Raw genomic sequence first — 72,089 nt, 5'->3', positions numbered from 1 at the left:
GATGATCGTGTGCCTGCCATCCTGCAATATAGGCCATCCGATCTATATCTGAGGGATAGGAAGGAAACTATGGCAATTTTGCAAAAAGATACCCACACCCCTCTCCACATTTGCAAATAAGGCCTTCCCTCGTTCATCCTTTTTCCCCACAAGATAAACTACTCATACAAATGCATCTTGATGTTCCGTGTAACGCATGGGCATCTTGCTAGTTGTTGCAAAAAGCCCATGTGTGTGTGAGAGAGAGGGAGAGTGGAGGAGGACGGAGTGCATGTGTGACAAAGACACAAGGAGTGTGTGTGCGATAGGTATCAGCTTAAAATGAGGCGATAGTGTGTGTGTGCACGATCGAGAGGGCGTGTCTCAAGAAGGGAAGACAAATCTACATAGATACAAGGAGCGGGAGAGAGACATGTATGCGATGGTGGAAGCACGAGTGTGCGGGTGTATAAACCTATCTAGAGGCTAGCTAGTCGATAAATGTTTGTGAGAGAAATACGAGTCGGGGTGCGAAAGCGAGAGTTTTGTGTGTGAGAGAGAGAGACGGTAGTCGGGAAGGGGAGTGGAAGCAGGAGTTCTGTGTGTGTCTATGTGAGAGAGAGAGAGGAGACGCTAGTCGGGGTTGTCTGATCAGTAAACAAATGAATAATGTCAGTCTGGGATGGAGACGAAAAGGAGACCGCAACAAATGGTGTGTCTACAGGAGAGAGAGAGATAGAGAGTAATTTTAGTGGTATGAGTCATATGTAGAGACATATAGGGTGTGTGAGAGAATCCCATAGAGAGAAAGACAAAGTGAAAGACGAGTGGAGACTGTGTGTGTGGCGGTGAAAAAGAAAGCTTAGGTACCGAGTGTTACCAGAGAACAGCAGAGACGTGAGAGATAATGAAAACCGTGTAATGTATAATGATAGGGAGAGTGTGACACTTCTCAAGGGAGACGTCGAGAGACCATGTTTGCGAGGATAGGAGAAACATGAAGTGAGCATGCGGGTGAGCTGGAGAAAAGAGAGTGATAGCTACCTGAAGGAGTATGCATGCGAGAGAGATGGGCGTGAAAGGAGTGAACAAAAAAGGGATTCAAATATTTGAATTCGAGATGATGATACATGTAATCCATACTCGAACCAAAATTGATCTATCAAACATGCATACTCATATGAACTCACGCACATCTATGTTATTTAATATGTAGATATTACTGATCCATACATTTTAGTAGAACATAATTTGGTTAAATTTTTTCGAATTCAACCTTAAGATTTTGAGATCGTTGTATTTGTAAATCATATTATACATATAAAGGAGTAGAATTGTTTGTTGTGCTTTTGAAAGTATATATATATAAATGATGTATATTAAATGTAATTCCAATTGAAAATGGATCCCGCCCGAAAAAAATAGAATACAAACGGGATTCGAATTGAGTTCGCACGGTAAACGTGCACTCTGCAAAATTTGAACGAAGCGGGGAAAGTCGCACTAACCGCCCGAAACCAAAATCCGCGAGATGGAAATCACTACTGCCTATCCCTGCCACGCAAAGCCTATCTGCTGGATTTCTATAGGTTTCGATAGGGGTAGGTTTGTAATTTCACCCAAACGTGACGTAACCGCCTCTCACCCGGATTCATACACGGTGGGCGCCAAAACACAGTGTGTCCTCTGCAGAAATCGACTCCCTCCCTGATTCATATTCATACACGGTGGGCGCCAAAAACAAACTCTCGTCGTCAAATATTCGGTGTATGCGAGATTACCGTCCTATCCCCAACCGACTAATGTTGCTGTGATGTAGTAGAAATTTGAAACGGGGGCTAAGTTTGTAAATTTCCTCGCATTTGAGACAAGCGCGCCCTGAATACATGGTTCCCCCCTTCCTCTCTACCTCCCTTTTCCCCATTCGTACTCCGTGGGCGCCAAAACACCCTCTCCACCCCACCCTTCTCCGTCCGCCGCCGTCCGCCACCCCATCCACAGCCGTCCTCCTCCACTATGCCGGAGTTGATACCTCGACGCCGCCGTCCATTACAAGAGATCGACCTCTCTCATCCACGGCTTCGGACCGGGATCCTTGCATCCCGTTCTCTCGCTTCATCCCCGCCGTCGTCCACCTTGCCGGCGCCGCTCCTACAACCGTCTCGTCCACCGTGCCCCGCCGCCATCGTCTACCCTCCTAGATCTGCTTCCACGCCGCCGACAGCCATCGCTACCGCAGCACCGTCAAATTCTTAGAAGATGCGTACACGGCGCCGCACCAGAGGCGGTACTCTTTCGTATCTGCTCAACTTATTTATCGCAGCAAGAAAAATAGATCGCCACTGCTTTACTCTGATTTCTTATCTTGGTTGCGAAGTTGCCTTTGTCCGGTTTGCACCTTCAGATCCGCCATGGCACGCTCAACACTATACTCCCAATGCTTATGGTTTTCCCCTTTTATATTCCACACTAGTTAAATCACAGTAGACTAAATTTCAAAATTGGGTCAGTCAATTTTTCAGAGCTCGCCGGAGTTCGCCGGTGCAATCGAAGGGGCTCGGGTGGTTGTGGGGCCTCGCCGAACGAAGAAAACTCAACGTAGGTGGGGGTTGGGGCGGGGGTGGGGGTGGGGGTGCCGGAGGAACACATGCGGTGGGGGCCGGTGGTCCGGCCGGCGGCCCGTGCGGTGTTCTGTATGAGAAGAATCAGAGACGAGGAAGAAGAAGGGTTACGAGACATAGGATCTTCATCCAACCGCCTGAAATGGTCGAGAGACAGCTGGGAGTTGCATTCTTAATGCGCTCTGGTTCATCATGTGTGGGCACTGCACAACCAACATTTTATTATCCAAAATCTGCTTGCTCTTCTTTACCATGTTCCTCTTCCGTTCTTCTTTACTATGTACTCTCTCCGTTCCTAAATACAAGTCTTTGTATAGATTCCACCATGGACTACATTTGGAGCAAAATGAGTGAATCTACACTCTAAAATGTATCTGGATACATCTGTATGTGATCCGTAGTGGAAATCTCTACCAAGACTTATATTTTGGAATGGAGGGAGTATGATAGTAGTACAGTATGTTCATTGTACTGAAGATGAGCAGGGACATTTGCAGCGTAGAGGTCTATACAGTTGGTTGTGATGTACACTTTGAGCCTCTTTGATTCGTAGGATCTTGTAAACATAGGAATAGGATTTGTAGTGGCCTGCCCACTTGAATCCTATAAGAATAGCAAGGAAATGCGGGGAGCTGTGTCGCCTTTGAGAGTTACACTGATATTAACAGTACCGCACCTTCACTTGAAGAGAGCTGGTATCCGAAGCCTTTCTAGCCGTACCAACAATACTAGCACATATATTCCAGCAAGTTCCACTTTGCTGATTTTACTCTGATGCTTAAGGTTTTCCCGTTATATCTACACTATGATCTGTGTAGCTGCTTTGTGTCGCACTAGCAGCAGTCCACTCTTGAAGCTAAACACTGCAATGACTTACAAAATTGGCACCAAGGCATTGAGTGCCATTCTGGATGCAATGAAGCTCATACGCTCCCCACCTGTTGATTCTTGTTCAGAATATGATCCTAATGACTATTCTAGCCTCGAGGAGTCAAAGGCAGATGGCCTGTCCTGTTCACCCATCAAGGTGCTTGTTCTAATTTGGCAATGTTTTATTGATTGCGGGTATCTTGCATATGTTGTCTTGCATTTCTTCTACTTTGTTGCACCGCCAACTGCTTAGTTTACTCATCATATATGTCGAGATACCATGCCCATCCATTATCAATACATATTCCATTTGTCATCATACCATGTTTTTCCACTCAAATGCTGTTCTTGTGCATTAGACATCAAAAAGGATAGGGTGATTGCCGAACCTGAAGGAGCACCAGCAAAGTCCTTGAAAAACGTGGTGGTGCCGGAGAAATCAGACAACACCCCACTTATATTGGTTGTACAACCAGTGACACAAAACGCAGGACCGACTCCAGCAGACTGTACCTATACTTCACTGGCCACACCACTAGCCCCACCACACAGGACCTGCACTCCAGCAAAAGGTATACCGATTTCATTTGCCATAGCACCAGCTGTACCACAGAAAAATTCCACTCCAGCAAAAAGTACAGCAAGTCCACCGGCCGAAGACCTATCCCAACTGCAGAGACGGCCAATTCCTGCAGATTGGAACCCCATTCCATTTATTCCCAGTTTAAAAGACAATGCTTTCAATGTTGTTAGGGACTAGGTGCATATATTCCCATCATGGGAAGATTATTGTGAAGACAAACACCATTTTCACATCTTCCTGTCCAACTTACGTGTAAGTGCTATTATTCATGGTTATTATTTTCCTGTTTTCTGCTGATTCAACACATCAATGATTTATATTACATTGTTGTAACTAGGCGAGGGTCAATCTGGATAGTCATGACGAGCAAAGCTTGCTTGTGCTTTTCAAGGAAGCATTGCAGCAGTATCGGTGTCACCTGAGGAAATCACACTTTGATGGAAAGTCTATAAACGAATTTCCGGTGAAGTCTCCTGTGCTAAATTTAGAAGACATTGAATGGAAAAACCTTGTTATGCACTGGTCTCGTTCCTAGTATGAGGTACTGTCTATGAAATCACATGACAATTTGAACTTCTACTTTTCCGCATGTGCCTTACGGATCTTTTTTGCAGGAAATCTGCTCGAAGAAGAATTCCAGTTTGACAAGAACGATAGGATATCGCAAATATGCTGCCCACTGCTTTGCTCTTGTTAGTACATGTTGTCCTGTATCACTGTACTTGCATACATACCTGGTTCATTATGTGACAGCAGTATGCATGATAGTTTGCTTATCAATTGTTCATCTCCAAATTATCTGGTCTGTATGAATGGTTACATTAGTGTAGAATATATCCAATGCCAATGTTTTTTTAGCTCTGCATTGTTCTTGTAAGTACATGCTGTCCTTTATCAGTGTACTTACAATGATAGGTAGTTGTTCATGTACCATCACTCTGCAGCTTATTTTCCTTTGCCCTCCATTTTCTACACATCAGATCTATATTTACTCTTACCATAAGGTTGGTACTGAAGAAGTTTAGCTGTGCATTGCTCTTGGCTGTACCTTTTGCCTGTATCGCTGCACTTACATTTATAGGTACTTGGTTATGTAGCATCACTCTTCATCTTATCTTAAATATTCTCTATTTTTTCGTATATTATCACATCTATATTTACTCTTAACAAATTGTAGAATAAAGGCAATGCTTTTGAAGAAGATTCTGTGGTAAACTTCTTGAATTGCCCCCCCCCCCATCAGCATGGACAAGGCCTTTATAGAGCCTGTCTTCACCAATAATGTAAGTTTGTCCATCTCAAGCCTTCAAACTTTGTTGTATATATTTGGTTAGGCATGACTGCAACAACTATTTATTTTTGGTGTTTGCATCAAATTGCTTGTTTAAAGTTTATTATGTAGTTCATAAACAAAAGTTTGTCCTTTCTCAATTTAAGTTTTGAGTTGTACAACCAAGTTCCTTCTTCATACCATGTAAATTAAACTATACAGAGCAAGTGATCTTATTTTGCACTGCATGTATGCTTTTGTTCTTCATCCGTAATCCAGTGGTATGGTGAACCTACCCACTATAGCACAATGTCATATTCTGCAATGTCTTAACTATGAACAATGTCATATCATTCTACTATATTTAAACCGTCTCTTTATTTGCCAATCTGAAATGGTATAAATTGACAGCATACTAACCATTGATACTTATGAGTTCTTGATCTGTAATCCAGTGGTGTCGTGAAGCTGCCAACTCCTTCACAATGTCATTTCCTGCCATGTCTTGACCTGAACAATACCATATTGTGTTAATGCAATTTTAAACTGTGTCACTTTATTCGTCAGTAAGAAATGTGATGAATTGTTAGCATTGATACTTTTATGTGCAAAACCTGTCATCTGTCTGCTTGTTTATCTTTCAGAGTGAGGAAGATATAAGTGTTGAACAAGCGTAGTTTCATCATCTTGCTTAGCTGCTTGCGTTGCAGCTCCCCAGCAGGGCTAACCTTTCTTGAACTCTATTGAAGTGCCGTCGGTTTTGTATATTATTTTGTCGGCGTGTTTATTTGCACTAGTGGCGATCTTTGATGCCCAGTGTATGTAATCTGCTATCTGCCTGTGCTTTATTATCATAGTGGCGAAATTTCATGCCTAGTGGATGTAATATGCCGTAATTTGTTTATTTTATAGTCACGATGCTGCAGTTATTTTACTGTATATATATCCTGTCTTTGTAGTAAACTGGCCAAACCGTAAAATTATGGTACATAATCAGGCCGTCATGCAATCACGATGTAGGTTGGGCCTGAAACGTGCCGAACAGCTCACGGGCCGGGAGCAGCCCGAAATGAACCCCGGCCCATGATTGTGCGAATCAAATCATGGGCTTTTAATAGGCCAAAATTGTCTCGGTCCTTGTTTGGCCCAATCAGATATCGGCTACGAGCAGGCCGGATGCAAACCGGGCTGTAGTTAGGCCCAACTATATGACGGGCTTTTAACAGGCCAAAATTAATATAGGGACGAAATGTTAAACGGGCCCTTAACAGGCCAAAACTAATATCAGGCCGAATTACTAAGTGGGCCTTTAGCAAGTGGGCCCAAAAGCATAGTGTCCAATTGACGGGCCGAATCTGATATGGGCCATAATTGAGCCCAAAGCCTCTTAAAGGGCCGGACCTGATCTGGGCTATAATTTGGCCTAGAACGTGGTAGGCTTTTAACGGGCCGGATCTCATATGGGCCACTATTAGGCCCGGACCGTGGCAGGCCATTAATGGACCGGATCAAATATGGGCCGGCATTTGGCCCAAAACATGGCAGCCAGTTAATGGGCCGGCCTACTTGGGTCCTCAAAATCTTGTGGGCCTACAGCTGGGCCGTCCCATTAATGTCGGCGAAATCTCGTGGGCCTTTAGCTGGGCCGGCCCATTATGATCCACAAGAATCTTGTGGGCCTTTACCTGGGCCGGCCAATTATGGCACACAAAAATCTTGTGGGCCTTTACTTGGGCCGGCCCATTATGGCCCGCAAAATCTTGTGAGCCTTTAGCTGGGCCAGCCCATTATGGTCTGCAAAATCCCGTGGGCCTTTAGCTGGGCCAGCCCATTATGGTCCGCAAAATCTTGTGGGCCTTCAGTTGATTCAAACTTGATGGGCCGGTCCACGTGTCAACATATCATAGGCGCGTCTCGCCCATTGGATGAGTGACACATGTGCCAACGCGGACCTGACACGTGTCTCCTCCAGCCAATGATGATTTTACACGTGGAAAATCCCCATTGGTCGGGGCTGTTAACGGGTTATCGGATCCAAAACCCGACCCGATAGCTTAACGGTGTTCCGTTACGGTGGATGCCACGTGTCGGTCACCCTTGACGAAAGCACTTCTGTGACGCGCGATTTATCATCATGGAAGTGGACACTTCCGTGATGATAATTTTGGTAATGTCATGGAACACTTCTACGACAGCACAGGTATGACTATCTTGATTCTGTCATAAATTTGTCATGGACGTACATGCATGACAAAAAACGCGACGTACTGTGACAAACACGTATCATCACGGAACTGTATTTTTTTGTAGTGTAGTGAGCTAATATCAAATAACCTCTTTTCACTGGCAAGTTTGAAGTCATAATTGAGTTCTTTAATTGCCCAATAAGCTTTATGTTCTAACTCAAGAGGCAAATGACAAGCCTTTCCATAAACCATTTTATATGGAGACATACCCATAAGATTTTTGTAAGCTGTTCTGTAGGCCCAAAGTGCATCATCTAGTTTCTTAGACCAATTCTTTCGAGACCTATTGATAGTTTTTTGTAATATTAATTTTATTTCTCTATTGCTTAGTTCAACTTGACCACTAGATTGAGAATGATAGGGTGAAGCAATTCTATGGTTAACATCATATTTAGCAAGCATTTTACGGAAAGCACCATGAATAAAGTGTGACTCCAAACCTTGGCAAAATAACTTCTTTAAGCATTTTAATGGAGGTGTTATGATCAACACTACTAGTCGGAATAGCATCTACCCACTTAGTAACATAATCAACAACAACCAAAATATGTGTATACCCATTAGAGGAAGGAAAAGGTCCCATATAATCAAAATCCCAAACATCAAATGGTTCAACAGCAAGTGAATAATTCATAGGCATTTCCTGACGCTTACCAATATTACCTACCCTTTGACATTCATCACAAGATAAAACAAAATTACGGGCATCCTTGAAGAGAGTAGGGCAATAAAAACCAGATTGCAATACCTTGTGAGTAGTTCTATCTCCCGCATGATGTCCTCCATAAGCTTCGGAGTGACATTTCCGTAGGATTTGTTCATGTTCATGCTCAGGTACACAATGATACGTCTCCAACGTATCTATAATTCATGAAGTATTTATGCTTTTATATTATCATTCTTGGATGTTTTACAATCATTTTATAGCAACTTTATATCATTTTTAGAGACTAACCTATTGACCCAGTGCCCAATGCCAATTGCTATTTTTGCTTGTTTTTTACATCGTAGGAAATCAATATCAAACGGAGTCCATACACCGCGAAACTTTTTGTGGATTTTTTATGGACCAGAAGACTCCCAATGGGCCAGAGCAACACCTGGGGGTACCCCGAGGGGGGCACAACCCACCAGGGCGCACCTGGGCCCAGGCGAGCACAGGTGGGTTGTGCCCTCCTCGGTGGCCTCCCGCACCCCCTCTTTGCCCTATAAATTCCCAAATATTTCAAAACCCCTCGGGTTAACCCTTGAAAGTGCGTTATATCGACTAGAGGGGGGTGCATAGGCGATTTTTATGAATTCTTCACTGAGGAATTTGCGGGTGAGGAAATTCCTGAGTGAAGAACTACTTGCAGCGGAATAAGTACTCAGAAGTAAACATAGCAGTGCATGATCATGTTCTCCATGATGAAATGAAAACAAGTACATAGTACAGAAAGCGTAAACACAGGATAACACAGGATAAGACAAACAGACTGAAGAAATTGAACTGAGGAAATAGAGGAAGTCTTCAGTCAAAGTCTTCAAACAGATATGAACAAGCACTCAACACATAAACGAGGAAATGGAAGGGTTGAGGAAATGGAACCAGGTAACTTGGTGAAGACAATGATTTGGTAGACCAGTTCCAACTGCTGTGACAATTGTACGTCTGGTTAGGGAGGCTAGGTATTTAAACATGAGGACACACAGTCCCGGACACCCAATTTTGAACATGCAGTTCAGAACACTTAGTCCTCATCGTATTCCCCTTGAGCTAAGGTCACATAGACCTCGCCCAATCACTCGTGGTAAGTCTTCAGGTGACTTCCAAACCTTCACAAACTTGGTCACTCGGCGATCCACAATTTCCTCTTGGATGCTCTAGACCATGACGCCTATCCGTCTGGAAGATGCACAGTCTTCAAAGGTAACAAGCGTCGGATCCATGCATGTCGATCTCTTCAGTGATGCTCAATCACTTTGGGTTTGTAGGTGTTTGGGTTTGGGTTTTCCTCACTTGATGATTTTCACTCAAAGTCATCGAAGGATGGGATGCTCTCAAATGACAAGTGTTAGTTTCTCTCGGAGCAGCCAACTAGCTAGTGGTTGTAGGGGGCGGCTATTTATAGCCTAGGGAGCAGCCCGACATGATAAGACACAAGTTCCCTTCAATGATATGACCGTTAAGTGGGTAGATATTTTGGGACAGCTGGCACATAGCACATCAACGGTCGGAATTTTGAGTATCAAATTCCTCAGGGCTATCATGTTCCTCACTATGTAGGCAATCCGCACTGGTGAATTCCTAACTCCTCAGTCAGAACAAATTCCTCAGAGACCAGAAGAACTTCGTCTCTGTCACTGAAGAAATTTGACTGAACTGTATGAGATTTCCAATGGCTTCACTCGAAAGAATTGGTAGGTAGGATTTGAGTTGAGCATCACATGGAAATTTTTCCTTAGTATTTCCTCGACCCCCTTTAATAGTACGGTGTTTCCTATGACTCAAGAAAGAGAAAATGAAACTGCGAAAACAAAAGTCTTCATGTTTCATGCTACTCGAATGAATACCAAGTCTTCAGGATTGCACCAATTTCTTCACTATCAAAGTCTTCAGAAAGCCAAAGTATTTAGTCGAAGAACTTCATTTTTAGGGGTCGACTTTCTCTGTAAATATCAAACTCCTCATAGACTTATAGACCTGTGTACACTCATAAACACATTAGTCCCTTATCCTATAAGTCTTCAATACACCAAAATCACTAAGGGTCAGTAGATGCAGTTACAACCCTAGATCGGAAGTTCCGCCGCCGCAAGCCTCTGTAGCCACGAAAAACCAATCGGGAGCCCGTTCCGGCACCCTGCCGGAGGGGGAGATCATCACCGGAGGCCATCTTCATCATCCCTATGGCCACCATAGTGAGGAGGGAGTAGTCCACCCTCGGGGCTGGGGGTTTGTACCAGTAGCTATGTGTTTAATCTCTCCCCCCCTCTCTCTCTCATGTTCTTGAGATGTCATGATCTTGATGTATCACGGGCTTTGCTAATATAGTCGGATCATATGGTGTTTTCCCCTCTCTATCTTGTTGTGGTGAATTGAGTTTTTCCCTTTGAGATTTCGTTGTTATCGGATTGAATACTTTTATGGATTTGAGAGCACTTGATGCATGTCTTGCTACGAATACCCGTGGTGACAATGGGATATCATATTGATTCACTTGATATGTGTTTTGGCACTCAACTCATGGATTCCTGTGGTGACATTCAGGCAATCTATGCATAGGGGTTGATGCATGTTCTCGCCTTTTGTTTCTCCGGTAGAAATCTTGGGGCACTCTTTGAGGTTCTTTGTGTTGGATTGAGTATTATGAATCTGAATTTTTTTGGTGTTATTTTAGTACGAACTCTTTGTTAGATCGATCAAAAAGAATAGCTTCGAGGTGGTTACGTACCCTACAAACAATTTCATCTTATGTTCTCCGCTAGATAAGAACTTTGGAGTGATTCTTCGTTGCACGTTGAGGGATGGTTATATGATCCAATTATATTAGCATTGTTGAGAGATTGCACTAGTGAAAGTACAGACCCTAGGCCTCATTTTCAAGCATTGCAATACCGTTTTTGTGCCCGTTTACTATTTGCTACCTTGCTGTTTTTATTTATTAAGATTATAAAAATATATTTCTACCATCCATATTACACTTTTACCACCATCTCTTCGCCGAACTAGTGCACCTATACAATTTGCCGTTGTATTAGGTGTGTTGGGGACACAAGAGATTTCTTGTATTTGGTTGCAGGGTTGTTTGAGAGAGACCATCTTCATCCTACACCTCCCACGGATTGATAAACCTTAGGTCATCCACTTGAGGGAAAATTGCTACTGTCCTACAAAACTCTGCACTTGGAAGCCCAACATGAGTCTACAAGAACAAAGTTTTGTAGTAGACATCAAGCTCTTTTCTGGCGCCATTGCCAGGGAGGTTAGGTAAGCGACACTCACACCCCGTCAACGAAGCTCTTTTCTGGTGCCATTGCCGGGGAGGTGAGTGCTTGAAGGTATATCTTTAGACCTTGCAATTGAATCTTTTAGTTTCTTGTTTTATCACTAGTTTGGTTTATAAAAGAAAACTAAAAATGGAATTGAGGTTGCATCATATTATTCATCTTTATAATGTCTTTCGTGAAAATGATGGAAATGAAAATTGTGCTCAATTGTTAGAAGAAGAATGCTATAAAATGTTTGGCATAGAATCCATCAATGATGAGCATGATTGCAATGTTGTTAGTATGAATTATTTGAATATCCATGATGCTAAAGATATGAAAAGCCATAAGCTTGGGGATGCTATATTTGATGAAGATGGTATTTTTAGTCCCCCAAGATTTGATGTGCAAATTTGTTATGATGAATGCATGCCTCCTATTTATGATGATTATATTGATGAAAGTGGATTTGGAGAGGCCATAACTTTATTTAGTGATGAATCCACTATTTGGGAAGAGGTTTCAATTGGTTATGACAACAAAGTTCCTATCTATGATGATTATGGTGATGACATGTATGCTATATTGGATGACGATAAACATGAAACTTGTCATCATGATTTTAATTTTCAATCACATGATAGTTATTTTGTTGAGTTTGCTCCCACCACTATTGATGAGAAGAAGTTTGTTTATGTGGAGAGTAATAAAATTTCTATGCTTGTGGATCATGAAAAGAATGTTTTATGCGATAGTTAAATTGTTAAATTCATTCATGATGCTACTAAAAATTACTATGAGGGAGGAACTTATGCTTCTACACATCTCAATAATATCAAGTTTCCTCTCTATGTGTTCAAAGTCTTGAAGTTTTGCTTGTTTTGCCTTCCTATGCTAGTTGATTCTTGTTCCCATAAATTGTTTGATCACAAAATCCCTATGCATAGGAAGTGGGTTAGACTTAAATGTGCTTGCCATGTGCTTCATGATGCTCTATTTGTGTTTCAATTTTTGTCTTTTATGCGAGCATCATTGAAATCATCATGCCTAGCTAAAAGGCATTAAAGAAAAGCGCTTGTTGGGAGACAACACAACATTTACTCCTACTTTTTTTGTGTGTTCACATGATTAAGCTACTGTATCAATCATGTTTTATAGCCTTCATTTCAATAAAGTGCCAAGTAAGACCTTTGGGATGGTCTATGGTTATAGTTGGTTTGATCTTGCTGAAAAACAGAAACTTTTGCGCTCAGGAAAATAATTATTATTTTTAACATAAGCATGATAAAATACTGATTCTTTTTAAATAATATTAATACACAAATTTCCCAGGTTGTCCTAATTTTTCAGAATTTTTGGAGTAGAAGAAGTATGGTTGGAGTACAGATTTAGTACACACTGTTCTGTTTTTCACATATTCTGTTTTCAATGCATAGTTTGCTTGTTTTCTAGTTTCTATGGCTTATATTGCTCAATATAAATTGTGAAATGATATTCTACAGTAGGAATTGTGTGGAAAAAATTATGAGTCTTGTCTTTGACATTACCAAAGTGAGGGTTTGCTCTTTATCATACTAACCTATCTCATGAAGTTCTGCTAAGTTTTGTGTGATTGAAGTTTTCAAGTTTTGGGTGAGACATCGATATGAGGAGGATAAGGAGTGAAAATACCTTAAGCTTGGGGATTCCCAAGGCACCCCAAGTTAATATTCGAGGAATATCCAAGCAACTAAGCTTGCATGCCTGCAGGTCGACTCTAGAGGATCCCCGGGTACCGAGCTCGAATTCGCCCTATAGTGAGTCGTATTACAATTCACTGGCCGTCGTTTTACAACGTCGTGACTGGGAAAACCCTGGTATTTTGTTAGGATTTTATTTTTGTTATTTAGAATAATATTTTGCATCTTTATTTTCAATAAAAATGCCAAGGATGGCCTTTACCATGCTTATTTTGCAAGTCTATATGTTGCTGTTTCAAAATAGAAAGTTTACTGCTATTGCAAAAATTCCCTAGAAAAGTCAGTATGTGATAGAATGCTGAAATTTTTTGAATATTAAGCTCTGATAAATTTTCTACAGTGTGGTAAATTTTCATAATTCTTGGAGTTAAAAGAAGTATTGATACTCTTGCATTCTTTACAGACTGTACTGTTTTGGTAGATTGTTGTTATGTTTGCATTGTTTGCATATGTTTGCTTGTTTAATGATTCTATTTGAGGATAGGAGTATTAAATATGCAGAGGCATTTAGTATGCAATGTTGAATAATAATTTTGTTGATTTGCTACAGTAGAGAATGATAAGGTTTTGCATTGATTTATACTAACTTATCTCACGAGTTCTTGTTGAGTTTTGTGTGGATGAAGTTTTTCAGATTTAGGAAAACCGTGACATGAGAGGAATTAAGGAGATAAAAAACTCAAGCTTGGGTATGCCCAAGGCACCCCAAGATAATATTTCAATAAGTCTCAAGCATCTAAACTTGGGGATGCCCCGGTAGGCATCCCACCTTTCTTATTCAACAATTATCAGTTAGTATCAGTTGAGCCTAAGTTTTTGCTTCTTCACATGAGTTGTGCTATGCTTGGAATGTCATTTCGTTTTGTTTTGCTTTGCTTTTTGTTTTAGTAAAATACTTAGATATGAAACTTTTAAATAAGAGATAGTCCTCAAATAGCTACCCATTTACATAACTACTCGCGTGATCTTCACTTATATCTTTTTGGAGTAGCTTGTCGTTTACTCTTGTGCTTCACTTGTATCCTATGAGTAAATTGCTGAATGAATTGGATATCATGAAGTTGAAATTATATCATGGCTAGTGGTAGCTTCACATTGGGTTTAGAAAAGTGAAATCTTTTGAAGCTTGACAATCACAATATTGGTCATGCAAGCAATTCATGAATAATTAGTATAAGTAAGAGAACTTTCACATGGAAATACACTATCTTGGAAATCTTTTGTGATTGTGAGCCCCCATCAAAATATTATATGCCAAAATTGTTGATGTTGGACAAGGAAGACAACATAATGGTTTATGTTTGTTCATATTCACATAGAAGTCATATTGTCATAGAGCCTTCAACATGTGGTGCTTGCCCCCCATCTTTGCTAGCCAAAAATTCCGCACCAAGTAGAGATACTACTTGTGCATCCAAAAACCCTGAAACCCAAATCTTATTTTCAATAGTCCACCATACCTACCTAGGGATTGGGAAAGATCCTTCAAGTAAGTTGTCATCGGTGCAATAAGTCAATAAAAATTGCTTCTAAAAGTGTTAGATCATTTAGTGTAAGAGAAAATTGAGCGTTGTACGAACTTGTGATGGAAAAGGATAAAAGCGACAGACTGCATAATAAAGGTTTCTATCATAAGGGGCAATATAACGTGACATTCTTTTGCCGTAAGGGGTTGAGCATATAAACAAAAAGCGCATGGCAACCTCTGCTTCCCTCTGCGAAGGGCCTATCTTTTAGTTTTCGGTATTTACTTTTATGCAAAGAGTCAAAGTTTTTCTCTCTATTCCTTTTTATTTTTCTCTTTTGGCAAGCATCATGTGGTAAGGAAAGATCTAGGCACATATATCCAGTCAGATATGGGTAGCATGAGTTATTATTGTTGACATCACCCTTGAGGTGAATACGTTGGGAGGCAAAACAATAAGTCCCTATCTTTCTATGTATCCGGTTGAAATGTTTTGCTCATGTGTATGCGGTGAGTGTTAGCAATCATAGAAGACTACATGATGGTTGACTATGTGGAGCTCTTACTTAAACTCTGATGAATAAGTTGAATTACAATTGCTTGGTGACTAAGAACATAGGCTGTTGAGTTTCAAGAGAATTCATTGTTTGAACCTTAACATGTGAATTGGTTGCTACTTTAACATGATAAATTTTATAAGAAAGAGTTGTTGTCATGATGCTAGGAAAAGTGATTGAAATTATCATTGATCAAACTTACGCACTTAGCTAGCATTCACACTTCATAAATCATTTCTTTTATCATTTACCTACTCGAGGACGAGTAGGAATTAAGCTTGGGGATGCTGATATGTCTCCAACGTATCTATAATTTATGAAGTATTCATGCTTTTATATTATCATTCTTGGATGTTTTACAATGATTTTATAGCAACTGTATATCATTTTCTGGGACTAACCTATTGACCTAGTGCCCAGTGCCAGTTGCTGTTTTTTGCTTGTTTTTTACATCGCAGGAAATCAATATCAAACGGAGTCCAAACACCGCGAAACTTTATGTGGATTTTTTATGGACCAAAAGACTCCCGATGGGCCAGAGCAGCACCTGGGGGGTGCCCCGAGGGGGGCACAACCCTCCTGGGCACGCCAAGGTGGGTTGTGCCCACCTCGGTGGCCTCCCGCACCCCCTCTTTGCCCTATAAATTCCCAAATATTCCAAAAACCCTCGGGTTAACCCTAGATCGGAAGTTACACCACCGCAAGCCTTTGTAGCCATGAAAAACCAATCGGGAGCCTGTTCTGGCACCCTGCCGGAGGGGGAGATCATCACCGGAGGCCATCTTCATCATCCCTATGGCCACCACGACGAGGAGGAGTAGTCCACCCTCGAGGCTGAGGGTTTGTACCAGTATCTATGTGTTTAATATCTGTCTCTCTCTCATGTTCTTGAGATGTCATGATCTTGATGTATCGCGGGCTTTGCTAATATAGTTGGATCATATGGTGTTTTCCCCTCTCTATCTTGTTGTGATGAATTGAGTTTTTCCCTTTGAGATTTCATTGTTATCGGATTGAATACTTTTATGGATTTGGGAGCACTTTATGTATGTCTTGCTATGAATACGCATGGTGACAATGGGGTATCATATTGATTCACTTGATATGTGTTTTGGCCCTCAACTCGCGGATTCCTATGGTGACATTGGAGCAATCTATGCATAGGGGTTGATGAACGTTCTCGCCTTTTGTTTCTCCGGTAGAAATCTTGGGGCACTCTTTGAGATTCTTTGTGTTGGATTGAGTATTATTAATCTGAAATTATTTTGTGTTATTTTAGTACGAACTCTTTGTTAGATCGATCGAAAAGAATAGCTTCGAGGTGGTTTCGTACCCTACAAACAATTTCATCTTATTTTCTCCACTAGATAAGAACTTTGGAGTGATTCTTCGTTGCATGTTGAGGGATGGTTATATGATCCAATTATATTAGTATTGTTGAGAGATTGCACTAGTGAAAGTACGGACCCTAGGCCTCATTTTCAAGCATTGCAATACCATTTTTGTGCCCGTTTACTATTTGCTACCTTGTTGTTTATTTATTCAGATTGTAAAAATATATTTCTACCATTGATATTACACTTTTATCACCATCTCTTCACTGAACTAGTGCACCTATACAATTTGCCATTGTATTAGGTGTATTGGGGACACAAGAGATTTCTTTTATTTGGTTGCAGGGTTGTTTGACAGATACCATCTTCATCCTACGCCTCCCACGGATTGATAAACCTTAGGTCATCCACTTGAGGGAAAATTGCTGCTGTCCTACAGAACTCTGCACTTGGAGGCCCAACACGAGTCTACAAGAATAAACTTGCATAGTAGACATCACACAACGTCTAATAATACCATCTACTCCTTATTTATAAAGATGTGGGCCATCCCAAAAGTAATGTCTTAAATCATAGAAGCATTTTTTATTTTGTTGGCATGTGAAACTAGGTGGTATAAATTTAGCAACAATATAATTAGCATAATCAGCATTCCAATGAGTATTATGAGAAACATTTATTACAGCTGGTTGTTGATCAGGAAAGCTATCATCAATAGGTGGTGGGTCATCGAAAATATTTTCTAACCTAGACAGGTTATCAGCTACGGGGTTCTCAGATCCTTTCCTATCAGTGATATGTAAATCAAATTCTTGTAACAAGAGGACCCACCTAATGAGTCTAGGTTTAGCATCTTTCTTTTCCGTGAGATATTTTATAGCAGCACGATCAGTGTGAACAATCACTTTGGAATCAACAATGTAAGATCTGAATTTATCACAAGCAAACACAACAGCTAAAAATTCTTTTTCAGTAGTAGCATAATTTCTTTGGGCACTGTTTAGAGTTTTGCTAGAATAATGAATAACATTTAATTTCTTATCAACTCTTTGTCCTACAACAGCACCAACAACATAATCAGTAGCATCACATATAAATTCAGAAGGCAAGTTCCAGTCAGGTGGTTGAACTATAGGTGCAGAAGTTAAGGCTTTCTTAAGTGTTTCAAAGGCTTCTACACAATCATCATCAAAAACTAGGGCTGGAATTCGAGCCAAGTCGAGCCAGCTCGGCTCGACTCGCTAGAGCTCGTTTCGTTAACGAGCTAGCTCGACTCGATCGTTACTATAACGAGCTTAAACCCAAGATTGGCTTGACTCGTATAACTCGCGAGCTGGCTCGTTTAGCTTGTTAAGCTCGTTAAAGATATGAACATAAAACCCTCAAAATGATAAAAATGATTATGTATATATTAAACATATATATATATATATCACTAAACAATTGTAATTTCCTTGTAACACATGAGTCTCCTAGGCGGCTGGGCCTTCAACAGGTGGGCCTTGTGTTGTGTGCTTGGAACGTAGGGTGCTGAGTGGCTTATCTTTTTTATTGGGAGTGGCTGATCTTTTGTACCGAGCCTAACGAGTTACACGAGTACTCGTGAGATTGGGTCATTTAACTTGGTCTATAAACGATCTTAAACTAAAGCTTGGCTTGACTCATTATTCTTCGAGTCTGAGTCGATTCGAGCTGAGTCACGAGCTACTCGTTTAGCTCGCGAGCTTCAAGCTTTTTTCCAGCCCTATCAAAAACAAATGGAACATCCTTTTGTAGAAGATTTGTAAGAGGCCTAGAAATTTTAGAGAAGCCTTTAATAAACCTCCTATAGAAACCAGCATGACCAAGGAAACTATGAATACCTTTAATATCTTTAGGGCATGGCATTTTTTCAATTGCATCAACTTTAGATTTATCCACCTCAATACCTCGTTGAGAAATTTTATGCCCCAAGACAATACCTTCACTAACCATAAAGTGTCACTTCTCCCAATTCAAGACAAGATTAGTTTGTTCACAACTCTGCAAAACTCGATCATGGTTGCTTAGGCAATCATCAAAAGAAGTTTCGTAAACAGAAAAACCATCCATCAAAACCCTAATAATCTTTGCACAAAAATCAGAGAATATAGAAGTCATACATCTTTGAAAGGTAGCAGGTACATTGCATAAACCAAAAGGCATACGTCTATAAGCATAAGTTCCAAAAGGACAAGTGAAGGTGGTTTTCTCTTGATCAGGTTATGAAACAAGTATTTGAGAAAAACCAGAATATCCATCAAGAAAACAAAAATGTGTATGCTTAGACAATCTTTATAGCATTTGATCAATAAAAGGCAGAGGGTAGTGATCTTTTCTAGTAGCTTTATTTAATTTTCTAAAATCAATTACCAATCTATAGCCAGCAACAATTCTTTGTGGCACGAGTTCATTTTTATCATTAGGAACAACAGTAATACCTCCCTTCTTAAGGACACAATGAACAAGACTTACACATCTACTATCAGCTATGGGGTTAATTATACCTGCTTCCAGAAGGTTTAGTATTTCAATTCTTACCACTTCTTTCATCTTAGGATTCAGACGTCGTTGGTGATTGATAATCCCCAAGTGCAGGGAATCATCGTAGCAATTCCCAAAGGTGGAATTGATAAGTATGGAGTGTCGAACCCACAGGGAGCTAAAGGTAAGATCAATATTCTCTCAAGTCCTATCTGCCACTGATATGACTCTACGTACACCGAACATTTGCTTCCAACTAGAAACGAGAAATAAAACTACGTTGTGGGTATGAAGAGGGTAACTCTGCATGATATCGGAGAGCTAAAATATAAAAGTAGGTGCTGTTATCATAAAGTTAGAATATATTACTAAATATTATAAATAGTGAGTGCGTAATAATGGTGAATCGGTGTGCGGAATTGTCCTAGGCAATTGTTAACAAGACCGATAGTCGTCATTGCAATTTCATATGAGGGAGAGGCATAAGCTAACATACTTTCTCTTCTTGGATCATATGCACTTATGATTGGAACTCTAGCAAGCATCCGCAACTACTAAAGATCATTAAGGTAAAATCCAACCATAGCATTAAAGCATCAAGTCCCCTTTATCCCATATGCAACAACCCCCTTACTCGGGTTTATGCTTCTGTTACTCAAGCAACCCACTATAAGTGAATCATGAACATATTGCAACACCCTACAGCGGGAATCCCTCACGCTTGCGCGACACGGAGGGCACAATAGGACAGCACCAAAATAAAACATACAACTCGTACCAATCTAGATCATCAATCAACCCATAGACAAAGTAAATCTACTCAAAACATCATAGGATGGCAACACATCATTGGATCATAATATGTGGCATAAAGCACCATGTTCAAGTAGAGATTACAGCGGGGTGCGGGAGAGTGGCCCGCGTAAAAGAGATGATGATGGTGATGATGATGGTGATGTTGATGAAGACGATCACCGCGGTGATGATTCCCCTCCCGATGGCACTCCGGTGCCACCGAGAGAGAGGAGGAGAGGTTCTCCCCTTGTGCTTCCTCCTCCATGGCCTCCCCCTGGATGGGGAGAGGTTCCCCCTCTGGTCCTTGGCCTTCTTGGTGACGATGGCCCCTCCGGGATCCTCCTCCATGCCCTCCGGTTATGATGGCCCCCTCCGGCAAGGTGCCAGAGAGGGCCTAGATTGATTTCTCATGGCTACAGAGGCTTGCGCTTGCGGCGGCGGAACTTCCAGTCTAGGTTAATTTCTGGAGGTTTCTGTATATATAAAAGGTTTTGGCGTCGAGAACAAGTCGGGGGGGGGGGGGTCTCCGGGCTGTCCACGAGGTTGGGGGCGCGCCCAGGGGGGGGGGCGCGCCTCCCACCCTCGTGGGCAGCCCGGGACTCTTCTGGCCCAACTCTTTTACTCCATGGCCTTCTTCTGGTCCAAAAACAAGCTCCGTCAAGTTTAAGGTCAATTGGACTCCGTTTGGTTTTCCTTTTTGGCGATACTCTAAAACAACGGAAAAACAGAAAACTGGCACTAGGCTCTAGGTTAATAGGTTAGTCCCAAAAACCATATAAAATAGCATACAAATGCATATAAAACACCCAAGGTTGATAATATAATAGCATGAATACTTCATAAATTATAGATACGTTGGAGACGTATCAATGATCAACAACGGGTTTAGCATCAGGCTCCATATTAATCTTGTGCTGACATAGAGTGGGACTAATGCAGATCATCAAGAGTATATCTAATAGCAGCACGGTGCTTCTTCAGAATTTTTAATAATCTTTCTTCTTCATGTTCTGAAAGGTTAGCACTAATAATAACAGGATATATCTTTTTCTCATCAAGATATGCATACTTCAAAGTGTGTGGCAATTGTTTTAATTCAAACACAGGATCACCTTTAGGTGGAGGAGGACCTCCTAGAGTTTCAATAGGCAAATTGTGTTTAAGGAGAGGTTGTTGTTCAAAGAATATTTTATCTATTTCATTTCTTTCATGCAAGTGCATATCATTTTCATGGTCTAGCAAATATTGTTCTAAAGGATCAGTAGGAGGCATAGCAATATAAGCAAGACCAATTGTTTCATCCTTACTAGGTAATTCTTTCTTATGACGTTGTCTACAAAATTTAGAGAAATTAAAATCATGAGACTCATCACCAAACCTAACACTGACAATTTGTTTATGGCAATCTGTAGTAGCATTGATAGTGTTCAAGAAAGGTCTACCAAAGATTATGGGACAAACATCATCTAGTGGGGAACCAAGGACTAGAAAATCAATAGGGTATTTTATTTTCCCACACAAGACTTCAACATCTCTAACAATCCCAAGTGGTGTGATGGTGTCTCTATTAGCAAGTTTAATAGTGACATCTATGTCTTCTATTTCAGTGGGTGCTATGTCATTCATAATTTATTGGTATAAGGTAAAAGGAACAGCACTCACACTAGCACCTAAATCAAATAAACCATGATAACAATGATCTCCTATTTTAACCGAGACAATAGGCATCCCAAAAAAAGGTCTATGTTTATCTTTTTCATCGGGTTTGGCAATTCTAGCAGCTTCATCACAGAAATAAAGAACATGCCCATCAATATTTTCTACCAGGATAACTTTAACCATAGCAACACTAGGTTCTACTTTGATTTGCTCAGAGGGTTTAGGTGCTTTGATATTACTTTTGCGAACCACAGTTGATACCTTAGCATGTTCCTTTATCCTAACATGGAAAGGTGGTTTTTAATGTAAGCAGTAGGCACAGCTGGGTCAACATTATAAATATATAATACTTTCATCTTTACCTTTAACCGGTTCCTTATTTCTTCTTTAATAGGGGGATTATATTTAAACAACTTCTCCTTAGGGAGATCAACATGAGCAACAAATGATTCACAAAAAGAGGCTACTATCTCAGAGTCAAGTCCATATTTAGTGCTAAACTTGTGAAAAGCATCGGTATTCACAAAATATTTAACACAATCAAACTCAAACTTAATACCCGACTCTTTACCTTCAGCGAGTTCCCAATCTTCAGAGTAGTGTTTAATTATTTCTAAAAGATCCCACTTGAATTCAATACTCTTCTTCATAAAAGAACTAGTACAAGAATTATCGAGCATGGATCGATCATCATGAGAAAGCCGAGCATACAAGTTCTAAATAATAATTTCTCCCGAGAGCTCATGATTGGGGCATGAATATAACATTGACTTAAGCCCCCAAGCTAGAGTGATACTTTCTCCTTCACGAGGCCAAAAAGTATATATGTAATTCCGGTCACGATGAACTAGATGCATAGGATATTTTTTTGGTGAAATTCCAATTTCAATCGATTCCAGTTCCAAGATCCAATATCATCGCATAGCCTATACCATGTCAATGCTTTTCCCTTCAAAGATAAAGGAAAAAACTTCTTCTTAACTTCATTTCAGGGTAAACCTGCAAGCTTAAATAATCCACAAATTTCATCCACATGTATCAGATGCATATCAGGATGTTGGGTTCCATCTCCTGCATAAGGACTAGCTAGCAGTTGTTCTATCATACCCGAAGGAATTTCATAACCAATATTTTTAGTAGGTGCAGTAGGTTGAGGGGCAACTAATTGTGCTTCCAGTTGAGGTAAAGATTTTCGGTGTCAAAACCAGCAGATCTCTGGTTTATATAGACACCTGAGGGGGCTAGGGTTGTACAGAGTCGGTTTACAGAGAAAGGAATCTTCATATCCGCACGCCAAGCTTGCCTTCCACGCCAAGGAGAGTCCCATCTGGACACGGAAAAAGTCTTCCATCTCGTACCTTCACGGCCCATTAGTCCGGCCCATGTCACATAGCCTGGACCCCCGAGGACCCCGTAATCCAGGACTCCCTCAGTAGCCCCCGAACCAGTCTTCAATGACGACGTGTCCAATGCGCAAATTGTCTTCGGCATTGCAAGGCGGGTTCCTCCACCGAATACTTCAAAGAATCTGAACCGAGGGGCTATATCCTTCCCCTACGTCTTTGGTCTTGGTAAGGTGAATTCTTCGAACATCTCGGTCTTCATTAAATATCGTACCCCTCGGCTTCTGTGCTTCTGCCGCCTTAGCCTCCACGTGGCAAACAAATTCGAAGGGCCCAAGCGTTTTTACAGATAACCCCTTGACAGCATACGGAAGGTGTCTATTTAAGGAGATCAAATCTCAGATATCATTCCACGCCAGGCGAGAATCCCTCGAACTTGCCTCAAGAAACCACACAACCATGGCTAGCACTCCCAGTTCTTCCTCCCGCCCCCATGGCCCTCAAAAAGGTGATTGGGAGAGTTACACTGTATCCCATGCCCAGCTTACCAAGCTCCAGGTGCAGGGCTATCTCCCCCTTGCGGATCTAGTCCCCGTTCGGGCAGGATTAACATCCTTTACTGGCGAAGCCCTGGCAGAAAATTTCCCGAATACTTCAGAAGGGGATAGAGTGTGCTTCGTGTCTTTTCTTTTGAGAGGCATTGGATTCCCAATCCATCCTTTCCTCTGGGGTATCCTGGAGTACTACGGCCTCCAACTGCACAATCTCACACCGGGCTCCATTCTGCACATTGCCGGCTATGTTGCTCTTTGCGAGCTGTTCCTGGGCTGTGAGGCCCATTTCGAGCTATGGAGGAAGCTCTTCTGCCTCGTCCCTTGCTCCCAAAAGGGATCCATATTCGAGGTGGGCGGTGCCGAAGTATGGCGCATAGCTGGGACAGGATATCTGTCCAGCACCCCGAAGAAGGCATCCGAGGAGTGGCCCTCGGAGTGGTTTTATATTGAATACGTCGTCCTCTCGGACCCAATCCGACATGGCCTACCTGAATTTCCCTGGGCCCGCTAAAGAAGCGCCACAGCTGGCGCCCTCGGAGCCTCAAGGAGGAAGACAGTGCGGAAGTTAAGAAGTTACTGGACAAGATAAAAGTACTAGCCCAGTCTGGACTGTCCATAATTGAAGTCATGGAGATCTCCATAACGCGCGGTGTCCAACCGCTCCAATCCAGATGACTCCCCATGTGGAAATACAAGGGAAGGATGATACATCCCGCTACGGGTGCAAGGGTCCGGATAACTTCGCCGCCCTGGCTGCCATGTTGGCTGATCTTTATAAAGGGGTGAAAGAAGAATTCACTCGCCTCAGGTGCCGAGATTGATTTTCCATGTACAACCCTCCTAGCTGGGTAAGCTTTCAATCGAGCACCTCACTCAATCCTCTTCCAGAGTCGCAATTAATCAATCTTAACCCGACCATTTTCACTAGGAATGGAGGAAGGCCATTGCGGGGATCCACATCCTCGCTTCATAGCCGGAGCACCATATTAGGGACCTGGATCCCGGATTCGAGGAGGATCCGGATGTATCCGTGGAGCTCAAGGAGGGGGTCTTCTATCAGGCAAGCTATGACGGCACATAAGTGGCTATCGAAGCCGATTACCCCGGCCTTCTTCCATCTTCCCATGTAAGTGCCCAGGGAGCATCTCCTCCAACAGAGTTTCCCCATTATGCCTTACCTACTGCCCTTTTATCGTGCTTCAAAGGGGCGGCGCTCATCTCGCCATGCCGCATCGGGACCGTCCCTTAAGAAGGGGGCCCCGACACAAGGCGGGTCTTCAAAAACAAAAGCAGACGGCGATGCTTCCAAGCCCCCACCTTCATAAAAAAGGTACGATTTTTGATATGCGCTGCAGTAAGCATACCGGACCGTGACGTTTTCTGCTGCACCGTATTTCAGGAAGAGCATCCACCAGACTATACCCGGAGACCCTGCCGGACATATGTCCGCCAATCCAACCCCGGACCCTGCCTCTAGGGTTAGAGTCGATATGGGTGCAATGCCGGATTGTTCTCTCTCTGGTGATTCGGATAATGTATCCGTCACCAATTCCGAAGTGGAGAGTGCCATGAACCATCGGCGTTGGAGGGCAGCTATGCGGGAACCCAATTTTACTGAAGAGGCGTTCAATGCCTTTATCTCGGCGGATGCCTATATCCGAGCTGCTCGGGATGGGCTTGCTGGAGCCACTTACCAGCTTTCGAAGGATATGCGGGTAAGATCATTTTGCATGGATTTAATAGTCCTATACCAATAGCCCCCGAGACTTTAAAACAGTTGAAGCAACTGATTTTAAGGATCGATGTATGATCAGATACTCACTGAGAACAATGGCATGCTATCTCGGTAGCTGGAACAGCATCGGACCCAACTAACTGCTATTACCGCCAAACTGGAGAAGTCCAAGGAGGCGCCGACTGGTAATGTCTCGTGCTGTCCGGAAAATATAATCATGTGCTAGTCGTGTTTATGCGAATAAACATTGTTTGCGTGTGACAATGGCAGGATCGTCGGATCAGTTGGAAGAGAAACTAAAGGCCGCGCAGGCGGACAAAGAACATGCCGAAAGGCAAGAGGTCGCTGGTCAACGTGTACTGACATGGACCAAGGATGAAAAGAACAAGTTGCAGGATGCCAACACCCAGCTCAGCGAAGAGCTGAAAGACGTGTGAGCCCAACTGGCAGATGCCCTAAAGGAGAACAGAAAACTAAGAGGCGGCATATTCAGTATGCCTTTTAACCTACTGACATGCAGTTTGCTGATGCAAATCCTAATAAGTCTATTTCCTGTAGGTGTGTTGACTGGGCGACCCGAAGAAGAGGTGTCCGGATTTCAAGGCGACCTATTACAAGAGCTTTCCAAGGTGCATGAGCAAGCGCGGAAGGCAATGAGAAACATTGCTAAGACTTTATGGCCAGTCGACTCTCCTCCAGGAAGTATGGAAGAGCTTGTGAATTTATTCAAAGGAGCTCGGCGCCGCTTTGGGCTGTGGATGATATCAGCATGCCAAGAAGGTTCTCGGGAGGCATGGGCCGTGGTAAAAACTAAAGGAAATATGCCCTAGAGGCAATAATAAAGTTATTATTTATTTCCTTATATCATGATAAATGTTTATTATTCATGCTAGAATTGTATTAACCGGAAACATAATACATGTGTGAATACATAGACAAACAGAGTGTCACTAGTATGCCTCTACTTGACTAGCTCGTTAATCAAAGATGGTTATGTTTCCTAAGCATAAACAAAGAGTTGTTATTTGATTAACGGGATCACATCATTAGGTGAATGATCTGATTGACATGACCCATTCCATTAGCTTAGCACCCGATCGTTTAGTATGTTGCTATTGCTTTCTTCATGACTTATACATGTTCCTATGATTATGAGATTATGCAACTCCCGTTTGCCGGAGGAACACTTTGTGTGCTGCCAAACGTCACAACGTAAATGGGTGATTATAAAGGTGCTCTACAGGTGTCTCGAAAGGTACATGTTGGGTTGGCGTATTTCGAGATTAGGATTTGTCACTCCGATTGTCGGAGAGGTATCTCTGGGCCCTCTCGGTAATACACATCACATAAGCCTTGCAAGCATTGCAACTAATGAGTTAGTTGTGAGATGATGTATTACGGAACGAGTAAAGAGACTTTCCGGTAACGAGATTGAACTAGGTATGGGATACCGACGATCGAATCTCGGGCAAGTAACATACCGATGACAAAGGGAACAACGTATGTTGTTATGCGGTCTGACCGATAAAAGATCTTCGTAGAATATGTAGGAGCCAATATAAGCATCCAGGTTCCGCTATTGGTTATTGACCGGAGACGTGTCTCGGTCATGTCTACATTGTTCTCGAGCCAGTAGGGTCCGCACGCTTAAGGTTTCGATGACAGTTATATTATGAGTTTATGAGTTTTGATGTACCGAAGTTAGTTCGGAGTCCCGGATGTGATCACGGACATGACGAGGAGTCTCGAAATGGTCGAGACATAAAGATTGATATATTGGACGGCTATATTCGGGCACCGGAAGTGTTCCGGGGAAGTTTCGGATAAAACCAGAGCACCGGGGTGTTACCGGAACCCCCCGGGGGGTTAATGGGCCTCATGGGCCTAAAGTGGAGAAGAGGAGGGGCTGCCAGGGCAGGCCGCGCGCCCCCTCTCCCCCTAGTCCGAATTGGACAAGGAGGGAGGGGCGGCGCCCCCCCTTTTTCTTCTCTCCTTCCCCCTCTCCTACTTGGACAAGGAAAGGGAGGGGAGTCCTACTCCCGGTAGGAGTAGGACTCCTCCTGCGCGCCTCCTACTAGGGCCGGCCGCACCCCCCCTTGGATCCTTTATATACGGAGGCAAGGGGCACCCCTAGACACACAAGTTGATCCACGTGATCATATTCTTAGCCGTGTGCGGTGCCCCCTTCCACCATAGTCCTCGATAATATTGTAGCAGTGCTTAGGCGAAGCCCTGCGACAGTAGTACTTCAAGATCGTCACCACGCCGTTGTGCTGACGGAACTCTTCCCCGACACTTTGCTGGATCGGAGTCCGGGGATCGTCATCGAGCTGAACGTGTGCTAGAACTCAGAGGTGCCGTAGTTTCGGTGCTTGATCGGTCGGGCTGTGAAGACGTACGACTACATCAACCAAGTTAACGCTTCCGTTGTCGATCTACAAGGGTACGTAGATCACACTCTCCCCCTCTCGTTGCTATGCATCACCATGATCTTGCGTGTGCGTAGGAATTTTTTTGAAATTACTACGAAACCCAACAGTGGCATCCGAGCCTAGGTTATATATGTTGATGTTATATGCACGAGTAGAACACAAGTGAGTTGTGGGCGATATAAGTCATACTGCTTACCAGCATGTCATACTTTGGTTCGGCGGTATTGTTGGACGAAGCGGCCCGGACCGACATTACGCGTACGCTTACGCGAGACCGGTTCTCCCGACGTGCTTTGCACATAGGTGGCTTGCGGGTGACAGTTTCTCCAACTTTAGTTGAACCGAGTGTGGCTACGCCCGGTCCTTGCGAAGGTTAAAACATCACCAACTTGACAAACTATCGTTGTGGTTTTGATGCGTAGGTAAGATTGGTTCTTGCTTAAGCCCGTAGCAGCCACTTAAAACTTGCAACAACAAAGTAGAGGACGTCTAACTTGTTTTTGCAGGGCATGTTGTGATGTGATATGGTCAAGACATGATGCTAAATTTTATTGTATGAGATGATCATGTTTTGTAACCGAGTTATCGGCAACTGGCAGGAGCCATATGGTTGTCGCTTTATTGTATGCAATGCAATCGCGTTGTAATGCTTTACTTTATCACTAAGCGGTAGCGATAGTCGTGGAAGCATAAGATTGGCGAGACAACAACGATGCTACGATGGAGATCAAGGTGTCGCGCCGGTGACGATGGTGATCACGACGGTGCTTCAAAGATGGAGATCACAAGCACAAGATGATGATGGCCATATCATATCACTTATATTGATTGCATGTGATGTTTATCTTTTATGCATCTTATCTTGCTTTGATTGACGGTAGCATTATAAGATGATCTCTCACTAATTATCAAGAAGCGTTCTCCCTGAGTATGCACCATTGCGAAAGTTCTTCGTGCTGAGACACCACGTGATGATCGGGTGTGATAGGCTCTACGTTCAAATACAACGGGTGCAAAACAGTTGCACACGCGGAATACTCAGGTTATACTTGACGAGCCAAGCATATACAGATATGGCCTCAGAACACGGAGACCGAAAGGTCGAGCGTGAATCATATAGTAGATATGATCAACATAGTGATGTTCACCAATGAAACTACTCCATCTCACGTGATGATCGGACATGGTTTAGTTGATTTGGATCACGTAATCACTTAGAGGATTAGAGGGATGTCTATCTAAGTGGGAGTTCTTTAAGTAAATTAATTGAACCTAAATTTATCATGAAACTTAGTACCTGATAGGATCTTGCTTGTTTTTGCTTGATTGTAGATAGATGGCTCGTGCTGTTGTTCCGTTGAATTTTAATGCGTTCCTTGAGAAAGCAAAGTTGAAAGATGATGGTAGCAATTACACGGACTGGGTCCGTAACTTGAGGATTATCCTCATTGCTGCACAGAAGAATTACGTCCTGGAAGCACCGCTGGGTGCTAGGCCTGCTGCTGGAGCAACACCAGATGTTATGAATGTCTGGCAGAGCAAAGCTGATGACTACTCGATAGTTCAGTGTGCCATGCTTTACGGCTTAGAATCGGGACTTCAACGACGTTTTGAACGTCATGGAGCATATGAGATGTTCCAGGAGTTGAAGTTAATATTTCAAGCAAATGCCCGGATTGAGAGATATGAAGTCTCTAATAAGTTCTATAGCTGCAAGATGGAGGAGAACAATTCTGTCAGTGAGCATATACTCAAAATGTCTGGGTATAATAATCACTTGATTCAATTGGGAGTTAATCTTCTAGATGATTGTGTCATTGACAGAATTCTCCAATCACTGCCACCAAGCTACAAGAGCTTCGTGATGAACTATAATATGCAAGGGATGGATAAGACTATTCCCGAGCTCTTCGCAATGCTGAAAGCTGCGGAGGTAGAAATCAAGAAGGAGCATCAAGTGTTGATGGTCAACAAGACCACTAGTTTCAAGAAAAAGGGCAAAGGGAAGAAGAAGGGGAACTTCAAAAAGAACAGCAAGCAAGTTGCTACTCAAGAGAAGAAACCCAAACCTGGACCTAAGCCTGAAATTGAGTGCTTCTACTGCAAGCAGACTGGTCACTGGAAGCGGAACTGCCCCAAGTATTTGGCGGATAAGAAGGATGGCAAGGTGAACAAAGGTATATGTGACATACATGTTATTGATGTGTACCTTACTAATGCTCGAAGTAGCACCTGGGTATTTGATACTGGTTCTTTTGCTAATATTTGCAACTCGAAACATGGACTACGGATTAAGCGAAGATTAGCTAAGGACGAGGTGACGATGCGCGTGGGAAACGGTTCCAAAGTCGATGTGATCGCAGTCGGCACGCTACCTCTACATCTACCTTCGGGATTAATATTAGACCTAAATAATTGTTATTTGGTGCCAGCGTTAAGCATGAACATTATATCTAGATCTTGTTTGATGCGAGACGGTTATTCATTTAAATCTGAGAATAATGGTTGTTCTATTTATATGAGTAATATCTTTTATGGTCATGCACCCTTAAAGAGTGGTCTATTTTTGTTGAATCTCGATAGTGGTGACACACATATTCATAGCGTTGAAGCCAAAAGATGCAGAGTTGATAATGATAGTGCAACTTATTTGTGGCACTGCCGTTTAGGTCATATCGGTGTAAAATGCATGAAGAAACTCCATGCTGATGGACTTTTGGAACCACTTGATTATGAATCACTTGGTACTTGTGAACCGTGCCTCATGGGCAGGATGACCAAAACACCGTTCTCCGGTACTATGGAGAGAGCAACAGATTTGTTGGAAATCATACATACAGATGTATGTGGTCTGATGAATATTGAGGCTCGTGGCGGATATCGTTATTTTCTCACCTTCACAGATGACTTAAGCAGATATGGGTATATCTACTTAATGAAACACAAGTCTGAAACATTTGAAAAGTTCAAAGAATTTCAGAGTGAAGTAGAAAATCATCGTAACAAGAAAATAAAATTTCTACAATCTGATCGTGGAGGAGAATATTTGAGTTACGAGTTTGGTGTACATTTGAAAAATTGTGGAATAGTTTCGCAACTCACGCCACCCGGAACACCACAGCGTAATGGTGTGTCCGAACGTCGTAATCGTACTTTACTAGATATGGTGCGATCTATGATGTCTCTTACTGATTTACCGCTATCGTTTCGGGGATACGCTCTAGAGACGGCCGCATTCACGTTAAATAGGGCACCATCAAAATCCGTTGAGACGACGACTTATGAACTGTGGTTTGGCAAGAAACCAAAGTTGTCATTTCTGAAAGTTTGGGGCTGCGATGCTTATGTGAAAAAGCTTCAACCTGATAAGCTCGAACCCAAATCGGAGAAATGTGTGTTCATAGGATATCCAAAGGAAACTATTGGATACACCTTCTATCACAGATCCGAAGGCAAGACTTTTGGTTCTAAATTCGGAAACTTTCGGGAGAAGGAGTTTCTCTTGAAAGAAGTGAGTGTGAGGAAAGTAGAACTTGACGAGGTAACTGTACCTGCTCCCTTATTGGAAAGTAGTGCATCACAGAAAACTGTTTCAGTGACACCTACACCAGTTAGTGAGGAAGCTAATGATGATGATCATGAAACTTCAGAACAAGATACTACTGAACCTCGTAGATCAACCAGAGTGAGATCCGTGCCAGAGTGGTATGGTAATCCTGTTCTGAAAGTCATGCTACGAGATCATGATGAACCTACGAACTATGAAGAAGCGATGGTGAGCCCAGATTCCGCAAAATGGCTTGAAGCCATGAAATCTGAGATGGGATCCATGTATGAGAACAAAGTATGGACTTTGGTTGACTTGCCCAATGATCGGCAAGCAATTGAGAATAAATGGATCTTCAAGAAGAAGACTGACGCTGATGGTAATATTACTGTCTACAAAGCTCGACTTGTCGCAAAAGGTTTTCGGCAAGTTCAAGGGATTGACTACGATGAGACCTTCTCACCCGTAGCGATGCTTAAGTCTGTCCGAATCATGTTAGCAATTGCCGCATTTTATGATTATGAAATTTGGCAGATGGATGTCAAAACTGCATTCCTGAATGGATTTCTGGAAGAAGAGTTGTATATGATGCAACCATAAGGTTTTGTCTATCCAAAGGGAGCTAACAAAGTGTGCAAGCTCCAGCGATCCATTTATGGACTGGTGCAAGCCTCTCGGAGTTGGAATAAACGCTTTGATAGTGTGATCAAAGCATTTGGTTTTATATAGACTTTTGGAGAAGCCTGTATTTACAAGAAAGTGAGTGGGAGCTCTGTAGCATTTCTGATATTATATGTGGATGACATATTACTAATTGGAAATGATATAGAATTTCTGGATAGCATAAAGGGATACTTGAATAAGAGTTTTTCAATGAAGGACCTCGGTGAAGCTGCTTACATATTAGGCATTAAGATCTACAGAGATAGATCAAGACGCTTAATTGGACTTTCACAAAGCACATACCTTGACAAAGTTTTGAAGAAGTTCAAAATGGATCAAGCAAAGAAAGGGTTCTTGCCTGTTACAAGGTGTGAAGTTGACTAAGACTCAATGCCCGACCACTGCAGAAGATAGAGAGAAAATGAAAGATGTTCCCTATGCTTCAGCCATAGGCTCTATCATGTATGCAATGCTGTGTACCAGACCTGATGTGTGCCTTGCTATAAGTCTAGCAGGGAGGTACCAAAGTGATCAAGGAGTGGATCACTGGACAGCGGTCAAGTACATCTTGAAATACCTGAAAAGGACTAAGGATATGTTTCTCATATATGGAGGTGACAAAGAGCTCATCGTAAAAGGTTACGTTGATGCAAGCTTTGACACTGATCCGGACGATTCTAAATCGCAAACCGGATACGTGTTTACATTAAACGGTGGGGCTGTCAGTTAGTGCAGTTCTAAACAAAGCGTTGTAGCGGGATCTACATGTGAAGCGGAGTACATAGCTGCTTCGGAAGCAGCAAATGAAGGAGTCTGGATGAAGGAGTTCATATCCGATCTAGGTGTCATACCTAGTGCATCGGGTCCAATGAAAATCTTTTGTGACAATACTGGTGCAATTGCCTTGGCAAAGGAATCCAGATTTCACAAGAGAACCAAGCACATCAAAAGACGCTTCAATTCCATCCAGGATCTAGTCTAGGTGGGAGACATAGAGATTTGCAAGATACTTACGGATCTGAATGTTGTAGACCCGTTGACTAAGCCTCTTCCACGAGCAAAACATGATCAGCACCAAGGCTCCATGGGTGTTAGAATCATTACTAAGTAATCTAGATTATTGACTCTAGTGCAAGTGGGAGACTGAAGGAAATATGCCCTAGAGGCAATAATAAAGTTATTATTTATTTCCTTATATCATGATAAATGTTTATCATTCATGCTAGAATTGTATTAACCAGAAACATAATACATGTGTGAATACATAGACAAACAGAGTGTCACTAGTATGCCTCTACTTGACTAGCTCGTTAATCAAAGATGGTTATGTTTCCTAACCATAAACAAAGAGTTGTTATTTGATTAACGAGATCACATCATTAGGTGAATGATCTGATTGACATGACCCATTCCATTAGCTTAGCACCCGATCGTTTCGTATGTTGCTATTGCTTTCTTCATGACTTATACATGTTCCTATGACTATGAGATTATGCAACTCCCGTTTGCCGGAGGAACACTTTGTGTGCTACCAAATGTCACAACGTAAATGGGTGATTATAAAGGTGCTCTACAGGTGTCTCCAAAGGTACATGTTGGGTTGGCGTATTTCGAGATTAGGATTTGTCACTCCGATTGTCGGAGAGGTATCTCTGGGCCCTCTCGGTAATACACATCACATAAGCCTTGCAAGCATTGCAACTAATGAGTTAGTTGTGAGATGATGTATTACGGAACGAGTAAAGAGACTTGCCGGTAACGAGATTGAACTAGGTATGGGATACCGACGATCGAATCTCGGGCAAGTAACATACCGATGACAAAGGGAACAACGTATGTTGTTATGCGGTCTGACCGATAAAAGATCTTCGTAGAATATGTAGGAGCCAATATGAGCATCCAGGTTCCGCTATTGGTTATTGACCGGAGACGTGTCTCGGTCATGTCTACATTGTTCTCCGAACCCGTAGGGTCCGCACGCTTAAGGTTTCGATGACAGTTATATTATGATGAGTTTTGATGTACCGAAGTTAGTTCGGAGTCCCGGATGTGATCACGGACATGACGAGGAGTCTCGAAATGGTCGAGACATAAAGATTGATATATTGGACGGCTATATTCGGACACCGAAGTGTTCCGGGGAAGTTTCGAGATAAAACCGGAGCACCGGGGGGTTACCGGAACCCCCCGGGGGGTTAATGGGCCTCATGGGCCTAAAGTGGAGAAGAGGAGGGGCTGCCAGGGCAGGCCGCGCGCCCCCTCTCCCCCTAGTCCGAATTGGACAAGGAGGGAGGGGCGGCGCCCCCCCCTTTTTTTTCTCTCCTTCCCCCTCTCCTACTTGGACAAGGAAAGGGAGGGGAGTCCTACTCCCGGTAGGAGTAGGACTCCTCCTGCGCGCCTCCTACTAGGGCCGGCCGCACCCCCCTTGGATCCTTTATATACGGAGGCAAGGGGCACCCCTAGACACACAAGTTGATCCACGTGATCATATTCTTAGCCGTGTGCAGTGCCCCCTTCCACCATAGTCCTCGATAATATTGTAGCGGTGCTTAGGCGAAGCCCTGCGACAGTAGTACATCAAGATCGTCACCACGCCGTCGTGCTGACGGAACTCTTCCCGACACTTTGCTGGATCGGAGTCCGGAGATCGTCATCGAGCTGAACGTGTGCTAGAACTCGGAGGTGCCGTAGTTTCGGTGCTTGATCGGTCGGGCCGTGAAGACGTACGACTACATCAACCAAGTTAACGCTTCCGTTGTCGATCTACAAGGGTACGTAGATCACACTCTCCCCCTCTCGTTGCTATGCATCACCATGATCTTGCGTGTGCATAGGAATTTTTTTGAAATTACTACGAAACCCAACAAAAACATGGTACACTGGATCTAAAATCATATGGCGCGGGTCGGACCTCAGGGATCCGATGGACAAGAAATCTCGGTCAGCCTGGTGTAAGACCAAGTGAAGGAGGCCGCCAAGTTTTCCCAACAAGATTGTAGGCTGGACAACTTGTTAGAGGGTCTAGAAGAAGAAGTTTTTGATTCCAAGTATCAATGTACTTTTAGCGAGAGACTTATGTCCGGCCGAATTTATAAAACGATTGTCATGGCAGACTTTCTGCTTCAACCTCCGAAAACCCTAGGTTTGGAGTGTTTCTGAATACTATACCGTAGGTAAACACCAGGGTATGTTCGGAAACCAGGCAATCCGGTCATAGTTGCTTGAACAGACAAGTTGTATTCGGGGAGTTATGTTATATTACATTTGATTGTAAGAAACATCTTCAGAGAGAATAGTTCCGTTAAAGGTTCCTTTCCCTGGGCTGGTGTGCGGGTTTTTTGCGCGTACCGAAGCCGTGATGCTAAAAAAACGCAGTACACTTTTATAGTCTGGGGTTTTGTATTGCCACGAGGGCAGTTCACCTTTTGTTCGCCGACCAATCATTCCCTTAAGAACGCTAGCTTTCAGCTTCACCCGTCTGAGGTACATGTCCGAATAACCCGGCTGTAACAATCGTAGAGGTGCTCCCTTTATGCCCTAGTCGAACAAGCGGGAACGTAGGGCATAAGCACAGGAGCCAGGCAACCCAGCTTGGCAAAAACTTAAGTCATAAAGGTGCATATAATGGCGAAGAAAGGACATATATCGACAGATGACACATATATACGGTGAGCTTGATGCTCAAATAATAATAAAAAAGGGAGAAAAAGGGGAACGAGAAAAAAGGTTTGTGTGCGGACTTTAGGCGTAGAATCTTCGGAGCCTTGCAGCGTTCCATGGGTGTGGCTCCAAGCGATTGTCCGAAGCATTACGAAGGCGATAGGCTCCTCCAGTGAGAACTTCATCTATAATGAAGGGACCCTCCCATTTGGGCTTGAGCTTGTCCTTTTTCTTCTCTGGTAGGCGTAAAACGAGTTCGCCGACATTGTAAGTCTTTGCTTGTACCTCTCTGCTTTGGTATCGCCGATCCTTCTGTTGATAGAATGTGGAACGGGCTTTCGCGACATTGCGCTCCTCCTCCAGGCCGTCCAAGTCGTCCTACTGATCGAGCTCGGCTTCTCTCTCTTCATACATGCGCACTCGAGGTGAGTCATGAATAATGTCACAAGGCAAGACTGCCTCCGCACCGTACACCATGAAAAAAAGGTGTGTATCTGATCGTGCGATTGGGCGTGGTCTGCAGCCCCCAGACTACAGAGTGGAGCTCCTCGACCCAGTGTTTGTCTGATTCTTGCAGAGATCGCACTAGTCTGGGTTTAATGCCGCTCATTATCAAGCCGTTAGCCCGTTCGACCTGACGTTTGTCTGAGGGTGGTATATGGAGGCGTAATCAAGCTTGATGCCCAAATTGGAGCACCAAGTTTTCACCTCATCGGCTGTAAAGTTAGAGCCGTTGTCAGTAATGATGCCATGCGGGACACCGTAATGGTGTACTATGCCGGATATAAAGTCTATCACCGGTCCGGCTTCAGCTGTTTCAACTGGCTTGGCTTCTATCCACTTAGTGAACTTATCGACCATAACCAAAAAGTATTTCTTCTTATGGCTTCCCCCTTTAAGAGGTCCCACCATATCGAGCCCCCAGACCGCAAAGGGCCAAGTAATGGGGATTGTTCAGAGGGCAGTGGGCGGCATATGGCTTTGGTTAGTGAAAAGCTGGCATCCAACGCAGCGCTATACGAGGTCTTATGCATCTGCCCGAGCTGTGGGCCAAAAGAAACCCGTGCGGAAGGCTTTACTTACAAGGGCTCGGGCTACGACATGATGTCCGGCAAGACCAGCGTGTATTTCAGCCAAGAGTTGTCGTCCCTCGTCTTCGGAGATACATCGTTGAAGGACTCCGGTAGTACTTTTCTTGTATAGTTCTCCTTCATGAACCTTGTAGGCTTTCGAACATCGAACGATGTGACGGGCCTCAGTTTGATCCTCCGGGAGCTCATTCCTAGTGAGGTAGGCAAGGAAAGGCTCGGTCCACGGGGCAATTACAGCCATGATTTCGTGGACCGATGGTGTTATTTCGGTGCCTGAGCCCCCGATGATATCGGGACTGAGTTTGGAATCTGGGGGTATGATCGGCTCCGGGTCATTGCTCCCGTTCTCGTCTTGCCACACCACGGATGGCTTGAAGAGCCTTTCCACAAAGGTCTTAGGTGGGACGGGGTCGTGTTTAGCGCCCATGCGAGCAAGGACGTATGCTGTTTGATTACTCTCTCGAGCCACGTGATGAAACTCGAGACCCTCAAACTGAGCAGATATTTGGAGTACGACATTGTGGTAAGCCGCCATCTTCGGGTCTTTTGCGTCAAAGTCTCCGTTTATTTGGGATATTGCCAGGTTTGAATCCTCGCGCACCTCAAGGCATTGTATGCCCATGGAAACAGCCATTCGGAGACCGTACAATAGGGTCTCGTATTTGGCTGCACTGTTAGAGTCAGTATATAGTATTTGGAGTACATAACAGACTGTGTCTCCTATGGGGGTTGTCAAGACGACACCAGCCCCAAGTCCGGCTAACATTTTAGAGCCATCAAAGTGCATCATCCAGTTGGAATGCGTGACATACTCTTTAGGGAGTTTGGCATCTGTCCATTCGGCGACGAAGTCAGCCAACACCTGAGATTTAATTGCTCGGCGTGGTTTATACATTATTTCAAATGGTAGGAGCTCGATGACCCATTTGGCAATCCGGCCGGTGGTGTCTCGGTTGTTTATAATATCATTGAGTGGTACTTCTGAGGCCAGCGTGATTGAGCACTCTTGGAAGTAGTGCCAAAGTTTGCGGGATGCCATAAAGACCACATACGCTATCTTCTGATAATACAAATGTCGGGATATGCATGGTGTAAGGACCATCGATACGTAGTACACTAGTTTTTGGAGTGGGAATTTATGTCCCTCCTCTTCTCGTTTGAGGACAAGCACCGCACTCACCACCTGGTGAGTTGCCGATATGTAGAGCAGCATTGGCTCGCCGACATTTGGTGCGGCCAGGATGGGGGTGCTTGCTAGCAAAGTTTTTATTTCCTCCAGTTCGGTTGTTGCCGCGTCCGTCCACACAAAGTGGTCGGTGCGTCAGAGCAGGCGATACAATGGCAATGCCTTTTCTCCTAATCTGGAGATAAAGCGACTCAAGGCTGCCACGCACCCGGCTAGTTTTTGGACCTGCTTGAGGTCGGTTGGTGTTGCCAATTGTGACCGGGCTCGAAGTTTTCCTGGGTTTGCTTCAATTCCTCTATTGGAGACAATAAACCCGAGCAATTTGCCGGCGGGAACGCCGAAAACGCACTTTTCCGGATTGAGCCTTATGTCATATGTTCGGAGGTTGTTGAATGTGAGGCGTAAGTCGTCCACCAATGTGTGACGCCTAGATAATTAAGCTACAGAAACCCTCTGCTAATGATGCCACGTCACCTCGATTACTGTTGCTAATCTCGTGTTAGTTCAGAACCGATCCAAATTCAACTTTAAATTAAAGTCAACCGATAAAGTTTTCAAACATTAAAACTAAAATGTTCTAGAGGTGGCAAATAATCCATAATAAATATTGGAGGAGATACCATATTTTTATAATGTGTTTACATGTTCAAAACTTAATAAAACATTGATTTAAATGTTTAATTAAATGCCTTTTATTTATTTTGAAATACTAAACTATTTTATTTAGTAGTCAAACTTGTTATTGCAGAGGCTTAAATTACAACACTAATTTAGGTGCCAATTGTGTATTTTACAAAACAAAAATGAATTGAACAATAAATAAAATAGAGAAGAAAATAAGTAAAACGAAAAAAACTAAAATAAGAATAAAGGCCACCCCCTCTCACTCATGGGCCTCGGCCCACCAGGCCACCACCTAGGCCGGCCCATCCGCCCCACTCCCCCATTAAACCCCGAAACCCTAACCGCACCCCTCCCCACTACTCCCACTCGCCCCCACTCCCTCTCCCTCTCCCCCTCTGCCCGATCTCGATCTGGATCGGGAGGGGGCCGCCCCGACGTCGAAGCCACCCAACGCCGGCGCCCGCCGCTCGCAGTCATCGTCGTCACCTCACCGGCGACGCCTCTCCGCCTCTTCATACTCCTCCACGACCGACCACCTTGTCACTGGACCTTCTCGCACCTCTCCATCGTCGGAGTCATGTCGCCATGCCGATCGTCGCCGCCGCTTGGACATCGCCGGAGCTGCCCCGTCGTCGTCCCCGTCCTCCTCCTTGAACCCCGCTGTCGTTTCCCTACAACCCCATGGTGAGGCCCTCGGCCTCCTCTTGCCCCTCCGCTGCTCTCTGCTTCCCCGGCTGCTCCATTGCGCCCACGTCCGCGCACCGCGGCGACCGCCCACCCGCAGCGCGCGCTCACCGCGCCCCCTCTGTGCGCCACTCGATTAGCCCACCGACTGCACTCGCCCTGTCAGCGGTCATCCATCGCGCGTGCGACACCGCGCCTCGCCCGGGCTCAGATGAAAATGTTTTCTACATGAAAGTTGCTTAGAACGACGAGACGAATCCGGATACGCAACCCGTTCGTCCACCACACATCCCTAGCATAGCAAACACGCAGCTTTCCTCCTCCGGTTGATTTGTCTGAAAACGCGAAACACCGGGAATACTTTCCCGGATGTTTCCCCCTTCGCCGGTATCACCTCCTACTGCGTTAGGTCACCTCTAGCACCGCGTATTGCCATGTTACGCTTTGTGATGCTTTGATTGCTCTGTTATTTATTATGTTCCCCCTCCATTACTTCTTTCTGATAGACCCCGAGGCTACCGGTGACCCCCAGTACGACAATGGTGTGGACGACCCGTCCTTCTTGCCAGAGCAATCAGGCAAGCCCCCCCCCTTGATCACCAGATATCGCCTACTCTCCTCTATATTGCTTGCATTAGAGTAGTGTAGCTTGTTACTGTTTTCAGTTAATCCTATACTGCTGCATAGCTTGTCCTTGCTACTACTGTTGTTACCTTTACCTGCTATCCTACTGCTTAGTATAGGATGCTAGTGTTCCATCAGTGGCCCTACACTCTTGTCCATCTGCTATGCTATACTACTGGGCCGTGATCACTTCAGGAGGTGATCACAGGCATATACTATATACTTTACACTATTACATTACCCGTGGTACTGTTCGGAGTTGGGGGCTCAAGGGGAAGGTGGCTCCATCCTGGTAGAGGTGGGCCTGGGTTCTCGACGGCCCCCGACTGTTACTTTGTGACGGAGCGACAGGGCAGGTTGAGACCACCTAGGAGAGAGGTGGGCCTGGCCCTGGTCGGCGTTCGTGGATACTTAAACACGCTTAACGAGATCTTGGTATTTGATCTGAGTCTGGCCACTGGCTTATACACACTAACCATCTACGCAGGGATAGTTATGGGCACTCGACGTCGTGGTATCAGCCGAAGCCTTCGTGACGTCAGCGACTGAGCGACACGCGCCGGGTTGGACTAGAACGCCTACCCTTGTATAAGGGAGGCTAGGTCTTCTCACCGGCCGCGTATGCAACGTGTAGGTGTGCAATGGGCGATGGGCCCAGACCCCTACGCCATAGGATTTAGACCGGCGTGCTGACCTCTCTGTTGTGCCTAGGTAGGGCTGCGACGTGATGATCTTCCGAGGCCGGGCATGACCCAGAAAAGTGTGTCCGGACAAAGGGGATCGAGCATGTTGGGTTATGTGGTGCACCCCTACAGGGAAGTTAATCTATTCGAATAGTCGTGATCTTCGGTAACAGGACGACTTGGAGTTGTACCTTGACCTTATGACAACTAGAACCAGATACGTAATAAAACACACCCTTCCAAAGTGCCAGATACAACCGGTGATCGCTCTCTTACAGGGCGACGAGGGGAGGATCATCGGTTAGGATTATGCTATGCGATGCTACTTGGTGAACTTACCATCTACTCTCTTCTTCTGCTGCAAGATGGAGGTTACCAGAAGCGTAGTCTTCGAAAGGACTAGCTATCCTCCTCTTATTCCGGCTTTCTGCAGTTCAGTCCACATATGATACCCCTTTTCCATTTGATACCAATGCATACATATGTAGTGTAGCTCCTTGCTTGCGAGTACTTTGGATGAGTACTCACGGTTGCTTTGCTCCCTCTTTTCCCCCTTTCTATACTCGATTGCTGCGACCAGACGTTGGAGCCCAGGAGCCAGACGCCACCGTCGACGATGACTACTACTACTTGGGAGGTGCCTACTACTACGTGCTGCCCGCTGACGACGACCAGGAGTAGTTTAGGAGGATCCCAGGCAGGAGGCCTGCGCTTCTTTTGATCTGTATACCAGTTTGTGCTAGCCATCTAATGGCAACTTGTTTAACTTATGTCTGTACTCAGATATTGTTGCTTCCGGTGACTCGTCTATGATCGAGCTCTTGTATTTGAGCCCTCGAGGGCCCTGGCTTGTAATATGATGCTTGTATGACTTATTTTATTTGTAGAGTTGTGTTGTGATATCTTCCCGTGAGTCCCTGATCTTGATCGTACACGTTTGCGTGTATGATTAGTGTACGATTGAATCGGGGGCGTCACAATTTGGTATCAGAGCCGACTGCCTGTAGGAATCCCCCTTCCACACTCCTCGGCCGAAGTTGAGTCTAGTAATTACAAAACTTTTACTAACATGGCTGTGCGGCCCATGGGCCCACGTCACCATTGGGTGGTATTAGGATCTTTTACTCCTCGATCTTTACTCCGGGATTCTGAACTCTCTTCTATTCGGGTTAAATGATTTTCTAAAAACTTAACTTTAGGTTCTCGAAAACACTTTCTCCCAGAGAGCCCCTTCAGTCCAGATGATCGCCGGCTGCACCAGAAGATTTCGAAGTTACTCTCCGATGTCCTCTCGAGACTTTGTGTCTGTTGCTTTTGCAATTCCCTACCATCGGAATATCCCTATGGATAAATACCTACACTTGTCATTCTTACTTTTATTCCCAGTTGATCTTGTTATTACAAGATACACCAAAATTCTCTCTATTGTTCCGAGAATACTTTGTGCCTACTGCCTTGCAGTTCTTTGCCACCTGAATACCCCTACGGATAATTACTCGCACTTATTGAGTATCCGCTTATCCCCAGATGATTCATGTATTTCACAAAAGTCTTCGAAATACCATTTGGTCGTCCAAAAATCCTGAGGAGCTTATTGCTCTTGAAATTCTTGCTTGCTTGCATTATGATTAATTCCATATTTCTAGTGATCTCCGTTGACATCTTCTGTCACTTATAATTTTGAGTCCTTTGATTCAATATGTTGCGAATGCTCGCAAACCTCAATCAGATCCTAGAATTCATCCTTCCAGCTCAGAGATCATTTTAAACATGGGCTGAATCTCGACCAATCAAATTGTTGTCGATTTTACCCCTAAGCTTACTCAACTTATCCATCCTTAATCGGAGCGTTTGCTTCTGATCCTTTGAATTGGAAATCATAATTCCTTTACATGTGAGCTTTGAATTAGCCAGTTGCTTCTATAATCCAATGCATTTGCATTGTTTCTTCCTCTGGTTGTGTGCCGATACTCACATCAGCTTCGCTATGGACCGTCGGATCCTTTGTTGAAATATCATCCGACAGTGTCCTTCGTATACAAAAACCTCGAGAAGTTCCTTCCCTAATACATAATGCCTTTGGTAAACGGTATCCTCTGTTTTGGCCAACCATGCTCTGCTCTCCAGTTGGTCATGTTTACTATGAAGTTTGTGGTATATGTTCCTAAGATGCCCCGATGGGTTGAACCAACACCTTCCCTAATCTGTGTGAACCCGAAAGATTTCACGGGTCATACTTATCTGGTATTGCACCAGGTAAAGCTTTCAACAACTAATGTCATTTTCAAAATATGAGAGGTGAATGGAAGGTTATACATTGAAGAAGTGGGAGTCAACCTTGAACTTGTGTTCATGCCCATGGAAACGATGTAGATATTATCATTGAAGCTTCTCTTACATTAACTATCCCCTTGGTATAAGTTCATCTCATATCTGGGATCTGGCCTTTTTGCAATCGTGGTTCCGACCACATTTCTCCTTGATTCCATTTCTCACACAAGTGAAAACACTTGTCTTTTGCGGATCAATACATCTCCGCAACCCCTATGTTGATCTACCTTTGAGTTTTACCCTCTGGTATCTCGAGAGTATCAAAGAACTGTGTTGCTTCCTATGAGTCTTCATTTAGTATTGCTTCTCACCAACTTCAGATTTCCCCCGGGTTCTGAGTTATTAGTCACTTGGGAACACCGATAGGTGAATCGATTCCGCGCTCCAACTCAATAACTCTAAGTAATTTTCGTTGCTGATGAGTTTATTAATCCTTTTAAGTCATTCCTAGCCTAATTATATCGTTATCGTGCTAAATTTTAATCGTGCTACATGGTCCTTCTTCCCGGAGCACAAATTTCGACGGTGAGCTAATCTTACGTCGATCTTCCTCATCATATCATTTCTCCTTGAACAACAAACTTGATTTCGAGTTTGTGTCGTACCTGTGGTTCCAATAACCTCTTGCTTCATCATTCCTTTAACTTGATGTCATCACTGATCGATTACATCTTCATGAAATCTCTCTACAAAATTTGTCGTGATCCTCATCAACATTTTGACTTCTTCCAAGATATCTATCAAATTCTTGATGAGAAATGCCGTCCTTTGCCCTCGATGAATTGGGTTATCATCGACAACATTATTGCATTCCCCCCAACACAAAACTTGTTTGTGTTTTGTGTTATACCTTGAGATGCTTGCTATCCAGCATTTGTTCGTCTTTACCTTGGAGTATTATCATCTTTTATGTCAAGAATGTCGTGAGAATTTCACCACCTCTTAAGAATTCTTGGTATAGTGATACTTCTCACCATCACCATTCTTTCTTGGTCCTCGTGTTGATTTGATCGGTGCTGTTTGGATTCTGCCCTTCTAGCAGCCATATTGCTTTGAAGTTAATGGTCGGCCATTCACTCTTATACTATCGATTACTGAATCACCATTCTAACATTGGTCGTGCAACCCAACCCATATTTCGGGCGCACCTTTCAACCAATGTTTAATTGTGTATGTTTTCCTCGAGCATACTTCATTACATCATTTTATCTAACAAATGTTATCTCCTTATCCACATAATTGTGGAGATCCATCTTTTTGGATACCTCGTTGAATTATCGATGAGTCCATCAGCCACCTCCTCATCCTCTCCTTGGCTTAATGATGGACCCTTGCTCAAAACTCGCTTCCATAGTTCATTTCCCGAGAATCATATAATGTCATCTTGTCAATTGTTTTGCACCTCTTCTTCTCAGACCTCCTGAGTCTGAGATATCCTAACACCAATCAGATATGGGTCCCGGTCAGATATGATGGTTGGGACGCATTTTCCAAGAGTTATAATGTTGGTCTTTATATGACCCGGTAAGGTGATGTAATGCCTAGCACACCTGGCCGGAGGACCGATTGCTTTAGTATCCTTTATAGCAAGGTTAACCATTCTTCCATAAGGAAATTGTAAGACTTAGTCTATAAGTTGTTCCTGATGGATCCTTTGTGAATACAAAGTCTGACCTTTGCTTGCAAACCATGTCAATGCTATCTCGAAGCATGTCCATGGTACTCCGATTTTCAACAAAAACATTTGAAGCCCAATGCTAAATGTTTCCTGCTTGATTATCCAAACACCGCTGTAAGGGTAATGTCATGAAAATTCTCTCCCCTACCTAAAGAGTTTACTACATTATATCCTGTCATGGATATCATGCTCTGTTCGTCCTTCTGAAGGATATACCTTTGAAATATGTGTTTAAACACATTTTCCTTTCCATTGTTCTGTTTAATCTGCTAATCATATTTTTCTTTCCATTTGTTGGGTTAACGTTTCTTGTGATCTATATGATCTAAGAAGTAATATTCTCCTGCTTACGTAAACACCTTGGTGTACAACCTAGTCACTAAGACCATGTTACTATTGTTGATGACATTCCGGTAACCACCGATGGACGAGAACTTTGCCTATTGGCCCGCCTCGTTTACCGAGCAGGAAAATGGTTCTCTTCGTCCCTCGCGCTTGGTGCCGACGTTGTTGCCGACATAACTGACAGGTTATCCTCTAGCATGCCTTGCTATCATGTCCGTGCAAGATGTCAGCGCCCTTCCTACTTTTAACCCACATGGTGGGCCCATAACCCACAGTGCTACATGATCGAAACCTGACTCTCCTATACACCCTGTTGCCAAAGTTATTCCTGGCACGTGGACTCGTATGTAATTCACGGGCCACCGTCCTAGTGACCAATTCTGGTATTAGACACAATACTTATTTCCATTGCTATGAACCCTATCACGTTTTGTTTCAGGCAATGAACGATTGCCTATCCTCTCGAAACTTCTTATTGCACCGTCTTACTTGCTCTTGGTGTTTTCTGAAGTTCCAATTCGAGAGTTACTTTCCGCCACCTTCACCGATGTTATCGATCAGATAGTCAACCTTGTGGAGGTCCATTCTCCTGGAATACCCACCCCTTTATTATTTCGTAAGTACGATGGAGTTCCCGAAGAAGGATGCCGACTTCATCAAGATGACCTAAAGCAGAGAAATGAAGACGTCAATGTAATGGATCGACCTCTTCGAGAAGACCAACCAAGACCAGAACACTCGCTAGAAATTCGTAACCAGAACCTTCCCCCTTTACTCCGCCTCTTAAATCTCGGGACGAGATTTCTTGTAGTGGAGGAGAATTGTGATGCCCGGATAATTAAGATATAGTAACCCTCTGCTAATGATGCCACGTCACCTCGATTACTGTTACTAATCTCGTGTTAGTTCAGAACCGATCCAAATTCAACTTTAAATTAAATTCAACCGTTAAACTTTTCAAACATTAAAACTAAAATGTTCTAGAGGTGGCAAATAATCCATAATAAATATTGGAGGAGAAACCACATTTTTATAATGTGTTTACATGTTCAAAACTTAATAAAACACTGATTTAAATGTTTAATTAAATGCGTTTTATTTATTTTGAAATACTAAATTATTTTATTTAGTAGTCAAACTTGTTATTGCAGAGGCTTAAATTACAACACTAATTTAGGTCCCAATTGTGTATTTTACAAAACAAAAATGAATTGAACAATAAATAAAATAGAGAAGAAAATAAGTAAAACGGAAAAAAACTAAAATAAGAATAAAGGCCACCCCCTCTAACTCATGGGCCTCGGCCCACCAGGCCACCACCTAGGCCGGCCCGTCCGCCCCCACTCCCCCTTTAACCCTCGAAACCCTAACCGCACCCCTTCCCACTACTCCCACTCGCCTCCACTCCCTCTCCCTCGCCCCCCTCTGCCCGATCTCGATCTGGATCGGGAGGGGGCCGCCCCGACGTCGCCGCCACCCAACGTCGGCGCCCGCCGCTCGCAGTCATCATCGTCACCTCACCGGTGACGCCTCTCCGCCTCTTCATCCTCCTCCACGACCGACCACCTCGTCACTGGACCTTCTTGCGCCTCTCCGTCACCGGAGCCACGTCGCCACGCCGATCGTCGCCGCCGCTTGGACATCACCGGAGCTGCCCCGTCGTCGTCCCCGTCCTCCTCCTCGAACCCCGCTGCCGTTTCCCTACAGCCCCATGGTGAGGCCCTCGACCTCCTCTTCCCCCTCCGCTGCTCTCTGCTTCCCCGGCTGCTCCGTTGCGCCCACGTCCGCGCACCGCGGCGACCGCCCACCCGCAGCGCGCGCTCACCGCGCCCCCTCTGTGCGCCACTCGATTCGCCCGCCGACTTCACTCGCCCTGTCGGCGGTCATCCATCGCGCGCGCGACACTGCGCCTCGCCCGGGCCCCGTCCCCACTCACCATCGTCGCCCCGGCTCACTTCCCCTGCGCTACCCTGCCTCGCCGCGGTCCGCGCTCACTGCACCGCTCGCGCCCCCACTGCCGTGCCACCGGCGCCCCGCAACGCCTAGTCGGGCACCCAACGCCCGCAGCGCCCCGCACGCCCGCGCCCGCAGCCCGTAACTGCAAGCACCAGCGCCTGTTTGGCCTGATAGGCCACTGCCATTCGGGGCCCACGCCCCTGAAACGTTTAAAAAAAGAAAAAGAAGAAGATTAAAAATAATAATAATAATAAATTTAATTAATTAATCAACTAAATTAATTAACTTAATTAATCCTGTTTAGTTAACCTAATTAACTATTGTTAATTAATTAAACAATAATTAGATTAGTTAGATCCTAATTAGAATAAACAGAGTATGACATGCGGGACCCACACGTCAGATTGACCTAGTCAACGCCCTGTTGACTGCTGACGTCATGCTAACGTCAGCATACACTGTTCTGGATAATATTGATTTAAAATAATTAAATAAATCCTAAAAATAATTTAAATCTTTAAAAATTAATAGAAAATAAACCGTAGCTCAGATGAAAATGTTTTCTACATGAAAGTTGCTCAGAACGACGAGACGAATCCAGATACACAGCCCGTTCGTCCGCCACACATCCCTAGCATAGCAAACATGCAACTTTCCTCCTCCGGTTGATTTGTCTGAAAACGCGAAACACCGGGAATACTTTCCCGGATGTTTCCCCCCTTCGCCGGTATCACCTCCTACTGCGTTAGGTCACCTCTAGCACCGCGTAATGCCATGTTTCGCTTTGTGATGCTTTGATTGCTCTGTTATTTATTATGTTCCCCCTCCGTTACTTCTTTCAGGTACACCCCGAGGCTGCCGGTGACCCCCAGTACGACTACGGTGTGGACGACCCGTCCTTCTTGCCAGAGCAACCAGGCAAGCCCCCCCTTGATCACCAGATATCGCCTACTCTCCTCTATACTGCTTGCATTAGAGTAGTGTAGCTTGTTACTGTTTTCAGTTAATCCTATACTGCTGCATAGCCTGTCCTTGCTACTACTGTTGTTACCTTTACCTGCTATCCTACTGCTTAGTATAGGATGCTAGTGTTCCATCAGTGGCCCTACACTCTTGTCCGTCTGCTATGCTATACTACTGGGCCGTGATCACTTCGGGAGGTGATCACGGGCATATACTATATACTTTACACTGTTACATTACATGTGGTACTGTTCGGAGTTGGGGGCTGAAGGGGCAGGTGGCTCGATCCCGGTAGAGGTGGGCCTGGGTTCCCGACGGCCCCCGACTGTTACTTTGTGACGGAGCGACAGGGCAGGTTGAGACCACCTAGGAGAGAGGTGGGCCTGGCCCTGGTCAGCGTTCGCGGATACTTAAACACGCTTAACGAGATCTTGGTATTTGATCTGAGTCTGGCCACTGGCTTATACGCAGTAACCATCTACGCGGGGACAGTTATGGGCACTCGACGTCGTGGTATCAGCCGAAGCCTTCGTGACGTCAGCGACTGAGCGGCGCGTGCCGGGTTGGACTGGAACGCCTACCCTTGTATAAGGGAGGCTAGGTCTGCTCACCGGCCGCATACGCAACGTGCAGGTGTGCAATGGGCGATGGGCCCAGACCCCTGCGCCATAGGATTTAGACCGGCATGCTGACCTCTCTGTTGTGCCTAGGTAGGGCTGCGACGTGATGATCTTCCGAGGCCGGGCATGACCCAGAAAAGTGTGCCCGGACAAAGAGGATCGAGCGTGTTGGGTTATGTGGTGCACCCCTGCAGGGAAGTTAATCTATTCGAATAGTCATGATCTTCGGTAACAGGACGACTTGGAGTTGTACCTTGACCTTATGACAACTAGAACCAGATACTTAATAAAACACACCCTTCCAAAGTGCCAGATACAACCGGTGATTGCTCTCTTACAGGGCGACGAGGGGAGGATCATCGGTTAGGATTATGCTATGCGATGCTACTTGGTGAACTTACCATCTACTCTCTTCTTCTGCTGCAAGATGGAGGTTACCAGAAGCGTAGTCTTCGAAAGGACTAGCTATCCTCCTCTTATTCCGGCTTTCTGCAGTTCAGTCCACATATGATACCCCTTTTCCATTTGATACCAATGCATACATATGTAGTGTAGCTCCTTGCTTGCGAGTACTTTGGATGAGTACTCACGGTTGCTTTGCTCCCTCTTTTCCCCCTTTCTATACTCGATTGCTGCGACCAGACGTTGGAGCCCAGGAGCCAGACGCCACCGTCGATGATGACTACTACTACTCGGGAGGTGCCTACTACTACGTGCAGCCCGCTGACGACGACCAGGAGTAGTTTAGGAGGATCCTAGGAAGGAGGCCTGCACCTCTTTAGATCTGTATACCAGTTTGCGCTAGCCATCTTATGGAAACTTGTTTAACTTATGTCTGTACTCAGATATTGTTGCTTCCGCTGACTCGTCTATGATCGAGCTCTTGTATTCGAGCCCTTGAGGGCCCTGGCTTGTAATAAGATGCTTGTATGACTTATTTTATTTGTAGAGTTGTGTTGTGATATCTTCCCGTGAGTCCCTGATCTTGATCGTACACGTTTGCTTGTATGATTAGTGTACGATTGAATCGGGGGCATCACACAATGATTCAACATGCTTGGTTTTGATGACTACGTCATCTACATATGCCTCCACAGTCTTGCCGATTTGCTTTTCCACGCATGCTTGGATCCTGCGTTGGTAAGTGGCGCCGACGTTTTTTAGCCCGAAAGGCATAGTGTTGAAGCAGAAAGGCCTATACGGTGTGATGAATGCCGTTGCAGCTTGGTCGGATTCCTTCATCTTAATTTGATGGTATCCGGAGTATGCGTCGAGGAAACACACTAAATCATGTCCCACGATTGCATCGATAATCTGGTGGATGCGAGGTAGTGGGAAAGGGTCCTTAGGCAAGGCCTTGTTAAGGTCTTTGAAATCGACACACAGGCGCCAGGATTTATCCTTCTTTGGTACCATGACCAGGTTTTCTAGCCAGTCCAGATGTTTGATCTCTCTGATAAACTCAGCTTCGAGTAGCTTGGCTAGCTCCTCCCCCATAGCATGTCGCTTGGGTTCGAAAAATCTTCGAAGCATTTGCTTGACCAGCTTGTATCCCTTCAGTATATTGAGACTATGTTCGGCCAGTGCGCGTGGGATTCCTGGCATATCCGAGGGGTGCCAGGAAAAAATGTCCCAGTTCCCGCGCAAGAACGCGCGTAATGCGGCGTCGACTGTCGGGTCTAGTTGTGCCCCAATGGAAGCCGTTTACTTGGGATCCGTCGGGTGGACTTGAAATTTGACTATTTCGTCAGCTGGCTTGAAAGAGGTGTATTTGGGCCTTTTGTCAAGAATTATGTTGTCCCTATCCAGTGTGGAACGTAGTGCGGTGAGTTCCTCGGCCACTAGGGCTTTGGATAATGCCTCAAGGGCCAGGGATGCGGTTTTATTTTCGGCGCGGAGTGCTTTGTCCGAATCACTGGAGACAGTGATAACACCATTGGGCCCGGGCATTTTGAGCTTCATATACTCGTAATGAGGTATAGCTTGAAAGTGTATGAATGCATCTCGCCCTAACAGGGCATGATATCCGCTATTAAAAGGAGCCACCTGGAAGATTATCTCTTCGGACCTATAGTTTTCTGGTGTGCCGAATACCACATCCAGTTTAATTTTCCCCGAGCATCTTGCTTCCCTGCTGGGGATGATTCCCCTAAAGGATGTATTGCTCTGCTCAATGCGACTCATGTCCATTTACATTTTATTGAGCGTGTCCTCGTATATGAGGTTCAATCCGCTACCACCATCCATTAGCACTTTAGTGAGCCAAAAACCATCCATAATTGGGTTGAGGACCAGAGCGACTGGTGCCCCGACTGAGCAGGATCTTGGTTCGTCATCAGCATTGAAAGTAATTGCCGTATCATTCCAAGGGTTTATTGTTGCTACGTGGCAGATTTCGGCAAGGTCGCAAAGCGCCCGTTTCCGGTGATTATTTGATGAGAAGGTCTCGAAGACTGTGTGTACTTTGGGATCGTCGCGTTCCGAAGAGTACTTTTCTGGGGTAGTGTTGGTGAGGATACCCTCGCCGCTCTTGGCCACCTGCCGGAGTATCCAACATGCCTGTAGGGTGTGCGTTGGTTCGATATTCGGCGTCATGTGTATTTGACAGGGCCTATCGAGCCATCCTTCGAAGACAGTTCTATGTCCCGTAAAGGGCTTGATTTTCTTGTCTATGGGATGATGATAGGGTGCCCCGCAAGGGTGCATCCTTTTTGCCCGCCCGAGAGATGGCTTAAAGGCCTGAGATTCCCAGCGGGCTGTTTGAGTTTTCCAGGCGCTTTCCATTGTGCAGTAGTTATGTACTATGTGTTTCAAATCTGCAAAGTGCGGAATGCGACGGTGACTAAGGGCATTAAAGATTCCCTCATCCGTACAGTTGTTGCGAAATACTGAGATTGTGTCATCGTCACAGCAGTCTTTTATCTTGTTTTTAACGAGGAATCTAGCCCAAAAATGATGGACTGTCTCCCGAGGCTGCTGCCGCACATACATTAGGTCACATATGTCTAGAGGACCGGAGTTGCTTGGAGAATATTGCTTGTGGTGGGTGGGTGGGCTCGAATTCGCACCCCGACCCGCTGTGGAATCTGGATTTTGAAGAATTTCCGAGGTTACCAGTCCAGTCTCCGGAGTGTTCGAGGAGTTCTCAGGCTCAACGTCCGATTTTGTGTTCGGAGGACGGGGAGTGTCCTCTCGAGGATGAGTACTCGGTTATCCGGGTTCGGAAAACCGAACATAGCTGGTTCTCAACATAGGGGAGGAGTTATTATCAGCCTGCTCCTCCACAACCGCTACCTGATGGGTGATCGGGGGAGATTTAATTTCTCTCTGATCAGGTTTAAGCCCGATCCAATCATAGTCAGTTGAGACCCCTAGGGCGGCGATGTGATCTAGCAGTTCATTCAAAGATGATAGATCTGCCAGATCCATCTTGTCGGAGTATCCGGGGCTGATTTGAAGAGGATTTTCAGCGACTTGGGGGTTGCTTTTGGCCCAACGGCCAAACGAGCACCCATGGTGAAGTCGCCAAGCTGGAGGGTTTGCCCCGAAACTAGGGCTCCTCCGGAAGTGATACTGTCCTTGATGACAAGGCGAGCCATCGGTCCTTATGCCAACGCTACAGAGGAACTCTCAATGAAAGCACTAATGTCGGTGTCAAAACCGGCAGATCTCGGGTAGGGGGTCCCTAAATGTGCGTCTGAGGATCGAGGGTAACAGGAGGCAAGGGACACGATGTTTACCCAGGTTCGGGCCCTCTTAATGGAGGTAATACCCTACTTCCTGCTTGATTGACTTTGATGAGTATAGGTGTTACAAGACTTGATCTACCTCGAGATCGTAATGGCTAAACCCTAGTTGTCTAGCCTATATGATTATGATTCTGCCCTACGGACTAAACCCTTTGGTTTATATAGACACCAAAGGGGGCTAGGGTTGTACAGAGTCGGTTTACAGAGAAAGGAATCTTCATATCCACACGGCAAGCTTGCCTTCCACACCAAGGAGAGTCCCATCCGGACATGGAAAAAGTCTTCCATATTGTACCTTCACGGCCCATCAGTCCGGCCCATGTCACATAGCCCGGACCCCCGAGGACCCCATAATTCAGGACTCCCTCAAAGATACCCCGAACAAACCCCTCAAAGTATGGTTCTCCATAGTAACAAGTGACAATAAATTTCAGCACGTAGTAATAATTTTCCTTACCAATTTCCACTTACCAGGAGTGCTTCACTCCCCGACAACGATGCCATAAAAGAGACTTGATGACCCACAAGTATAGGGGATCAATCGTAGTCCTTTCGATAAGTAAGAGTGTCGAACCCAACGAGGAGCAAAAGGAAATGACAAGTGGTTTTTAGCAAGGTATTTTATGCAAGCACTGAAATAGTTGCTAATAGGTAGCTTGATAGCAAGATAATTTGTAACGAACAAGTAATAGTAACGGTAAATAAAGTGCAGCAAGGTAGCCTAATCCTTTTGTGGTAAAGGACGGGCCAATATGGTCTCTTATAATAAGCAAAGTTTTCTTGAGGGCACATGAGAATTTCATCTAGTCACTTTCATCATGTTGGTTTGATTCGCATTCGCTACTTTGATAATTTGATATGTGGGTGGACTGGTGCTTGGGTGTTGTTCTTACTTGAACAAACCTCCCACTTATGATTAATCCCCTCGCAAGGATCCGCAACTATGAGCAAAGTATTGAGATAAAATATAATCATAGCATTAAACATTTGGATCCAAATCGGTCCCTTACGAAGTCGCGCACAAACTAGGGTTTAAGCTTCTGTCACTCTAGCAACCCGTCATCTAATAACTACTCCACAATGCATTCCCTTAGGCCCAAAGATGGTGAGGTGCCATGTAGTCGACGTTCACATGAAACCACTAAGGGAATCACAACATACATATCATCAAAATATCGAACACACATATCAAGTTCACATGATTACCTGCAACATGACTTCTCCGGTGAACTCAAGAACAAAAGTAACTACTCCCAAATAATATTCATGCTCAAGATCTGAGGGGTATATAGCATAATGGATCTGAACATGTAATCTTCCACCAAATAAACCATATAGTAATCAACTACAAGATGTAGTCAACACTACTGGTCACCCACAGGTACCAATCTGAGGTTCCGGTACAAAGACTGAAGACAAGAGATGAACTAGGGTTTTAGAGGAGATGGTGTTGTTGAATATGTTGATGGAGATTGGCCTCCCAAAGATGAGAGAGTTGTTGGTGATGATGATGGCTTCGATTTCCCCCTCCGGGAGGGAAGTTCCCCCGGCGGAATCGCCCTGCCAAAGGGCAAAAGTGGTCCTGCCCAAGTTCTGCCTCAAAACAGTGGCGCTCTATCCCGAAAGTCCTCTCCTTATTTTTTTTCTAGGTCAAAATTACCAATATACCAGAAGATGGGCACCGGAGGTGGGCTGAGCTGGCCACAACCCACCAGGGCATGCCTGGGAGGCCTGGCGCGCCCAGGTGTCTTGTGGTCACCAGGTGGCTCCCAGCTGGTAGTTATTGGCTTCGGTATTTTTCATATATTCCAAAATAATTCTCTGTGATTTTTCAGCTTATTTGGAGATGTGTAGAATAGGTGTCCCGACGTAGCTTTTTTAGGTCCAGAATTCCAGCTGTCGGTATTCTCCCTCTTTGTGTAAACCTTGCATATTATGAGAGAAAAGGCATTAGAATTACTCCTTAAAGCATTATTATGCATAAATTTTTTATAAATAATAGTAGGAAAACATGCTGCAAATGGACGTATCAATTGCCTCTAGGGCATATTTCCAATACTATGCATATTGTAGTTGCGGCACTCCTCCACCCCTCTACTGTAGTGACGCCGTCTTCCTCCACCTCCTCGGCGCCGCAAACCCCCCACCCTACGGAGATGCGGGCCAGCTAAGGTGATCCTTCTGTCCACCCCCTCTTCGGCCATCACCATCCCTCACTGCCTCCGCTAGAAACATCCCTTCCGTTCACATTTGTAGCTAACTTCCTTATAGATGCAGTCAACTCGGAATATCTGTTTATTGGATCCATTAGATTTTTTTGTAGTTTTTGTCAAAGTCAAGCAAAGAACCTCATTTCCTTTTTAAATCATGTAATAGTAAGGAGGTGGCACTTTTGGACGGTGAGATATTATTCACGTTTAGTAATGAAAATATTATTATATGAAGAATAGTATACAAATATAAGTGCATGAAAAATAAAGTTTAATTATTGTTGTCACATAATAAAATTGGCCATACCTATATATTTACAACCCTCTTATTTTTATTACTGTACCGTTCTTTGCTATATATGATAGTTCACTATGAAATTGATTACACCTTACATGCATACTGACCAAACATTCCTGAGAGAAGCACTTCGACTCAAATGGACACTTTGCAGTTGTGTCAAACGCACCACTACAGACCCTGTTGTGTGCATCACAATTCCTAGCAGCAATCTTTGTGATGGTGTAATGCAACGAATGATAGAGACAAGCATTCGAGGACAAGATGGTAGATATTGATAAGGATTCAAGAAGGACTAGACTGATGGGGAACGTTGCATGAAAATAAAAAATCGTACAAAACACCCAATATCCAATCTAGGAGATGTATAGCTACGAGAGGGGAGTGTGTCTACATACCCTTGTAGACCGAAAGTGTTAGCGTCGTAACGCGGTTGATGTAGTCGTACTCTTCACAATCCAATCCGATCTAGTACCGCACGTGCGACACCTCCGAGTTTAGCACACGTACGGCTCGGTGGCTTCCTTTGCTTCTTGATCCAGCAAGCAAGGGAGAGTAGGTAGATGACATCTGAACCAACACGATGGTATGGTGGTGGTGGTGGCAGCGGAATTCCCGGCAGGGCTTCGCCCAGCATGTACTAGTGAAACGTGGGGCGAGTTGGGAGAGGTAACGGGCAAGGGTCCAAGGGGTGCTTCCCCCGACGCCTCCCCACCTTTATATAGGTGTGGAGGGGGCTGGTGGCTTGCCCTCCAAGGCCCTAGGGTCGTTGTCCAAAGGGGAAGGAAGGAAATCCCTCCTTTCCTCCCCCACCGATCGCTATCCCCCCTTTTAGGGATCATGATCTTATCCCTTCGGGGTATGATACTATTCCTTTTAAGGGAGGATCTTGGTGCGCCAAGACCAAGGTTGTGGGTACTTTACACACTAACTACATTCATGTGGCCCCCCTATGAAGGTGGACCCCACTCCGAAACCTTCTAGAACTTTCCCGGTACAATACCGAAAAAGCCCGAACTTTTTCCGGAACACCGAAAACAACTTTCCATATATGAATCTTTACCTATGGACCATTCCAGATCTCCTCGTGATGTCCTGGAACCGATCCGGGACTCCGAACAACCTTTGGACTTTCCACTATTAATATCTCAATACTACCCTAGTGCTATCGAACGTTAAGGGTGCGACCCTACGGGTTCGAGAATCATGTAGACAAGACCGAGAATCCTCTCTGGTCAATAACCAATAGCAAGACCTAGATGCCCTTATCGGTTCCCACATATTCCACGAAGATCTTTATCGGTTGAACCACGATTTCAAGGATTCAGTTTATCCCATATACAATTCCCTTTGTCCGGCGATATGTTAGTTGCCCGAGATTCGATCGTCGGTATTTCCGTAACTAGTTCAATCTCACTACCGGCAAGTCTCTATACTCATTCCGTAATACAAGATCCCATGACTAAACTCATTAGTCACATGCTTGCAAGCTTCTTGTGGTGTTCTATTACCGAGAGTGCCTAGAGATATCTCTCCATCACACGGAGCGGCAAATCCCAGTCTCGATCCATTCAACCTAACAAACACCTTCGGAGATACCTGTAGAGCACCTTTATGATCACCCAGTTATGAAGTGACGTTTGATAACACACAAAGTATTCCTCTGGTATCCGAGAGTAGCATGATCTCATGGTCGAAGGAACAAATACTTGACATGAAGAAAGCTATAGCAAATAACTAAATGATCTGATGCCAAGCTTACGGCTGGGTCTGTCCATCACATCATTCTCCTAATGATGTGATCCCTATATCAAATGACAACTCATGCCTATGGTTAGGAAACCTTAACAATCTTTGATCAACGAGCTAGTCTAGTAGAGTCTTACTAGGGACACGATGTAGTTTATGTATTCACACATGTATTTAAGTTTTTGGTCATTACAATTCTAGCATGAATAATAAAAATATCTTGAATAGGAAATATGAAATAACCATTTTATTGTTGCCTCTAGGGCATATTTCCAATAGTCTCCCACTTGAAATAGAGTCAATAATCTAGTTCACATCGCTATGTGATTAACACCCAATGAGTTCTAGGGTTTGATCATGTTTTTCTTGTGAGAGAGGTTTTATCAATGGGTATGCAACATTTAGATCCATTTATACTTTGCAAATCTCGATGTCGTACTGTAGATGCTGCTGCCACACTCCATTGGAGCTATTCAAAATGACAGCTCCACTCTACGTATGTGGTTCGAGACTCAAAGTCATCTGAATCAGTGTCAAAGCTTGCATCCACGTAACCCTTTACGACGAACTCTTTATCACCTCCATAAATGAGAAAACAAGTCCTTAGTCCTCTTTAGGCACCTTAGGATAATTTTGACCGTTGTCCGGTGATCCACTCCTGGATCACTCTTGCACCCCCTTGCCAGACTCATGGCAAGGCACACGTCAGGTATGGTACACAACATGGCATACATAATAGAGCCTATGGCTGAGGCATAGGGGACGACCTTCATCCTTTGTCTTTCTTCTGTCGTGGTCGAGCTTTGAAGCTTACTCAACTTCACATCTTACGATACAGGAAATAATTCCTTCTTTGATTGATCCATTTTGAACTCCTTCAAAATCCTGTCAAGGTATGTGCTCTACGAAAGTCTTATTAGGCATCTTGATCTGTCTCTATAGATCTTGATGGCCAATTGTAAGCAGCTTTACCTAGGTCTTCCTTTGAAAAACTCCTTTCAAACAACCCTTTATGCTTTCCAGAAATTCCACATCATTTCCAATCAACAATATGTCATCCACATATACTATCAGAAATGTTATAGAGCTCCCACTCACTTTCTTGTAAATACAAGTTTCTTCATAAAGTTCGTATAAACCCAAAAGCTTTGATTGCCTCAACAAGCCTATATTCCAACTCCGAGATGTTTCACCAGTCCATCAATGGATCACTGGAGCTTGCATACCTTTTTAGCATCCTTAGGATCCATAAAACCTTTGGACTGCATCATATACAACTCTTCCTTAAGGAAAGCGGTTTTCACATCCATCTGTGAGATTTCATAATAAAAAATGCAGCAATTGCTAACATAATTCTAACAGACTTAAGCATCGCTACGGGTGAGAAAGTATCATCATAGTCAACTCCTTGAACTTGCCAAAAACCCTTTGTGTCGAGTCGAGCTTTATAGACGGTGACATTACCATCAGCGACTGTCTTCTTATAAAAAAATCCATTTGTTCTTGATGGCCTGCCGGTCATCAGGTAAGTATACCAAAGTCCACACTTGGTTCTCATAAATGGATCCTATCTCGGATTTCATGGCATCTAGCCATTTCTCAGAATTCGGGCCCATCGTCGCTTCCTCATAGTTCGTAGGTTCATCGTTGTCTAACAAGACGACTTCCATGACAGGATTACCGTACCACTCAGGGCAGTACGTGTCCTTGTCGACCTATGAGTTTCGGTAGTGGCTTGATCTGAAATTCATGATCATCATCATTAGCTTTCTCTATGAAGACGTACTTCTCCGCTTTGGGTTCGAGCTTATCAGGCATAAGTGTCGCATCCCCAAACTTTAAGAAACTACAACATTGGTCTCTTGCCAAACCTTATTTCTTACAGTGCCATCTCAACAGATTTAGATGGTGCCTTGTTTAAAGTGAATGTCATTGTCTCTAATGCATAGCCCTAAAACAATAGTGGCAAATCGATAAGAGACATCATATAACACAATAGAGTTTGATTATGACGCTTGGACACACCATTACACTTTGGTGGTTTAGGTGGCGTGAGTTGTGAAACAATTTTCACATTTTCTTAAATACATACAAAACTCGCAACTCAGATATTTTCCTCCACGATCATATCGTAGACATATTATCTTCTGGTCATGATGATCTTCAAATTCACTCTAAAATTGCTTTAAATTTAAGAAAAATTCATACTTGTGTTTTATCAAGTAAATATACCTATCTACTCAAATCATCTATGAAGATAAGAAAATAACGATATCCACCGCATGCTTCAACACTCATTCGACTGCATACATTGGTATGTATTATTTCCAATAAGTCGCTTGCTCGCTCCATTGATCTAGAAAACAGGGTTTTAGTCATCTTGCCCATGAGGCATGGTTCACATGTTTCAAATGATTCATAATCAAGTGATTCCAAAAATCCATCAGCATGGAGTTTCTTCATGCGCTTTACACCAATATGACCTAAGCGGCAGTGCCACAAGTATGTGGTACTATCATCATTAACTTTCAATCTTTTGGTATCATTATTATGAATATGTGTACCGCTACGATCAAGATTCAACAAGAATAAACCATTCACAAAGGGTGCATGATCACAAAAGATATTATTCATGTAAACAGAACAACCATCGTTCTCTGACTTAAATGAATAATCGTCTCGCGATAAACAAGATCCGGATATATTGTTCATGCTTAACGCAGGCACCAAACAACATTTATTTAGGTTTAATACTAATCCCGAAGGTAGAGGGAGCATGTGGATGGCGATCACATCAACCTTAGAGACACTTCCAATGCGCATCGTCACCTCATCCTTAGCTAGTCTCTGTTTACTCCGTAGCTTCTGTTTCAAGTTGCAAACAAGAGCAACAGAACCAGTATCAAATACCCAGGCTCTACCATGAGCACTTATAGGAATTTCTCAAAAGATTGATCAGAAAAAATAACTTTGAGGTGGTTTCGTACCCTACAAGAAATTTCATCTTATGTTCTCCATGATAGGAACTTTGGAGTGACTCTTTGTCGCACATTGAGGGATTCCCATTTGATTTAATTATGTTAGCATTGTTGAGATACTTTGCACTAGTGAAAGTATGAACCCTAGGCCTTGTTTTCAGGCATTGCAATACCGTTTTTGCTCACATTAACTACTTGTTACCTTGCTTTTTTTATATTTTCAGATTACAAAAACCTATATCTACTATCCATATTACACTTGTATCACCATCTCTTCACCGAACTAGTGCAACTATACAATTTACCATTGTATTGGGTGTGTCGGGGACACAAGAGACTCTTTGTTATTTGGTTGCAGGGTTGTTAGAGAGAGATCATCTTCATCCTACACCTCCCACGGATTTGTAAATCTTAGGTCATCCACTTGAGGGAAAATTTCTACTGTCCTACAAAACTCTGTGCTTGGAGGCCTAACACGAGTCTACAAGAAGAAAGGTTGCATAGTAGACATTAGGAGCGTAGTTTTCAATGATGGCTAGATGGCCCGTCGAGACAACACAGAAGATCATGCTGATGAACATAAAAAGCTGACCGGGGATGTACATGCCCCCGCAGTCACTGTCGTAGTTGATCTCTAGATGATCCATCAATCCTTCTGTTGATCTCACAGTGGAACTCTCAATGAAAGAACCAACGTTGGTGCCAAAACCGGTAGACCTAGGGTAGGGGATCTCGAGCTGTGGATCTCGGATCGGTGGTAGTAGGAACAAGGGAGATGATGTTTACCTAGGTTCGGGCCCTCTTGATGGAGGTACAACCCTACATCCTGCTCTTGTTTATATTAATGGAGATGTATCAAGTGCAGAGTTTATTTACCTCGAGATCGTCAGATGTGGTCTAACTCTAGGGCTAGGTGAATGTGATTGTGTTGAAGTCCCTTCTATGGGCTAAACCCTTTGGCTTATATACACGCCAGGTAGGGTATCTAGGGTTACAAGGTCGGTATTTAGGCACGAAGGCAGCAGGAGAAGTCTTGGAGTATATGTAAAGTCTTCGGAAGGTGAGACCTTGATCACTGATAACCACACGTATAGGGGATCGTTTGTAGCCTTTTTTTGATAAATAAGAGTGTCGAACCCAATGAGGAGCTAAAGGTAGAACAAATATTCCCTGAAGTTCTATCGACCACTGATACAACTCTACACACACTTTAATGTTTGCTTTACCTAGAACAAGTATGAAACTATTTTGTAGGTGTGATGCCAGAACTACTTTGCAAGAATAAAACTATGAGTACTTTGCGAGATAATAAAAGTTAGTTGTTTAGTAAATAGCTTTTTGTCACTCAAGAAAGTTATTTGTCCCTAGGTGATCGATAACTAGACCGCATTATTTCAATTTTATATGAGGGAGAGGCATGAGCTAACATACTCTCCGTACTTGGATCATATGCACTTATGATTTGAACTCTAGCAAGCATCCACAACTACCAAAGATCATTAAGGTAAAACCCAACCATAGCATTAAGTATCAAGTCCTCTTTACTCCCATACGCAACAACCCACTTACTCGGGTTTGTGCTTCTCTCACTCACGCCACCCACCGTAAGTGAATCGTGAACGTATTGCAACACCCTACAGTAGGGATCCCTCACGTTTGCGTGACACGGAGGGAACCATATGACAGCACCAAAATAAAACATACAACTCAAACAATTCACGGTCATCAATCAACCCATAGGACAAATCGAATCTACTCAAACACCATAAGATAGCCATAGATCATTGGAAAATAATATATAGCATTGAGCACCATGTTTAGGTAGAGATTACAGTGGGTATAAGAGAGGTTACCCCGCTGCATAGAGGGGGAGAGAGTTGGTGTTGACTGCTACCTCTTGAGCATGCGTTGGTTTTCCCTTGAAGAGGAAAGGGTGATGCAGCAAAGTAGCGTAAGTATTTCCCTCAGTTTTTGAGAACCAAGGTATCAATCCAGTAGGAGATAACATGCAAGTCACCTAGTACCTGCACAAACAATCAAGAACCTTGCAACCAACACGATAAAGGGGTTGTCAATCCCTTCACGGCCACTCGCAAAAGTGAGATATAATAAAGATAGTAAGATTAATATTTTTGGTATTTTTGTTGTATAGATTGGAAAGTAAAGATTGCAAAATAATAAATGAGATGCGATGTAAATAAAAGAGATGCAATATAATAAGAAAGAGACCCGGGGGCCATAGGTTTCACTAGTGGCTTCTCTCAAGATAGCATATATTACGGTGGGTGAACAAATTACTGCCGAGCAATTGATAGAAAAGCGCATAGTTATGAGAATATCTAGGCAATGATCATGAATATAGGCATCACGTCATGTCAAGTAGACTGAAACGATTCTGCATCTACTACTATTACTCCACACATCGACCGCTATCCAGCATGCATCTAGAGTATTAAGTTCATAAGAACAAAGTAACACATTAATCAAGATGACATGATGTAAAGGGATAAACTCAAGTAATATGATATAAACCCCATCTTTTTATCCTTGGTGGCAACAATACAATACGTGACTTGCTGCCCCTACTGTCATTGGGACAGGACACCGCAAGATTGAACACAAAGCTAAGCACTTCTCCCATTGCAAGAAAGATCAATCTAGTAGGCCAAACTAAACCGATAATTCGAAGAGACTTGCAAAGATATCAAATCATGCATATAAGAATTCAGAGAAGAACAAAATATTATTCATAGATAATCTTGATCATAAATCCACAATTCATTGGATCTCGGCAAACACACCGCAAAAGAGTATTACATCGAATAGATCTGCAAGAACATCGAGGAGAACTTTGCATTGAGAACCAAAGAGAGAGAAGAAGCCATCTAGCTAATAACTATGGACCCGAAGGTCTGTGGTAAACTACTCACACATCATTAGAGAGGCTATGGTGTTGATGTAGAAGCCCTCCGTGATCGATTCCCCCTCCGGCAGATCACCGGAAAAGGCCCCAAGATGGGATCTCACGGGTACAAAAGGTTGCGACAGTGGAAAAGTGGTTTCGTGGCTCCCCCTGATGTTTTTAGGGTATAGGAGTATATATAGGCGAAAGAAGTACGTCGGTGGAGCTCTGTGGGGCCCACGAGGGTGGGGGCATGCCCTCCTACCTCGTGGCCGCCTCGCGGAGTTCCAGACTTCCACTCCAAGTCTCCTGGATTGTGTTTGTTCCAAGAAAGATCCTCGCGAAGGTTTCATTCCGGATTCCGTTTGATATTCCTTTTCTGCAAAACACTGAAATAGGAAAAAAAACAGAAACTGGCACTGGGCCTCCGGTTAATAGGTTAGTCCCAAAAATAATATAAAAGAGCATATGAAAGCCCATTAAACACAAAAAAACAGATAATATAATAGCATGGAACAATCAAAAATTATAGATACATTGGAGACGTATCATTGACGACGGCGAAGTTGTTGGAGTAGATCGCCGTCACGATCACTACAAAAAAATACACTTCCGTGATGGTACATGTTTTTATTATACCCATCTTGGATGCTCATCATATTAGGACTAATTTTATAGCCAAAGAAAATTACCATGCTGTTCTAAAAGACTCTCAAAAGAATATAAGTGAAGCATGAGAGATCAATAACTTCTATAAAATAAAACCACCACTGTGCTCTAAAAAGATATAAGTGAAGCCCTAGAGCAAAATTATCTAGCTCAAAAGATATAAGTGAAGCACATAGAGTATTCTAATAAATTCCGATTCATGCGTGTCTCTCCCAAAAGGTGTGTACAACAAGGATGATTGCGTAAACTAAAAAGCAAAGACTCAAATCATACAAGACGCTCCAAGCAAAACACATATCATGTGGTGAATAAAAATATAGTGTCAAGTAAAGTTACCGATAGACGAAGACGAAAGAGGGGATGCCTTCTGGGGCATCCCCAAGCTTAGGCTTTTGGTTGTCCTTGAATTTTACCTTGGGGTTCCTTGGGAATCCCCAAGCTTAGCCTCTTGCCAGTCCTTATTCCAAAATCCATCAAATGTTTACCCAGAAACATGAAAACTTCACAACACAAAACTCAACAGAAAATCTCATGACCTCCGTTAGTGTAAGAAAACAAACCACCACTTCAAGGTACTGTAATGAACTCATTATTTATTTATATTGGTGTTAAACCTACTGGATTCCAACTTCTGTATGGTTCATACCCCCCGATGCTACTCATAGATTCATCAAAATAAGCAAACAACAGACGAAAAATAGAATCTGTCAAAACAGAACAGTCTGTAGCAATCTGGATGTTTCGAATACTTTGGTCACTCCAAAAATTATGAAAAATTAGTACGACCATCATAAAAAGTATATTGATCTACTGCGGTTGGAATTGGTATTTTATCGTTCTCTGGTAAAATATGATACTTATTTTCGTGAGCGCATACTTTCTTTTTTTATCAGTAAGATCAAACAACAATCACCCAAGAAGATCCTAAAGGATTTACTTGGCACAAACACTAATTAAAACATAAAAAACACAATCATAATAGTACCTAGATGAATTATTTATTACTAAACATGAACAAAAATTAAAGAACAAAAATAAAATCGGGTTGCCTCCCAACAAGCGCTATCGTTTAACGCCCCTAGCCAGGCATAGAAACAAGAATAGATCTAGTCATTGTCATCTTTGGTATGCAATTATTCAATTGAACACACATGACTCTTAGGAGGTTCTTTGGTTTTATTAATGATCAAACTCCTCGGAAAGAAATTCAGAAATTCATTTGTAGTAAAAGGTTCCTTAATGATATCGAAAAAGTTGGGGTGAACACTTATTGATTTGAGGTCTTCATTTTCCTTACTAGAAGATTCACCCTTATTTTTAGGAACATAGATAAACTTGGAAACTTTGGTAGGAGGAGGATTTGAGGTATTTTTAACGGCAGAAAAAGTGGATCCCAAGTTGGTAATAATATATTCAGTTTACCAATTCTAGTGGAATCTTGCCCTATCTTCTCATTAACTATGGGTTCCTTTTCCCTAAGATTTTTCAGAGTAACTCCTACCCTAGATCCATATTGGGTAATGTTGTTGTGGATCATTTTATCCAAATTTTCAAATAAATCTATAGTGGCAATTTTATTTTCAATAGTATCAAGCATTTGCATCACATGTTCCAGAGTTAAAATAGTTCCATTGACCAAAAGAGGTGGTGGGCCTAACAAATCTATCATAGCTTTATACAAATCAAAAGTATGGCTTCCCAAGAAATTCCCTCCGGTAATGGTGTCAAGAACATATCGATTCGAAGGAGTGATGCCTACATAAAAATTGCGAAGAAGAACGGAAGTAGATTGCTTTTTAGTAGATCTATTTTGAGCATTGCAAATTCTATACCAAGCATCTTTTAGATTTTATCCCTCCCTTTGTTTAAAATTGAGAACTTCATTATCGGGAGTATTAACAATGATAGGAGGACTAGCCATGACGGCGAAACAAACGATCTAACACATGGACACAAGAGGCAAGGGAAAAGAGGCAAAGAAAAGGCAAAGGTTTTCGAAAATATTTTTAGAAGTGGGGGAGAGGAAAACGAGAGGCGAATGGCAAATAATGTAATGCGAGGGAGAAGAGTTTATGATGGGTACTTGGTATGTCTTGACTTGAGCATAGATCTCCCCGGCAACGGCGCCAGAAATCCTTCTTGCTACCTCTTGAGCATGTGTTGGTTTTCCCTTGAAGAGGAAAGGGTGATGCAGCAAAGTAGCGTAAGTATTTCCCTCAGTTTTTGAGAACCAAGGTATCAATCTAGTAGGAGATAACACGCAAGTCACCTAGTACCTGCACAAATAATCAAGAACCTTGCAACCAACGTGAGAAAGGGGTTGTCAATCCCTTCACGGCCACTCGCAAAAGTGAGATCTAATAAAGATAGTAAGATTACTATTTTTGGTATTTTTGTTGTATAGATTGGAAAGTAAAGATTGCAAAATAATAAATGAGATGCGATGTAAATAAAAGAGATGCAATATAATAAGAAAGAGACCCGGGGGGCATAGGTTTCACTAGTGGCTTCTCTCAAGATAGCATATATTACGGTGGGTGAACAAATTACTGCCGAGCAATTGATAGAAAAGCGCATAGTTATGAGAATATCTAGGCAATGATCATGAATATAGGCATCACGTCCGTGTCAAGTAGACCGAAACGATTCTGCATCTACTACTATTACTCCACACATCGACCGCTATCCAGCATGCATCTAGAGTATTAAGTTCATAAGAACAAAGTAACACATTAAGCAAGATGACATGATGTAGAGGGATAAACTCAAGCAATATGATATAAATCCCATATTTTTATCCTCGATGGCAACAATACAATGCGTGCCTTGCTGCCCCTACTGTCACTGGGAAAGGACACCGCAACATTCAACCCAAAGATAAGCACTTCTCCCATTGCAAGAAAGATCAATCTAGTAGGCCAAACTAAACCGATAATTCAAAGAGACTTGCAAAGATATCAAATCATGCATATAAGAATTCTGAGAAGAACAAATATTATTCATAGATAATCTTGATCATAAATCCACAATTCATTGGATCTCGGCAAACACACCGCAAAAGAGTATTACATCGAATAGATCTCCAAGAACATCGAGGAGAACTTTGTATTGAGAACCAAAGAGAGAGAAGAAGCCATCTAGCTGATAACGATGGACCCGAAGGTCTATGGTAAACTACTCACACATCATCAGAGAGGCTATGGTGTTGATGTAGAAGCCCTCTATGACCGATTCCCCCTCTGGTAGATCGCCGAAAAAGGCCCCAAGATGGGATCTCATGGGTACAGAAGGTTGTGGCAGTGAAAAAGTGGTTTCGTGGCTCCCTTGATGTTTTTAGGGTATAAGAGTATATATAGGCGAAAGAAGTACGTCGGTGGAGCTCCATGGGGCCCATGAGGGTGGGGGCGCGCCTACCCCTGGGCGTGCCCTCCTGCCTCGTGGCCGCCTCGCGGAGTTCTAGACTTCCACTCCAAGTCTCCTGGATTGTGTTTATTCCAAGAAAGATCCTCGTGAAGGTTTCATTCCATTTGGATTCCGTTTGATATTCCTTTTCTGCAAAACATTGAAATAGGCAAAAAAACAGAAACTGGCACTAGGCCTTCGGTTAATAGGTTAGTCCCAAAAATAATATAAAAGAGCATATTAAAGCCCATTAAACATCAAAAACAGATAATATAATAGCATGGAACAATAAAAATATATAGATACGTTGGAGACGTATCATTGACGGCGGCGAAGTTGTTGGAGTAGATCGCCGTCACGACCACTACAAAAAAATACACTTTCGTGATGATACATGTTTGTCACAGTAGGTCACGTTTTCTAGTCATGTATGTACATCCATGACGATTTTATGCCAGAATCAAGATAGTCATACCTGTGTTGTCGTAGAAGTGTTCCATACCAAAATTACCATCACGGAAGTGTCCACTTCCATGACGATAAATCATGCATCATAGAAGTGCTTTCGTCAAGGGTGACCGACACATGGCATCCATCGTAATGGGTCGCCGTTAAGCTATCAGGTTCCGGTTTTGGATCCGATAACCCATTAATAGCCCGGACCAATGGGGATTTTCGACATGTAAAATTCTCATTGGCCGGAGGAACCACGTGTCGGCTCACCGTTGGGATAGATGTCATCCACTCATCGGATAGGAGGCGCCTATGATAGGTCGACACGTGGCACGGCCCAACAATGGCCCATTCCCGTGAAAAAGGCCGCCCCAGTAAGAATTAGCAGGCCGGCCCATATAAGGCCTACTTGTGTCAGGTCCTTTTAAGCCCACGACCCATACGAGATGTGCCAATTTGGCCCGTCAACGACCCATTAATGATTTGACACCATTGCAGCCCATTGTCAGTTCAAGCACGTTAATAGCCCGCTATATATTTCGGCTCAATATCGGCCCGATGTGGTTTCGGTCTGTTAATGGCCCATTGAAGGGATGGGCCAATTTTCAGGATGTACATCTTTCGGCCTTTTAGCGACCCATTTAAGTGTTCGGCCAATTTCCGGCCCGGTGTGTCTTTCAGCCTGTTGACGGCCCATAAGTGAGTTGGGCCATTTGCCGTCAGACCTGAGTTTTGGCCTTTTAATGGCCCATGCTCTTCATGGTCCAATACCAGCCCGGTTTCTATTTTAGCCTGCGAAAGGCCCACAACACAGTTGGGCCATTTACAGTATGACCTGACTTTCGGCCTCTTAGCGGCCCATGCTCTTCATGGTCCAGTACGAGCCTACTATCTCTTTCGGCCTACTAAAGGCCCACAGTATAGTTGGGCCATATGTAGCCTGACCTTAGTATCGACCTGTTAACGGCCCGTGAAATCAAATGGGCCCACATGTTGCCCGCTTCGATGTCGGCCTATTAACGACCCGGGAGGTAAGAGGGCCGACCATTAACTTTCGGCCTGCTAATGGCCCATTAACTTAATGGTCCCACTAAAGTTCATACATGTCTTTAGGCCCAATTATATAATTTGAGCCCATTACGACGAGCAATTATGCACGGGACCAAAACTGATCAAGCAAAGGTACGACATATAGGGAAAAACGTTGCACATACAGCATATATTACATGAAATTACGTCCTCTGGGCAATCAAAGATTGATGCCAGTGCAAATAAATGAACAGAACCTAACAATCTACAACGTCACAATCTGCAACCTCAGCGCGGATGACGCCCATAAGCATGTGTGCAAGTTCTTGCTGCTTTGCTACACTGTCTCTAAAAACATTGATTAGTTGTTGTTGCGCACGAATGTGCACCTCTGATTCCTCCACCATTTCCATCATTGCTTCAACCATTAATTGGTTCACAAACATACATGTTTTCCGTTGCATTCGAGATAGAGGAAACTGAATAGATTCAGATGGCTATTTTGGCAGGCTTGTATTATTGATAGTGGAGAGTGTCTCGACCACTTCATCATAACATAAATTAGGAGGGGAGCCAAACAGATTAATCAAGAGTTATTCCCATATTACCTGGCCTAGATTTATTGGAAAGAAACAATGGGGTTGCCTTGCTGTTTTCAGAGTTTGTCTTCTTATCTTCAGCAGCCTGTACCAAATTAACACACTAGCATTGCTATCATTGGCCAGGTCAGATAATAGGAAAGCAACATTGACACAACGAACGTTTGGGCAACCAGACCACACCAGCCTACACCAAATTAACACAATATGGCACATCTATCATCGGTCAGGTAAGGTAATATGAAAGGAACATTGACACAATGAATAAATGGGTAACTAGAGTAGCACTACAATTTAGTAATATGCATGATATGAGATAGTACACTCATGCAGCTCAGTATGCAAAACTACCAGGCAATTTTCCTTACAAAAATCAACATTGTCGCCTTTAATACTTTGCTACAAGTGAATTTAGATCAGATAAAGGTTGGATTCACACCGATTAACAAAATATATGCTGATGTAAAAATATAGTGATATACAACAGGTACTTACATTAGCGTTGGAGCACAGAGAATTCCCGCAAGATACTTTCCTCGAATACGATCCCAGTACAGAAAGTCTTCTATCCTTTAAGCTTATTTTCTAAAAGAGAGATGGGTAAGAAACATGTAGAAAATATGATCAGAATGATATAAAATTTTATGATGCGAGGATACGCACACACTTCTTAGAATGGAGTTGACATATTTTGCTGGACTGGGGCGGATTAGTTCTTTGGCCACTGGAATCTTCTTATTATCAGTGGGAGTTGAGTTTCTCTATGCTGGAGCAGTATCTATGAAAACTGGAGTTGGTTTATTATCTCCTGGCGTTTGGATCTTTTGCAAAGACCTGGTTTGTAACCCTTCAGATTCTAACATAGCCGTATTCCCCTTGCATGCCTTATATAGAAGAATGGTGTTTCAATTATAAAACATGCTACAATAGAGATGGAATAGGTACTGAAGAATAGAAAGGCATGAAATATTAACATGTATTCCCTCCATCCGGAAATAAATGGATGGGTCTAGGCGTATTTCAATTCTAGATACATCCAGTTTTATCCATTTCTGCGACATGTAATCCGGACGGAGGGAGTGTGATGTAAGAGCTAGGTATACGATAGGACAACAGTGTAAAAAACACTACTTGAATGTAAAAATGTATGCTAGCGGAATACATACAGAAAAACACTAAGGCAACATATGCGTGTATGATTGGGAAACTAAGATGGCATTGCAAGAGACCACTAGAACAACACTTCAATGTAAAAAAAGAACATGGTATGGTAGACAGATGAAGTACATACTGATGAATAACAATACATAAGATATTCAGAAGCATGATGTCCAAAGTAAGCAGATGGCATTGTGATAGAGTAGACTGACAATACTTGAATTTTAAAACATGTTATCATAAATGGAATAGGTACTGAAAAATAGGGAGGCATGCCATATTTACATGCATGATCAGCAGGCTAAGCACAAGGCATTGCAACGGAGTAGATGCACTCCATGACATTATATGCATGTTGTACCCATATCAAGGGCCAAGTTAGAGCAAGGACCTTGTGGGATGAATAGGATTCATCATCTTTCTGCAAGTCTTGTGAAGAACTGCCTTTACATGTTCCATCATATTGGGTATCATTAACGTCAAGTTTATTGGCCGTTACATTGCTCTGCGAGGTCCTTGTGGATAAATCAGTGTGTGCAATTATATATGACATGCATGGAAGACAACTAGTAGTTAGATTTATGTAATGAGTTCCTATAGGAGACGACATAAATAGTAGGACTGGGATTAACTAGCAACAACAGGTCTCAAAAACTAAAGGGAGAACACCGATGAAAGCTACAGAATATGTATCGTTTGTACTCGAGATTAACTAGGTGGCACACAAAAGTATTAATGAAAAACATAGGTAATACTAGAAGTGGTATAATACTATAATCTCCAGCCTGTGGGATAGCATTGGCTGATGGATGATAACTATGGAACAACGTTACCTAAAGAACAAGTCTCTTAGCTGAACTATGGAACATCGTTAACTCCTGAACAAGACCCGTAAGAGATCAACATGAATATACAGTGAAATGTGGTAATCTATTTTCCATGCTTAGATGAATAACAAAGCCATAAATGTTGCACACAAGTAAGATGAGGGTACAACCTATCTGGACACCATCCATAGGAGTGAGCATCATGCGCTGACTTGTCGATGGCCCTACAGTTGTTGTGGCTGTCCATGCCGGGCACGCGCATTTGATGCAGGGAACTGTTGAGTGGGGACTATAGCTCCCTTCTGGTGTATGCTTCTCTTGTTGGAGAAGCTACGGTGAGTCGGAAGACGGTGTGGCTGAAGATGCAGAAAACACATAATGTTAGGAACAACACATCTCTCTGATTTGAAGAAATACCCTAAAAGATCAACAGCAAGGTATGAGAGTGGTCACACGTCTGTTGACTGAAGACTAAATTGGGGTCACACTATTTTATTTTATTTTGGTACTATCCGATCTACGCTGGATGGCTTGATGGCCGTCTTGTGCCTCCCGGCTCACACTGTTCAAAATCTTCCCCGAAGAGCCAGCGACCACCGGCAGAGCAGCCTGCCTCTGCCGTCCATGGCCCCGACCAAAACCCCGCTCCCCGCCCCACCGCACTGCCGTGGTTGCGCGGCCCCGGGGCCAATCCACAAAGACTCGCCGTCATCCAGATCCGGCGGTGGCAGTACCTTCAACCCACACAACTCTAAGATAGCCATCTAAGTGCCGCTTCCATGGCAAACTTGCGCCCCCGCACCCTTACATTAGACACCAGCCAACCGGCGGCCAAGGAGCTCCGCCGCCTCGAGGGGTGCTGCTTCCCATTGGGAATCGATTGGCCTAGAATAAAACTTCAAACAACTAACGCCTATATAAAGTGATTTGAGATGAGGGTGCGACCTATCTGGCGGCCTGATGAAGTAGGCAGCTCCAGCTGCCGAGTCAGTGAGGCCGGTGCGATTGTGGTGGCTACCGGCGGCAGGGGAGCAAAGATGTCGTGACGGTCGATGGCTATGGGGAAGCAGCGTCTGGGCTCTTGACGGATCCGAAGTTGGAGCCGCTCTGGCGCTGTGAACAACGGCGGGGGGGAATCGGCTCCGGTACGGTTCACGCGGCCGTCGCTGAGGCAGCTTCGGCAGCACGGAGTAAGAGGCACATGGCCCAGTGCACGATAGCAAATGGACAATGTCTCCGGCATTAGGGAGGAGGGCGGCTGTGAATTTGGTGCGGTGGGGGCGCCATGGAAGAGGGGCTGAGGTTTCGCGGCTCGGGAGAAGGGAGCTTCCGGGGAGAAGGTGATTTGGCTCCCACGAGGTATGAATGGGGAATTGGGAGGGGAGTGGAACCATGTCTTACGGACGCATTTGTCTGAATTATGGGGGGGAGTTACAGTTCTACCCCTGCCTTTAGGCTTCTCGGCTTGGGTCTATGTACTGAGTGTCGGGGATAGTAGAGTAACTTTGCTTCTCCCAAATAGTGGGCGCGAGCGATTTCGGGCGAGGCGGGCGTGTTTTGAAATATAGTGGGCGCGAGCGATTTTGGGCGAGGAGGGTGTGTTTTGAAATATAGTGGGCGTGAGCAATTTCGGGCGAGGAGAGCGTGTTTTGAAATAATGGGCGCGAGCTATTTCGAGCGAGGAGAGGGTGTTTTGTCGACCATCATTTATGAATTATTCGGCACATGTCATTTCGGCCGAGGAGAAGGCGTGCTTGG

The sequence above is a fragment of the Triticum urartu genome, chromosome 4 (assembly GCF_003073215.2).
Source record: "Triticum urartu cultivar G1812 chromosome 4, Tu2.1, whole genome shotgun sequence".
Taxonomy (NCBI): Eukaryota; Viridiplantae; Streptophyta; class Magnoliopsida; order Poales; family Poaceae; genus Triticum; species Triticum urartu.
This window is presented reverse-complemented; position numbering follows the sequence as displayed.